Source organism: Manihot esculenta, chromosome 8, assembly GCF_001659605.2.
Source record: "Manihot esculenta cultivar AM560-2 chromosome 8, M.esculenta_v8, whole genome shotgun sequence".
NCBI classification, from domain to species: Eukaryota; Viridiplantae; Streptophyta; class Magnoliopsida; order Malpighiales; family Euphorbiaceae; genus Manihot; species Manihot esculenta.
In genome coordinates, this window is record NC_035168.2 from 23,334,698 (window position 1) to 23,406,786 (window position 72,089).

The following is a 72,089-nucleotide window of genomic DNA, read 5'->3' on the forward strand; positions in this document are numbered from 1 at the left end:
TAAGAATTCCGATGTCTAATCTAGCCGGGTATTACACCCTGTTTCTGTAGTGTCCGATAGAGGACCCCAGTTCACCTCCAGGTTTTGGCGGAGTCTGCAAAATGCCATGGGTACCAGGTTGGATTTTAGCACTGCTTTCCATCCACAGACGGACGGATAGTCAGAGAGGACCATTCAGACAATAGAGGATATGCTCAGAATGTGTGTGCTGGACTTTGGCGGTTCTTGGAGGCAGCATCTACCTTTGGTGGAGTTTGCCTACAATAACAGCCATCATGCTAGCATAGGGATGGCCCCATATGAAGCTTTGTATGGAAGGAAGTGCAGATCACCCGTTTGCTGGGAAGAAGTTGGAGAAAAGGCCTTGACAGGGCCTGAGCTAGTAGAGATCACCAGCAGGGTGGTACCCATAATCAGAGAAAGGATCAAGACTGCTTCGAGCAGGCAGAAGAGTTATGCAGATGTCCGCAGAAGACAAGTAGAGTTTCAGGAGGGGGACTTGGTATTGCTCAAAGTGTCTCCAATGAAAGGGGTGATTCGGTTCGGGAAGAAAGGTAAGCTGGCTCCACGGTACATCGGACCCTTTGAAATCTTGCAAAAGATTGGGAATGTATCGTACAAGCTGGACTTGCCTGCTTCAATGGAGAGAATCCATCCGGTTTTCCATGTTTCTATGTTAAGAAAGTTCGTGTCAGATCCGAGCAAGGTTCTTAGTGAGCCTGATGTGGAGATCCAAGAAGATCTCACCTATGTTGAGCAGCCAGTACGGATCCTAGACACCCAGATTAGAAAGTTGAGAAACAAGGAAATTCCGATAGTGAAAGTCCTTTGGAATCACCACAACTTAGAGGAGTGTACCTGGGAGACACGGGAGTCCATGCTCCGGCAATATCCTCATCTCTTCTAAGGTAAGTTTTATGTGTTTTGTATGTATGGTCATGTTTTATGCTTTGTATGTTCATGTCTTATGCTATGCCATGTTTGTTGGTGAACATTCGGGGACGAATGTTCTTAAGGGGGGAAGAATGTAATACCCGGCTAGACTCCGGTATCGAAATCCTTACCGTCCGGTGGGATCTCGGATGTCGAAAACCTCTAGAAGGGTAAAGTCATGTTTTTATGAAATGTTTTAATGTATTTTATGTTTTAAGTCAATAGGGAAATTGAGTTTTGAATGAAAAAAGACCAAGGAGATATTTCTAGGTTCGGCCGCCGAATCTCAAGTTCGGCCACCGAACGTGGGATGGTTTAGGGGGGCATTTTAGGCTTCCGAAAATCTCAAAGGTTTGGCCGCCGAACCTCATGTTCGGCCGCCGAACTTGCATGAGATGTGGGGCACGTTCGGCTGCCAAAAGGTGGTCTGCCAGCCCTATATAAGAGCTCAATGGCCGAAACGGGCGAGTTTTCTCCCCATTTTTGGCCACGGTTTCGTTTTTGATGTTTTTCCTCCGATCTTTCATGTTTTAACAAGCTTTATGTTGATTTGAAGAGATTTGAGCAAAAAGAGCAAGTTTTGGAAACTTGGAGACCAAAGAGCGGATCTCTCCCATCTCCGAGTTGGATCGTCTCTCCTCTCGTTCTACAAGAGGTAAGAGTAGATCCATAGTTCCTTTTACGTTTTAAGTAAGTTTTATGAAGTTTCTTGGGGTAGAAATGCATGTGTAGGTTTATGTTGAGTTTTTGGTTAAATGTTATGTTTATGAGCAATGTTGGTTGTTTGATGTGTTGTAGTTGGGGTTTAGGATAGTTTGAAGCCCCTAGGAGCTTGTATGCTTGAATATGCATGTTGTAGAATAGGAAAATGCATGTTTGAATGTGTTGGGAGGCATTTGTGCATGTTGAGCTGAGTTTCTGCCCTTTTGGGAGAAACCAGGTTCGGCAGCCGAAGGCTCTTTCGGGCGCCGAACCTGCCTGTGGTAGCATGAATCGGCTGCCGAACCCTGCCCCCGAAAGTGGACTTTCGGCTCTGGAAGGGAGTTTCGGCCGTCGAAGATGCCGCCGAACATGCATGAGTTTCATCTCTGGAGGGAACATTCGGCCGCCGAAAGTGCCGCCGAAAGTGCATGACTTTCGGCTCTGGAGGGCCTTTCGGCCGCCGAACCTGCCACCGAAAGTGCCCTGTTTAGCCCTCCTTTGCATGAATTCCTTGATTGTTTTGAGGTGTTTTAGGGGGTTTTTGGGGGATGTTTTAGAGTTATGTTTATGTATGTTTGGCTCCTCACCTGAGTCCACCTGTGTAGGTTCGGACCCGAGGAACCGAGGAGGTCAGCAGTGCTAGCTGCTTCAGAGTCCTTAGAGCATCAGCCAGAGGTGAGTGGAACAGAACTATGCTTTAAAATTTAATAAAATGTTTAGCATGATTCATGCATCATAAATGCTATGTTTACGTAGGTTGTATTGCATTAGTAATCACGAATATGATGCATTGCATTTTTATTGTTGATGTGGATGGATGTTAGATGACCCACTAGCTCTTAGTATGTAACATATGAAGTCCAGGGCTGCCCATGCCACGCATCCTGGCACCATGTCATGAAGTCCCAGGCTGCCCATACCACGCGTTCGGGCAATTGCATTATTGTTTATGGAAATGAGAGTTATTGGTGACAAGTCCGTCCTTGATGTGAAATGTCTGTGCTATGATGCATTCCATGAAATCATGAATAATTAAAATGTTTTATGGTTCTGCTCACTAGGCTTTTTAGCTCACCCCGTTCCCTTAACCCCCAGGTTTGCAGGTACAGGATAGAGTAGGAGGTCGGATAGAGTAAAGTTTTGGTTATGTAATAGCTAGTAGTAGACATGATGGATGTTGTAATGTAATGTTGAGTTATATAATGTAATGACGGTATTGAAGTTTAGAAGTGTGCTTGACCCTAGCTGTGTAATCCCTTTATGAATGCATGATCTTTTATTGATGTTTATGTTTTACCAAACTTAATGCATGATTATGGCACCCCATTGGAGCATTGATGCGAACTCCATGGTGGGGTTAATGTTAATGTCTATGTTAATGCATGCACAGGTTGAGTTTGGTTCATGAATGAAAAGAAAAGTTTTAAATTTTTATGTATGTTGTTGATCATGTATGGGATTAAACAGGTTCACAGGATGTATGTTAGGCTTGCTACAGGTCTCGGCGGCCTTAAGCCGATCTGGATCCTAGCGCCGGTAGCGGTCCGATTTTTGGGCTGTTACATCAATGGTATGACAAAAATAACAAATAGGACCATCCTACAGGGGGCTAAAGAAAAGGCTCGACCAAGGCAAGGGCAACTGGCCGGAGGAGTTACCTCACATACTGTAGGCATACAAGACCACTCCCAGAATAGCTACAAGAGAAATGCTATTTTCCCTTGTATTTGGTGCCGAGGCAGTCATCCCCGTGGAATCCAGGTAAGCAGCTTCAGGACGCAACACCTAGAGATTTCAGGAGACCCGAACAGATGCAATTCAATTTGGACCAAGCTGAGTTCTTATGAGAAAAGATCGCAATCAAAATGGCTGTTTAAAAAAACAAAATGTCCAGAATGTTCAATAGTAAGGTTAAGCCACGAGCTTTTAATGTGGGTGACCTAGTCCTCAAAAGGACAGATATAACAAGAGCAATACTAGGCTTGGTAAGTTGGACGAAAACTGGAAATGACCATTTAGGGTCTCGAAGGTCATCCGTCCATGGTCATATAAGCTGGCTAAGCTAGATGGACAAGTCATTCTCCATGCATGGAATATCTGTAATTTGAGAAAGTTTTATCAATAACAAGTTAACGAGGTATTTCTTTCATGTGTTGCATTCTTCAGTGATAAGGAATGATGGAATTGTCTTCCTTGAAAAATTTTAAGACAAGAAGAGGCCACAACGCAGGTTTTGCCAGACCATTCTAGCATTGGTCCCACTAAATAAGGCCACAAGGCGGATTCTGCCAAGCCAAGTCATAATGCGGGTTCTGCCAGACCATCCAGGCATTAATCCTACTAAACAAGGCCACAAGGCGGGTTCCAGCGACTACAATCCAAGTGTTGGTCCCTGTAAACAGGTCATCTATGCCAGACAGGCACGAGGCTGGCATACCAAAATCCTAAAAAATGAAGGTGTCAATTAAAAGAATAATATCGATAAGGCGAATCTTATGGCCAAGAAGCAAGATAAGTAACTGGGTGAAAGTTCCTTATTATAAAATCACCTCAAGACATCTTATGGTGGAAAGACAGGAGTCTGCCAGGCCATGGGTCCAGGTATTAATTATATTTTATAGAAATTCAATAAATTATTTTATATCTATTAAATCGGGCGTTAAGTCCTGCATAATGAATATGCTTTAGTCCCCTTCTTTCGGGAAAAAAATAGGGGTCACCGAATTCATAGTTTGGGACATAGCCCCTCGTTTAAATTATTGGTAGCGACAATATACTCAAGAAAAGATATACAAAATATGCATTTTTCATTAAAAAAATTACAAGGAGATAAAGTAGACTTGGACAAATCTCTACTACATCATAAATCTTCTAAAAATCTTTTAGCAAAGATCCAGTTGAAGAGGTTTCCTCAGCTTCTCGATCTCATTCTTCAAGAAGATGTTGCTTGACCAGGGAAAGCCACACAAAGGGCCGCTTCACCAATTACCTTCTTGGCCTGTCCCTCAGGATCAATCTTGCACAATCCAACCCATCTCTCTGGGGTTGTATCGCTGAAAAGCTGTTATAGTCGGACTGGTTGCAGTCTTCAGAGCTAAACAGTATGCTTGTACCTTCATGAAGGCCCACCTTCAGCTACTCTTTGTAGACCATGATGATATCCTACTCGCAGATGTGGTCATTCTTAGAAAATGACCCATTTATGTCTCCACAGACTACAATCATAAATTAAAAGAAGAAAAAAAAAGGAGTTGTTATACAGTGGCATTGCCAGCAAAACTTTAAATGTGGCTCAAAAAATAAAGCGACCATCGTGACTAAAGGTAGACCAGGCGACAAAGGCAGTAAAGACCATTCAAGTCGTGCCATATAACCAAAGAAATAAATCATCACTTTCGAATCTAAAGAATCGAAGCCAGCAAAGGACGTCTAATGCTACATAACAATCGCCCAAAGTAAGCTGTAATTTGTCACTACAAGATAGATCTCCGTGGCAAGTATCTAGTGAGTAGGAAATGCGATCCAGCCCAAGGGAAGGAAGATTCAAATACCTTAACACCTAGTGAATCATTAAGACTCGCCCTTCCCTTGATAGAGTGAGCCTCGGCACAAAGTTACGTTAGTAGGAATGGTCTAGCATATCCTCATTACATCTGTAATCGCGGGATTGCTAACTTATTAGCTAGCGATATCTCTTATCAAGTAGTCGGCCATATCACCGCCAGATAATTGAGAAATGCTATATTTATCCACACCTTCTTACAGTTATAAGGGCAAAGGTATGTTATTCTTGAACACTACTCAAGTTCTAAGCAATTCAGCGCATTCTCTCTATTTTTCAGTATATTGACTTGAGCGTTGGAGTGACTGTATGGGCACCCACCACCTCACCTTCTCTTCTTTGCAGAACTAGCCAATCACAACAGTTCTATTCCGCCCACATCATCAATATAATCTTTATAACATCAAGAAAATTTGCTCTTAAAAACCTATAAATACCCTTAAAAACTTTATTTTCTTTTGAAACAATAAAAGATTGTTAAAATTTAGAAACCATGAAAAATTTTATTTTATAAAATCATTCTTTAAAAAATTTTAATTATTTTCTCTTCGCAAATATGGTGTAAAATAATCAAGAGGAGCCTAATAAATTCTATACGTAGGAATAGTTTAAGTATGGGCCATAGCTCATGGCCCATGACCATGAATTTATTTTGGTAGTTTCTATTTTTACTTGATTTACAAATAAAATTCTTTTTTATCACGAAAATAAGTTAAATTTTATAAAATTATATATTTATATTATAAATTTATATAAAGTGATGGTTATTTATTTAAAGTAATTATTTCATGAAAAATAATTAATTTAATAAAATTTAAATTTTCAATTATATAATATAATTTTTTTAAAATTAATATAATAAAATTACATTAACTTAATAACATTATTATTAATTTAAAATAGCATTTATCCAATTATTCACAAAAATATATTATTACATTTATATTTTAAAGTGTTAATATTATATATTTATTTTTAATTTTTTTTTAAAATATTATGTTTATATATTTTTTGAATTATTATTATTTTTCCGTTAATATAATATATTCAACATTATGATTGATTATAGAAATAGATTTTACTTTTTAAAAAAATAAACCAAACTATTTTTTTTTTGTAAAATTTGATAAATCTTTACAACAAAATATTTAATTTTTAAATAAAGTGATAATGGAAGTCGATGATGGCCGGGTTTCTTACATTTGGAGTGAGGCCGAGCCTTAGATAAAAATGCAGGCCCAAAGCCCATGAGAACTATTTAAAGCAGACTGGCCTAACGTCACATACTTCAGCCCTTGTTCAAAGTAGGTCGGACCGACTATACGCGCAGCAGGTCCTCCAGTTGATAGCCTAACCCGATGATGTGATAAGAGGTAGGAGAGTAGACTCAGTCACTTTGCAGCTTTTTCAGCATGCGCATCGAGAGAAATTAAATGGCTATCTGACAGAAAAGAGTACGTTGACATGTCTATACGTACGAGATCGAGTGACAGGGATATGTAGCACTATAACAATGGCGGTTATGCATCACTAAAAATAAAGAAAAAGGAAATAAAAAGAAAAAAACGTGATTTTCTCATACTAAACTCACTCATGCACTGTAAATTCTATTTTCTGAATTTTAGAACATCAGATGTGATCCTTCATTTTAACTTTTTTTTTCATGTGTCTTTTATTATTTTTTATAGTATATTGTGAATGAAAAAAATAATAATTTCCACATACATATGAAATAAAAATTATAACACTCCATGGTTCAATTCAATAATTTTAGTTTAAAAAGGTTATGAGTGGAGGTTTTTTAAGTTCAAATTTGTTTACAAGAGATGTAGTTCAAGATTATAATTACTACAAAATATACCTCTATTTAAATCATTTAATATAATAAAAATAAATAAGATTAATAATCCACTATGATATAATAAATCTAAGAATATGACAACAAACTGTAAAAATTAATTAATGAAAACAGTTTAAAAATAGTTGTATTTTTTCATTCAAATATATTAATATATATAATAAAATTTAACATTTTTCACCAATTTTAAATTATTGTTAAAATGTTATTTAGTTAATAATTTTACACTCACCACTAAAATACTTGGTTAATACCAAAAGGAGATCTAATAATTAAATATTTATTTCATAATATATGAAATTAATAAATTAAAATCTTAATAGCTTATTTCTTTAAAAGAGATAAGATGGGAGATAATCTGAAATGGAATATAAGAATATGTATGGTAATTTAATTATAGTTCTTTTAAAAATAGCTTTTATTTTTCTTTAAAATAAATTTGGGGAAAATATAATTTAATATAAAATCCTTTATCCTGAAATCAATTGTTAATTTGTCATGTTAGTGGCAGACAAATCCTAGATGAACCTTGTAGGCAACTAACTTCAACCAGAAAGGTCATATCTTTTTTTTTTTGTCAGAAATAAATGAAAGGTCATATGATTGGTAATTCATTTTAGACAATACAAGGTGAGAAAAAAAAAAAGAGTTAAATTTAGCAGTCCTTTAAAACCCATAATTTATTTTTTTTAATGATAAATTATTTAATTAACAAGGTAGCACTTATATTAAATTTAATATTGATTAATTGTAAATTTAAGAAATCAACCTAAATTGTTATAAATATTAAAATTATAAAAACTAACTTTAAATATTAAAATTAAAGATATTAAATTATTATAAAAATAAAATTTGAATAATTAAATTATTATAATTTAATCACAAATTTTAATACAAAAATTATTTTATTAATAAAATGAAATTATAGTGTTTAAATTATTTGTCATTAAAGTAATAAGAAGGAAATTATAGATTTTATTAAAAAATTTAAAACAAGATTCTTTTTTAAAAAAGAAATATCTTTTGGGGATAATTAGTATTATCGTAATTGATAAGTTAATAAACTTAAGGTAATTTATAACTTATTTAATTTAAAGTAAGCTTTTTTTTTTTTAAATCAACATTTGTGATTTTATTATTGCATTAAAGAAGTTACAATAGACAGAGGTAGATTAACATACCATACTCCCAAACCTGACTCGGAATAGGCACCTGTTGCTAACAAATAGGCAACCATATTCGCAGACCTATAGTTAAAACAATATTTAGTATCAACGATCTCACTTAAAAGAGATTTACAATCACTAACAATCAAATCAAAGGATGATCTAACGGTAAAGTCTGATGAATTAATTGCTTGAACAACTGAAAAGACATCTGATTCAATCAAAACCCGCAACCAACCTTCACTCTTTATCCAATTTAAAACTTCACCAATGTAACGATCCGGAAACCGGACCGCTACCGGCACTAGGATCCAGATAGGCTTAAAGCCGCCGGAACCCGTAGCAAGCCTAACATACATCCTGTATACCTGATAAATCCCGTACATGATCAACATATACATGAAACTGTAAACTTTTTCCTTCCTTTACCAAGCTTAATCTGTGCATGCACATAACCATAAGCATAAACCACACACTGGAGCCCTCATCAAATGCTCCAATGGGGTGACATAACATATATTAAGCTTGGTTAAACATGAACATCATAAAAACATTTTATAGATCATGTATCAAAGGGGATACCATACATATAGGGTCAAGCACAATTCTAATCCTCAATATCATTATTACATGACTATTCAATACTTTACAATTCATCATGTCCACATCTAACTATTACATAAACATAACTTTACTCTTCTTGACCTCCTGGCCTATCCCGTACCTGCATACGTGGGGGATTAGGGAAATGGGGTGAGCTACTAGAGCCTAGTGAGCAGAATAATAAAACATTTAAAACACATGCTATCATGAAATGCATCACATCACAAACAAATCACATCAAGGATGGTTTTGTCACCAATAGTCCTCTACATATCCAATAGTGCCAAGGGTGTAGAATGGGCCTCGTTCTGGTCTTTCCCTTAACATAACATACATAACATAACATTCCAATAATGCCAGGGGCGTAGAATGGGCCTCGACCTAGTCTTTCTCTTAACATAGTGCCAGGGGCGTAGAATGGGCCTCGACCTGGACTTCCATACCATACCATATCACATCATATCATCATCATCTCATATCATACGAGGACTAAAGGATCATCCAATACTCATCCACATCATCAACATATTATGCAATGCAACATATTCGTGAATTCTAATGCAAACAGCCTAATTTATCTCATGGCATTTGTGATGCATGAACATGCTCAAAATCTGATTTATTTACTTTAAAACATAAAGAGTTATTCCACTCACCTCAGGCTAGCTCTGAAAACACAGAAGCAGCTAACTCACTGCTGGGGTCCTCGGTTCCTCGGGTCCGAACCTACACAGGTGGACTCAAATGAGGGACCAAACATACATGAACATGACTCTAAAATACTTCCCAAAAACCCCCTAAAACACCTTAAAACAATCATAGAAATCATGCAAAGGAAGGCTGAACAGGGCACTTTCGGCGGCAGGTTCGGCGGCCGAAAGTCCCTTCAGAGACGAAAGTCATACACCTTCGGTGGCACTTTCGGCGGCACTTTCGGCGGCCGAAGGTTCCTTCTAGAGACGAAACTCATGCATGTTCGGCAGCACCTTCGGCGGCCGAAACTCCCTTCCAGAGCCAAAAGTCCACTTTCGGGGGCAGGGTTCAGCAGCCAAAGGCTGGCCTCCATAGGCAGGTTCGGCGACCGAAAGTCCCTTCTGCTTCCGAACCTGAGTTCTTCCAAAGGGCAGAACTCAGCCTCAACAATGCACATTTGCCTCCCAAACCATTCAACTCAAACACAACACTTCCACAACATGCATACACACATACATAAGCTCCTAGGGGCCTCAAACTATCCTAAACCCCAACTACAACACATCAATCATAAACAAACAACCCACATTGCTCAAAAACTCAACATAAACCCATAAACTCAATAATAACCTAAACATGTATTTCTACCCCATAAACTTTCATAAAACTCATTTAAAACATAAAATGAGCTAAGGATCTACTCTTACCTCTTGGAGAACGAGAAGAGAGGCGATCTAACTTGGAGATGGAGGAGATCTAGCTCTTTGGGTCTCCAAACTCCAAAACTTGCTCAAAGCTCACAAATCTTAAAAAACCAAGCAAACACTTGTTAAAACTTGAAAGATTGGAGGAAAATCATCAAAAACGACCATGGGAGAGCATGGACTCACCGTTGGCCGAAAATGGGGAGAAAACTCACCCGTTTCGGTCATGGAGCCCTTATATAGGGGCTGGCCAGACCACCTTCGACAGCCTAAAGTGCCTTCAAAACTCATGCAAGTTCGAAGGCCGAACATGTGGTTCGGCGGCCGAACCTGAGCCACTTTCGGAAGCTTAACTTGCCCCCCTAAACTATCCCATGTTCGGCGACCGAACCTGGAAATGCCTCCATGGTCTTTTTCATTCAAATTTCAATTTCTTTCTTACTTAAAATTATAAAATACATTAAAACATTTTATGAAAACATGGTTTTACCCCTCTAGAGTTCTCCGACATCCGAGATCCCACCGGAAGGTAGGAATTCCGATACCGGAGTCTAGCCGGGTATTACATTCTCCCCCTCTTAAGAACATTCGTCCCCGAATGTTCACCAAACAACTCATGCATAGCATACAACATATCATACACATAAAACACACATAGAACTAACCTTATAAGAGATGAGGATATTGCTGGAGCATGGACTCCCGTGTCTCCCAGGTACATTCTTCGATGTTGTGGTGATTCCAAAGGACTTTCACCATCGGGATCTCTTTGTTTCTCAACTTTCTGATCTGGGTGTCTAGGATCCGTACTGGCTGTTCAACATAGGTGAGATCTTCTTGGATCTCCACATCAGACTCACTAAGAACCTTGCCCGGATCCGACACAAACTTTCGTAACATGGAAACATGGAAAACCGGATGGATTCTCTCCATTGAAGCAGGTAAATCCAGCTTATACGATACATTCCTGATCTTTTGCAAGATTTCAAAGGGTCCGATGTAATGTGGAGCTAGCTTACCTTTCTTCCCGAACCGAATCACCCCTTTCATAGGAGACACCTTGAGCAACACCAAATCCCTCTCCTGAAATTCTACTTGCCTTCTGCAGATATCTGCATAACTCTTTTTTCTGCTCGCAGCAGTCTTGACCCTTTCTCTGATTATGGGCACCACTCTGCTGGTGATCTCTACTAGTTCAGGCCCTGCCAAGGCCCTTTCTCCAACTTCCTCCCAACAGACAGGCGACCTGCACTTCCTTCCATACAAAGCTTCATATGGAGCCATCCCTATGCTAGCATGATGACTGTTATTGTAAGCAAACTCCACCAAAGGTAGATGCTGCCTCCAAGAACCGCCAAAATCTAGCACACACATTCTGAGCATATCCTCTATTGTCTGGATGGTCCTCTCTGACTGTCCATCCGTCTGTGGATGGAAAGCAGTGCTAAAATCCAACCTGGTACCCATAGCATTCTGCTGACTCCGCCAAAACCTGGAGGTGAACTGGGGTCCTCTATCAGATACTATTGAAATAGGAACCCCATGCAACCTGACAACCTCATCAACATACACCTGCGCCAACTTGTCCACCGAATAGCCACTCTTGATAGGGATGAAGTGAGCAGATTTGGTCAGTCTGTCCACAATCACCCATATGGAGTCTAATCTGTTGGATGTTGCCGGTAACCCCACTACGAAGTCCATAGCTATATTCTCCCATTTCCACTTTGGAATAGGTAGCGGGTTGAGCATTCCATCCGGCTTCTGATGTTCCAGCTTCACCCTCTGACATACTTCGCAGGCTGACACGAACTATGCCACTTCTCTTTTCATAGCTGGCCACCAATAAACTCTTTTCAGATCTTGATACATCTTGGTGGCCCCAGGGTGAACACTGTATCTGGCATTATGAGCCTCTCTCATAATGTCTCCCTTCAGACCCACGTCATCTGGTACACACAATCTATTCCCATAGCGGAGGATCCCCTTGCTGTCAAATCTAAACTCATCGTTTTTGCCTGACTGAATAGTCTTGGCAATCTTCACTAACTCTGGGTCCTCGTGCTGTTTCTGAGCCACCTGCTCCAGAAACACAGGTGTTACTCTCATCTGGGCTACTAAAGCACCTGTACCAGACAACTCCAACTGCAAACCTTCATTAATGAGCTCGAAAAACTGCCTCACCACTGGTCTTCTCTCTGCCGAAATATGGGACAAACTGCCAAGTGACTTCCAGCTTAAGGCGTCTGCCACAACATTCACCTTACCCGGATGGTACTGAATCTTACAATCGTAGTCACTAAGCAGCTCTACCCATCTTCTCTGCCTCAGATTCAATTCTCTCTGACTCAAGATGTACTACAGGCTCTTATGATCTGTGAAGATCTCACATTTTACCCCATAAAGGTAATGCCTCCACATCTTGAGTGCAAAGATCACCGCTGCCATTTCTAGGTCATGTGTAGGGTAATTCAACTCGTGCTTCTTCAGCTGTCTAGAAGCATAAGCAATCACCCTTTCATTCTGCATCAGTACACAACCCAGTCCCACACGGGACGCATCACAGAAAACCGTGAAGTCTTCATTGCTAGTTGGCAGAGCTAACACTGGTGCCGACGTCAACCTCTTCTTTAGCTCTTCAAAGCTTTCTTCACACTGGTCAGTCCACATAAACCTCTGATTCTTCTTAGTCAGTCTGGTCATAGGAGCTGCAATCTTAGAGAAGTCCTGAACGAACCTCCTGTAGTAACCTGCCAAACCCAAGAAGCTCTTGATCTCTGTCACTGTAGTGGGTCTAGGCCATTTAGCTACGGCTTCCACCTTCTTGGGGTCCACCTCTATTCCATTTTCTGACACAACATGCCCCAAGAATGAAATACTCCTCAACCAGAACTCACACTTGGAGAACTTGGCATACAAGCTGTGTTCCCTCAAGGTCTGCAGAACTAACCTCAGATGATGGGCATGCTCCTCTGCATTCCTGGAATACACTAAGATATTATCTATGAAGACAATAACAAAGTGATCCAGGTACTGACTGAAAACCCTATTCATGAGATCCATGAATGCTGCAGAGGCATTTGTTAACCCGAACGGCATCACAAGGAACTCATAGTGCCCATATCTGGTTTTGAACGCCGTCTTCGGCACATCCTCTTCTCTTATCCTCAGCTGATGGTACCCGGATCTCATATCTATCTTAGAGAAACAACCTGCTCATGCTAGCTGGTCGAATAGATCGTCGATCCTTGGCAACGGGTACTTATTCTTGGTAGTGACCTTGTTCAACTGCCTGTAGTCGATACAAAGTCTGAGGGATCCATCCTTCTTTCTCACAAACAGCACTGGAGCACCCCAAGGTGAGGTACTCGGTCGGATGAAGCCCTTATATACCAACTCTTGCAACTGCTCTTTAAGCTCTTTCAATTCTACTGGTGCCATCCTGTAAGGAGGGATAGAGATCAGTCTGGTTCCAGGCATCAACTCTATTTCGAACTCTATCTCCCTAGCAGGTGCTAAACCTGGCAGCTCATCTAGGAAGATGTCTATGAACTCTCTGACCACGGGCACTGAGGCAGGCTCTCTGACATGACTATCCAGCTCTCTCACATGAGCTAGAAAACCCTGACAACCCCTCCTGAGCAGCCTACGAGCCTGTAGGGCTGATATCAAACCTCTAGGTATACCCCTCCTGTCTCCTCTGAAAATAACCTCTGACCCATCCTGACATCTGAACCTGACTACCTTGTCTCTGCAGTCCAAGGTAGCACCATGGGTAGATAGCCAATCCATCCCTAGAATGACGTCAAAATCTGTCAAATCTAGAACCACAAGGTCGGCTGAAAGGCATCTCCCCTCAACAAAAACTGGACTACACTGGCAGACTGACTCTGCCACTGACGGGTCACACTTGGGTCCACTGACCCATAGGGGACACTCTAACCCAGAGACCATCAAACCCAACCTCTCGACGGCTCTCGGAGCAATGAAAGAATGAGATGCACCAGGGTCCATTAAGGCATAAACATCTGAACAACCAATGATGAGATTACCTGACACCACAGTGTTTGATGCATTTGCCTCCTGCTAAGTCATTGTGAAGATCCGTGCTGGAGCTGATGGACCTTCACCCCTGAAACTCGCTAAAGAAGAGGTTGACCCTCTCCCTCTACCTCTGCCACTGGCCTGAGTCGCGGCTGGAGCTACTGGCTGAGCCACACTACCAGAAGCTATCTGCTGAGACTGTGCCACAAAAGCTGCTCTAGGACACCCCCGTGCCATGTGTCCCTCCTGTCCACATCTGAAGTAGGCTGTCGTCCCAAACTAACATACCCCTTTGTGTGGCTTCCCACACTTCATGCATACTGCATTATCTGCACCTGAGCTCGAGCCACTTCCTAATCCCAGACCTGACTTCATCTTATTCCAGAACTTGTTCTTCTTAGACTTGGCCTTACCCCACTTTTTACTGCCTGAAGCTGCTGCACTCAGAGAAGAAGGGTCTAACCTTCCCCCACCTGGGGTCTTGGAACCAGAGGGTTGTGCCACTGATTGCTTAACTGTTCCCTGAATGATGGCACTAGCCTCCATTTTTCGGGCCATATCTACTATGGCATGGAAGCTCTCCCTATCTGTTGATTGGATCAAGGAGGAATACCTGGAATGAAGCTTCATGATATACCTCCTAGCCTTCTTCTGATCTGTATCAAGGGTCTGCCCTGCAAACGGCAACAGCTCTAAGAACCTGTCTGTGAACTCCTCTACACTCATATCCTCTGTCTGCCTCAACTGCTCAAATTCGATCATCTTTAACTCCCTTGAACTATCAAGGAAAGCCCATCCTGCAAACTTATTAGCAAACTCTTCCCATGATAGGCTATCTAATCTCGGGTTCACATAGTTTTTGAACCACTCTCGGGCCTTCTTGCACTTCAGTGTGAACCCAGCCATCTGAATGGCTCTACTGTCATCAGCTCCTATCTCATCTGTAATCATCTTGACCCTCCCAAGGTACTCAAATAGGTCATGACCTGTTTCATATTGGGGAGCACCCAGCTTCATGTAATCGGTCATCTTGACCTTGCTCCCTCCAGATGAGCTAGGTTTAGGTACTTGGGTTTCTGGGACAGTAGGTTCTGCTGGTGGTGGAGGAGGTGCAACATCCCCTGGGTTAGGGTTTGCTGTACCTGGGTAGAAAGATGGGGGTGGGTACATAAGGTACTGTGGGTATGATGGGTAGAAAGGTGGGTATGGCATGTGAGAGTGGTAAGGGTTAAAGCTGGGGTAATCCGATGTACCTCCCATCGAATACCCGGGATTCTGTGAAAAGGGTGGGTACTGGGGTGGCTGAACAAATCCCGAGGCCTGAGTGCCTCCCTGAGACTCTCCCATGCCCTCTTCAGACATACTCAATCCAAGACTGCCATCCCTCCTCTAGTCCACATCCATCTCATCCCCTACATCTTCCGACATTCCACCTTGCACTGTTCCTCTTCTGCTCACATCAAAAGACCTTCTAGGGTCCCTTGATATTCTCTCCCTACTAGACCTGCAGGACATTGCCCTAGGCAATGCAGGAGGACGGGCATCCGTGCCCTCGTCCTGAGGTGGTACTCCAGTCAATCGTGCAGATCGATGAGTTCCTCTCATCTTGCTTACTGAAAAACAGCACACATCACATAAGACATTAGCATCAAATGGTTCATGTGCAAACACGTGAACCTGCATACATCCATCACATACATAGCATATCATCAATGCACATGCATAAAATCATGGCATTCACATCATCATTCAAGACAGGACTCTACATCCTATCCTAGTGGACATGATTTTCCTATTGTGCTTGACCTTCTAGAACATCTATCAGCCCGACACTCTAGGTCCGACCATATGAACCTAGGACTCTGATACCAATCTGTAACGACCCGGAAACCGGACCGCTACCGGCGCTAGGATCCAGATCGGCTTAAGGCCGCCGGGACCCGTAGCAAGCCTAACATACATCCTGTATACCTGATAAATCCCATACATGATCAACATATACATGAAACTGTAAACTTTTTCCTTCCTTTACCAAGCTTAATCTGTGCATGCACATAACCATAAGCATAAACCACACACTAGAGCCCTCATCAAATGCTCCAATGGGGTGACATAACATATATTAAGCTTGGTTAAACATGAACATCATAAAAACATTTTATAGATCATGTATCAAAGGGGATACCATACATATAGGGTCAAGCACAATTCTAATCCTCAATATCATTATTACATGACTATTCAATACTTTACAATTCATCATGTCCACATCTAACTATTACATAAACATAACTTTACTCTTCTTGACCTCCTGGCCTATCCCGTACCTGCATACGTGGGGGATTAGGGAAATGGGGTGAGCTACTAGAGCCCAGTGAGCAGAATAATAAAACATTTAAAACACATGCTATCATGAAATGCATCACATCACAGACAAATCACATCAAGGATGGTTTTGTCACCAATAGTCCTCTACATATCCAATAGTGCCAGGGGCGTAGAATGGGCCTTGTCCTAGTCTTTCCCTTAACATAACATACATAACATAACATTTCAATAATGCCAGGGGCGTAGAATGGGCCTCGACCTGGACTTCCATACCATACCATATCACATCATATCATCATCATCTCATATCATACGAGGACTAAAGGATCATCCAATACTCATCCACATCATCAACATATTATGCAATGCAACATATTTGTGAATTCTAATGCAAACAACCTAATTTATCTCATGGCATTCGTGATGCATGAACATGCTCAAAATCTTATTTATTTACTTTAAAACATAAAGAGTTATTCCACTCACCTCAGGCTAGCTCTGAAAACATAGAAGCAGCTAACTCACTGCTGGGGTTCTCGGTTCCTCGGGTCCGAACCTACACAGGTGGACTCAAATGAGGGACCAAACATACATGAACATGACTCTAAAATACTCCCCAAAAACCCCCTAAAACACCTTAAAACAATCACAGAAATCATGCAAAGGAAGACTGAACAGGGCACTTTCGGCAGCAGGTTCGGCAGCCGAAAGTCCCTTCAGAGATGAAAGTCATGCACCTTCAGCGGCACTTTTGGCGGAAACAAGCGGGAACCATGTGATTTGAGCATATTTTTCATATCATGCATAATTAAAAAAATAATTTTCAGATCCGAATTGATAATTATTTTCTTAATTATGCATGTGAGTGTTATGTGTTTTGTATGTATGTTTATGTTTTATGCTATGTATGCCTGTTTGGTGAACATTCGGGGATGAATGTTCTTAAGGGGGGGAGAATATAATACCCGGCCAGACTCCGGTATCGAAATTCCCACCGTCCGGTGGAATCTCGGATGTCAGAAACCTCTAGAAGGGTAAAAACATGTTTTTATAAAATGTTTTCATGTAGTTTATGGTTTTAAGTAAGAAAGAAATTGAGTTTTGAATGAAAAAGACCATAGAGGGAAATCCAGGTTCGGCCACCGAACCTCATGTTCGGCCGCCGAACATGCATGAGTTTTGGAGTCATCTTCGGCTTTCGAAGGTGGCCTGGCCAGCCACCTATAAAAGGCCCCATGGCCGAAAATGGGCGAGCTTTCTCCCCTATTTTCAGCCAACGGTCCCATGGTCGGTTTTGATGATTTTCCTCAAATCTTTCAAGTTTTAACAAGTTTTAACTTGGTTTTGAAGATTTTTGAAGCTAAAATCAAGTTTTGGAGCTTGGAGACCCAAGGAGCTAGATTTCTCCCATCTCCAAGTTAGGATCGTCTCTCTTCTCGATCTTCAAGAGGTAAGCTTAGATCCTACCTTCCTTATATGTTTTAAACAAGTTTTGAGGGGTTAGGGGGTAGAAATGAATGTTAGGATTAATGTTGAGTTATGGGTAATGTATGTTGTTTGAGTTGCTATATGTATTTGTGTTAGGGTTTAGGATAGTTTGAGACCCCTATATGCTTGGTGGTATGTGTGTGCATGTTGTAGAATAGCTAAATGCATGTTTGGAAAGTTTGGAAGGCATAAATGCATTGTAGAGGCTGAGTTCTGCCACTTTGGAAGAACTCAGGTTCGGCAGCTGAAGGCACTTTCGGCCGCCAAACCTGCCTGTGGTGGCATGTTTTGGCTGCCGAACCCTGCCCCCGAAAGTTGGACTTTCGGCTCTGGATGGGAGTTTTGGCCACCGAACCTGCCGCCGAACATGCACGAGTTTCGGATCTCGAGAGAACTTTCGGCCGCCGAAGGTGCCACCGAAAGTGCATGACTTTCGGATCTGGAGGAGGGTTCGGCCGCCGAAGGTGCCGCCAAAGGTGCCCTGTTCAGCCTTCCTTTGCATGTTTTCTATGATTGTTTTAAGGTGTTTTAGGGGGTTTTTGGGGAATAGTTTAGAGTCATGTTCATGTATGTTTGGTCCCTCATTTGAGTCCACCTGTGTAGGTTCGGACCCGAGGAACCGAGGACCCCAGCAGTGAGATAGCTGCTTCAGTGTCTTTTCAGAGCTAGCCTGAGGTGAGTAGAATGACTCCTTATGTTTCAAAGCAAATAATGAAAGTTTTAGCATGATTCACGTATCATGAATGCCATGAGATATATTAGGGTGTTCGCATTAGAATTCACGAATATGTTGCATTGCATATTATATTGATGTGGATGGGTGTTGAATGATCCATTAGCCTTCGTATGATGATATGATATGATATGGTATGGTATGTAAGACCAGTGAGGCCCATTCTATGCCCCTGGTACGATGTAAGAGAAAGACTAGTGAGGCCCATTCTACGCCCCTGGCACATTGGAATGTTATGTTACGTTAGGTAAGAGAAAGACCAGTGAGGCCCATTCTACACCCCTTGCACTATTAGAATGTGTAGAGGGCTATTGGTGACAAGTCCATCCTTGTTGTGATTTGTTTGTGAGGTGATGCATTTCATGAAAGCATGAATTCTAATAAAATGTTTTATTATTCTGCTCACTGGGCTCTAGTAGCTCACCCCATTCCCTTAATCCCCCAGGTTTGCAGGTACGGGATAGATCAGGAAGTCAACAAGAGTAAAGTCATGATTTATGTAATAGCTAGTTGTGGACATGAAAAAGACATTGTAATGTAAAGTATAGTAATGTAATGTAATGTAATGATGTATATTGAGGTTTAGAGTTGTGCTTGACCCTAGTATGTAAGATTAATCCCTTTTGCTCATGATCTATGAAATGTTTTATTGATGTTTGTGTAAGCCAAGCTTAATGTATGATATGTTACCCCATTGGAGCATTTGATAAGGGCTCCGGTGTGGGGTTTTATGTTTATGAGTTTGTGCGTGCACAGGTTAAACTTGGTAAATGAAAGAAAAAGTTTAAAGTTTTATGTATATGTTTGATCATGTATGGGATTTATCAGGTATACAGGATGTATGTTAGGCTTGCAACGGGTCCCGACGGCCTTATGCCGATCTGGATCCTAGCGCTGGTAGCGGTCCGGTTTTCGGGTCGTTACAAGGATCATCAAGGAGAGAGGGTGCCCAAGTTAGCACCAATGCCAATTGCTGGATGCTTAGAGGCCATGAGGAGTAAAACCCTATGTTTGTAGAAGCGGGTTCAGAAGGAGTGGGGACAGCAATAGGAGGCTCGAAAGCTAGGGCAGAAGCATAGGTTTGCCCATGGTAGAAGACTCAGGCTGCAAATGGGTCGACTCTTCTGCTGAAGGTTGGGGAGAAGGAGGAGAAAACATGACCACTTCTTCTGCTTAGCGAGCACGCTTAGTAGGGAGACCAGTTGCCCCAGAGGCAGCTTTGCCTTTACGAGCAACACGTGTCACCTCAACAAATCTACTTTTTACCATAGCCATATCTGCATAAATTAAAAGGTAAGCAAGTAAGGCCATTTAAAATCTAAAAAAAAAAAGCATAAAGGAAAGTAACATGATCTATAGCCAGGGAAGTGCTCTCCCCAAGACTAAGAAGGTTGGGCGAGTGAGGACCCCGAGTCTGACTCACTTAGGAATGACTCTGCTAGGAAAAAATGGCATTCCTCACCACCTGAGTGATGTCTATTTTCTTCAGGGACTTAGCCATTGTCAAAAGGGAGGCCAAAGCCTCATCCTCCTCCCTCCTTGGTTGGACCCTTTCCTTCCTCATTGGTTAGACCCTTTCCTTCCTCAGTTCCACTTATAGGTTCCAGCTCATTTGGAGACACCCAAAACCCTCAGAAGTCTGATGAAGGAGGATAAAAAACTTATTTGTCCACTGCTTTAAGGAGGAAGGTATCTAGTTGAACATTGTCTAGCGTTTACGGCTACTAAAATATCAGAACTCATCATTTTTGCGGGTACCCAGCTGGTACAACTGAGAGAAAAAGGCCACATTTGGTTCAATATAGTTTTTAAGACAAACGAACCAGAAGGCCACCAAGATTCTCCGGCTATTGGCATGCAACTAAGCGATGGAAAGCTTATGGAACCGGAGGACATCAATAAAAAGGGGTCCATGTGGAACTGGAGACTTGCCTTGAGTTTCTCCTCAAAGACTATAATAGTATCCTCTACAGGGATGAGGTTGTTTATGCGAACCCTTGAGGAAGGGGCAAAGAAATGAAAAGTCTCTCGAGGAATTTGATATGTATCATAAAGGCAGTCTACATCTTACGCCGATAGGATAGATGGGATGTCACTAATCAGGCTACCTTCATGTTCTGGAGCCTCTCCTAAAGGAACGATAGGGGTTGGGTTATGGATGGGGCTATCAGAGGAGGAACTTGAGGTGGAACCTCCACTAGGGGTACGAGAAGAGGAAGTATTCCTGTTCATTCTAAGAGGAAAAAGAAAACAAAAATTAGCATGAAAGCAAGGGAGTATAATCGAAAAAGAAGGAATGACCAAGTCTTTCTGAAAGTAAAGATTGCAGTTGAGAACAAAAGTGATATTTGGGGAAGAAGAAGGGTTCTTATAAGATGGTTTTGACAGTAGGCATTAAATGCGGTTCAAGAAATGGGGCAGCCATCATTGAGGGGTTAGATAGGCAAAACGGCATGAGTAGGAAGGAACCTATCTTAATGAGCCACATGTCTTAGATCATGAGTGTAACGACTCCAAAATGGACCGTCACCGGCGCTAGGATTCAGGTCGGCTTAAGGCCGCCAGAACCCGTAGCAAGCCTGCTATACTCTCTGTGTACCTGTAAAACTCAGACATGATCATACATTTTCTGTAAAAATAAAAACTCTTTTCTCTGTACCAAGGCTTAACCTGTGCCAGCACTATCTCTATACTCTGTACTCTGTACCCCTGACTAGAGCTTGCTCTAGATGGGTTAACTCATACCTATTAAGCCTGGTTTTTCACATACAGGAAAACATATACAGATCATGTACATAACAAAAGAGTTACAACACAAACATCACTAAGTCAAGCACATTTCTACTTTATACACAACTATTACATCTCTTGAATATTACATGTCCACTCTAAGCTATTACAAATCTCTTTACTCTTTCTGTACTCTGTGGATCTCCTCTGTATACTGTACACTGAACCTGCAAAACTGGGGTTAAGGGAGTGGGATGAGCTCTATAGCCCAGTGAGTAGAACAGTAAAACATATCATTAAAGCATGATCTTATGGAATGCATCATAACACAGACAATCCACATCAAGGGTAAACCTGTCACCACATAGTCCCGGTAACTCTGCCGTGCCAGGGCGTAGAATCGAGCACCTGGTCTTCCTGTCATATATATATATGTGTGTGTATATAACACCTCTATACTTACCATTGCCAGGGCATAGTCAAAGGCTCCTGGACTTTACTCTATACCTGCCAGGGCGTAGTCAAAGGCTCCTGGACTTCTCTATACCTGCCAGGGCGTAGTCAAAGGCTCCTGGACTTCTCTCAGAGACTATTGGATCATTCAGCATTCACCCACATCAACAAAGAACTATGCAATGTAACATATTCGTGAATTCTAATGCAAACAACCTACTATATACTCATGATGCATGAACTATGCTCAAAACATTTCATTACTCAATTAAAATCCTTAAGTTTCGTTTAGTTCCACTCACCTCTGGCTATCTGGACTGACTCTGCAGGCTCTGAAAACTCTGAAGCAGACCTCACTGCTGCTCTCTCTGGTTCCTCTGGTCTGTACCTATAATACAGATAGACTCAAATGAGGGACCAAACTAGCTTATGAGCAACTCTAAGACACTCCCCAAGAATCCCCTTAACCTCACTCTAAAGCATGCAAAAGAAAAGCTGGACAGAACACTTTCGGCGGCAGGTTCGGCGGCCGAAAGTCCTCTCCAGCGACGAAACTCATGCACCTTCGGCGGCCGAATCTCTACTTTCGGCTGCCGAACCCTTTCGGGGGCAAGTTTCGGGGGCTGAAAGGCACTCCAGAGACGAAAGTCTCTAACCTTCGGCGGCATCTTCGGCGGCCGAACTCCCCTCCAGAGCCGAAAGTCCAAAGGCTCGGGGGCAAGCTTGGGCAGCCGAAGCCACTTCCTCATGGGTTCGGCGGCCGAATGTACCTTCGGCGGCCGAACCTGAGTTCATCCGCAAGGCAGAAACTTGCTCTATCTCTCGCAAAAAGCACCAAAACCCTCTCAATCTCAACCACCTCAATTCCTCAACTTGCATATACTCAAGTATATGCTCAAAGGGGTCAGAAACTACCTTAAAACCCCAAACACACAATACAAACAACACAGAAACAAGCTCTACGCACAAAATCATCAAAACTTCACAAAGAACCCTATTCATGCAACTCTCCCCCAAAACCACATAAAACCTTCAGAAAACATAAAAACAAGCACAGGATCTTCACTTACCTCTTGAAACCAAGAAGATGAACGATCTGAACGTGAAGTTTTGGAGCAACTCTCCTTCAAACTCTCCAAACTTCACAACTTTGCGTTTTTAGCTTAAAACCTTCAACATAACATAAAAACTAATCAAACCTTTGCAAGATTTGATGAAAACATGTAAAATACTCAAGAAGGACAGAGTCTCACCTCAGAAATCGAAAGGAATCGGCGTGCCTTATCCTTTCAACCGACTGAGGGCCTTTTATAGGTGGCTGGCCAGACCACCTTCGGCGGCCACACATGAAACCGAAAGCCATGCATGTTCGGCGGCCGAACCTCAACTTCGGCGGCCGAACCTGGCTTTTCTGCCTTGGTTCTTTTCAACTCAAAACTCATTTCCTTATGCTTTAAAACTATGACACATACCACAACATTTTAAAACAACATAAATCTAACCGTTTTAGAGACTTTCGGCATCCGAAACTCCATTGGAAAGTAGAATTCCGATGCCGGACTCTAGCCGGGTATTACAATGAACAACTATCACTTTCGAATTTGATGAATCGAAGACCAGCAGGGGGACCTCTGATGCTACAAAAGAATTTTCCAAAATAGGCCATGAGTTGTCAACACAAAATAGGCCCACGTGGCAAGGATCTAATAAAGGGAGTAACGCGGTCTCACCTGAGAAAAGAAAGAACCGGACACCTCAATACCTGATTTCTTAGCAAGACTTGCCCTCCCCTGGATAGGTCAAGTCTCAGCACAAAGTTACCGTTACCATGCACAGTCCATCATATCCCCATCACGTTTGTAATTGCAGGATCATTGACCTATCTGCTAGCGATATCCCTTATCAAGCAACCAGCCACATCATCGTTGGACTATCAAAAAATATTATATTTATCTCCATCTTCTTACAGTATAAAAGGAGAAGAATCATAGAGAAAAAGGGACACTATTCTCTCACACAATTACTCTTTAGTTCTAAATATTATACTCGCCCTTCTCTTTAATTTATTAACTTAAGTGTCGGAGTGGCTGCCGTAGGCGCCAACCACCTCATATTCTCTGTCTTGCAGGTGGACTAATCAAAACACAACTCTATTGAACTAATCAAAGAACAACTCCATTTCGACCAAGTCATCAATTTGGTTTTTGTAATATTGTTACCGTTATCAGGTATAGACCAGAATATCCTCATTACGCCTGTAATCACGAGATCACTGATCTATTAGCTGTTAGGAAATCCAGGGATTATTGCAATCTAAAAATATGCAGTGAAAAAATAAAAATCTCAAATTTCCTTCATAGGATCCAAGTGCTTCATTTATTTCAAAAGGAAGGATAAGAGACTAACCTGTTAGACTCGACGAGAAGATACTATTTCGAACTGATGGTACTGCTTTTTCAACGAACACCCTCAATGGTATCCACACAAACGTCTTTTATCCTTCTAAAGTGCTAGCTCTCTCAATATGGATAAACTATGTGCTCCACAATCTGCAACTTGAAACGATTTCTCTAAAAACGTTACCCCCACAATTCGTAGAAGAGGTTTTTATTTGTTTTTAGTCTTTTGTTTTCTCACACTTCTTTTCGTTAAAGAGTTGTATTCATAACCAACTATCACAATCTCGCAGATACTCAAATATCTTACATGATAGTTTGTTTTGATAAGGAAAACTAAGAATCTTTTATCTGTAATAGTAATAAATAGACTGCAGATCCTTTTAAATATTATTATCTTATAATAATAATTAATATTAATAATAATAACATCTTTATTATTATTAATTATACTAATGGACTTTTAGCCTATTAATATGACATAGCATATCAACAACATTCTTTTATGTGTGACCCAATAGGCTCATATTAATTAGCAATAGGCCCAGTCCCATCCGTCCATAAATCATAAGCGGCCTCTAGCAAGACATTATGACTACCCAACTAATATGAGGATCGATAGTCCGATAAAGCCTAATAATAGAACATGTATTAATCCCTTTATCACACGATATCTAGTTTGAACATAAGTCATGGTCAATGTCAAACTTATAATGTTCAAACTTGTGATTTCTTGATCTCTAAGTAGACTGATAAAATCAAATGATATCGATCACACTATCAATTTATTTGAGCACGGCCATGCATTTCTCAGTCTCACTTATCGAGGGGTCTAGAAGATATCTCTCTCAAAGAGAGGGACAAATTCTATCTTGATTATTCAATATCCTCTACATAATTTTTATTATACTCAACCATAACCTTTATGATTGTCCGATTAAAGACAATGTTTGGTTATGTCAAAACTTAACAGTCCTTATGTTGGAAACTATGACAATCTCAAGTCAAAAGATTAAGACATAACTACTTTGAGATTCACTTATGACAATAACCCATGTAGTTATCTCAATGCGGGTCCATCCAATACTTTATTATCTAATAAGTATCCATGATTATTGAATTATATCAACATATACATAATCATCTCATGATTATCAATCAATAATCATACTAATTATATTTTATTATTATCAACATAATAATAAGTAACCAGGAATGTTAATCATTATTATGTAACATGCAAATAAATAATAATAATAATAAAACTTCTTTTATTAATAACCAAAATGACATACAAAAAGGTCCAAGATAATGGCCTAGGGTAAATACACTAACATTAGCTAGCGATATCCCTTAATAAACAGCCGAGCACATTATCGTTGGATTATCAGGGAATGCTATATTTATCTCCATCTTCTTACAATATAAAAGAAGAAGGATCACGGAGGCCAAGGTACGCTATTCTCTCACACTACTCAAGTTCTAAGCAATTCATTAATCTCGCCTTTTTCTTCAAGCTTATTGACTTGAGCATTAAAGTGGCTGCCATTGGGCACCCAATACCTCACATTCTCTTTCTTGCAGATTTAGCCAATCACAGCACAGTTCCATTATGACCACATCATCATCTTAGTTTCAGCAATATCATTTGGTTTCACTGTTGGGAAACCATTGAATCCTCTGTGCTTATTTGGATTAAAAATTGGACTTTTTCCCTTTTCTCTAAAAAAGAAAATTTATCTTCTCTATCTCTTAAAATGGTTGGAGTCATACATGTCATTACAGGAGGACCTAATAAGGGTAAAGGAAAAAATAAGCGCGTAGCAGAAGATGTCCTGTCGGTTGAACAAGAGACATAGGCTAAACATGAGGTAAGGTTCGATCCTGTAGACAAAGCAATTGGATTCTTTCAAAATGACCCGCTGGTCGTCAAGATCCTCTTAAATTTTAAGGTACGAAGTAAGGTGAGTATTAGTGGATACATGTAGTTTTGTTAACCTTCTCATTTTAAATGTTTTCAACAAGTTAGGCTTAGATAAAAATAGTTTTGACAAAGTTTTCTATCCGTTAGTAGGATTAGGAGATAAGACCGTAGCAGTACTAGGCACTATCAACCTTCCCCTAGTGTTGGGTGATGAAAAATATAAGTGAAAGTTGTATGCAAAGTTTGCAGTGGTGGATATCCCATTTGCATATAATGTGATACTCAGCCGCCCAGTTCTAAACTATTATGGTATTGTTATTAACATGGGTGCTATGTGTCTTAAGCTACCAGCCTTAGAGGGAATAGCCCTGGTCCGAGGCAATCTGAGGTTGGCCAAAGAATGTTATAGACACCCAACAAAAAGTCTCAAGAAAGCAACAATGCCCATCGACTTGCTAGAGAAGTAGGAATCTCACATAAAGCTAGAGCCAGGAGACTCAGTAGAGGAGGTCCAGCTAGGTAAGAAACAAACGATATGGTTCGGTACCGCATTAATAAGAAAAACAATGACTCATTTAATAGAGGTTCTAAAAAGCCGAGTAACCACTTTCGCTTGGCCTCCAAAAGATGTAATAGGGGTAGACCCGACTCTCATCACTCACAAGCTATTTGTTGACAAAGACGCCGAACTGATCCAACAAAAGAAAAGAAGGTTCGCACCAGAGAGGCAACAAGTGATCAAAAAAGAAGTTGACAAGCTATTGAGTGCAAGGCTAATAAAGGAAGTATAGTATCCCACATGGCTCCCCAATGTGGTTCTGGTAAATAAGGCTAACAAAAAATGGAGAATGTGCGTAGATTTTACTGACCTAAATAAAGTATGTTCAAAAGATCATTACACGTTACCATCTATCGACAAGTTAGTGGACTCGATCTCAGGTCACGTAGTGGTTTCCTTTCTTGATTCCATAATAGCAAGGATGCCGAGAAAACTACATTCATAACAGATGAAGAACTTTTCAGCTACAAAGTGATGCCATTTGGATTAAAAAATGCAAAGGCGACTTACCAAAGGCTGGTATTGGGCATTTTTAAGGACATGGTAGGATCAATAGTCAAAGTGCACGTGGATGACATAGTGGTAAAGAGCTGATCCATAGAGGACCACCCAGAAGATATCCGGACAGTCTTTGACGTACTAGATAAGGCGGGTATGAAGCTAAACTTTAAAAAGTGCACCTTCAGGTTAAAAGCTGGGAATTTTCTAGGGTATATAATCTCAGAAAGAGGCATAGAAGTAAACCCTGAGAAGATCAATGCCATCCAAAACATGTAAACACCCAAAACCATTAATAAAGTATAGAGGTTGAATGGTCAAGCGCTGCTTTGGGCCGATTCATATCCTGCTCGGCCAGAAGGTACCTCTCGTTATTCAAAGCCTTAAAAAGCAAAGGTAAGTTTGTGGGAGGGAAAGAATGTGCAAAGACATTTGAAAGTCTGAAAATCTTTTTATCATCTCCTTCGTTGCTAAGCTTGCCTGTCAAAGGTGAGGTTTTATTTCTCTACTTATCTGTGACATAGGAAATAGTTTGCTCGGTGCTCGTTCGGAAAAATAATAGGGAACAAAACTGTAATACCCGGCTAGACTCCGGTATGAATTCACGAATATGTTGTTATGTATGGGATTCCACAGGTTTACAGGAGGTATGTAGGCTTGCTACGGGTCCCGGCGGCCTTAAGCCGATCTGGATCCTAGCGCCGGTAACGGGTTGGATTTCCGGGTCGTTACAGAAATCCAGTATATTATGCCAGCCAAGTCTTGAAGGGGGCAGAACTGAACTGTCCTCCTCTTAAAAAGTTGGCAGTTGCAGTCTTGATGTCGGCTACAAAGCTACATCCATACTTAGAATCACACACCATAGAAGTCAGGACGGATTATCCTCTATAAAAGGTTCTACAGAGGTCGGAGTTGTTGGGATGGCTATCCACATGGTCGATCATATTGTCGGCCTATGCTTGGGACAAATCCTAATCCTTTAATGAACTTTCTAATCCAAACAACCTCCTTAGCAGCTTCATAAGCCGTAATATACTCAGACTCTATAGTAGAATCAGCAACAATTTCTTGCTTTGAGCTCTTCCAGCTTACAACACCTCCATTCAAACAAAACACATATTCACTTTATGATCTAGAGTCTTCTACGCTGGTTTAGAAAGCAGCATCGGCATAATCTTTTATGACGAGCTCTTCCTGACCACCATACACTAAAAAAAGATCTTTAGTCCTTCGTAAGTACTTTAAGATCCCTTTAACAACAGTCCAATATTTTACACCTGGATCCTGTTGATATCTTCTTGTGATACTTAGTGCATGTGCGACATCAAGTCGAGTACATAATATGGCATACATGATAGATCTAATAGCAGATGCATATAGAATCTTACTCATGTATTCACTATCCTGTCTAGTAAAGGAAAAATCCCCTTTACTAAGAGTTACTCCCTGTGATAAAGGTATATACTCTTTCTTGGAGTCTAGCATATTGAACCTCTTCAGTACTTTGGTTATGTAATTTTCTTGACTTAGTCCTAAGAGCCGATGCGATCTATCTCTATAGATTTTTATAACCAGTATAGTCTTGGCTTCTCCTAAGTCTTTCGTTGAGAAATATTTTCCTAACCATTACTTAACACTTTGCAATGTTGAGATGTCATTTCCAATGAGCAAGATTTCATCTACATATAAGACTAGAAACACCACAAGACTTCCACTAGCCTTCTTATACACACAAGGCTCATCTTTATTCTTGAGGAAGCCAAACTCTATTGCTGCTTCATCAAAACAAAGATTCCAACTTCGGGATCCTTGCTTTAACCCATAAATGGACCTTTAGAGCTTGCAAACCTTTTTAGGATTCTTTGAATCGACAAAACTGATCAGTCCAAATTTAGACTATTTTATCATATTGTTATTGATGTTAATTTACACTTTTTCTACCTAATTTTGTGGTTTTGATCTTATTTTGCATAAAATAATGTAAAAGAGGTAATTTAGAAAAAATGCCCGTAAAACTGCCTAAAATGGAACAAAGGAGAGCAAGCATGTCAAGTTGCATCTGAAGAGGAGATAAACAAGGAAAGTAATTTGAAATTCAAATTTCAAATCTCCAAGAGCATTCAAAATTCAAGATTCAACTTATTAAGGAAAGTGCTAAATAAGGAAAGTGGCAAATAAGGAAGTGCAGTCAGCAGAGCAGTTTGAAATTCAAATCTTCAAGAATCCTTTTCCATATTGAAGAAGCCAAAGAAGATGCACATTCAAATATGAAATTCAAATTCAGCTTGTTAAGGAAGCCAAAGAAGACATACTTGCCCCCCCAAGTCTTGCGCATTCAAAATTCAAAAGTCAAAAGAGAGGCTCCACCTCATTAATGTGCATTGGGCGGCAAGGGCAACACTTGGGCAGCAAGTAAGTAGCTAGGGCAACACCCTTCACCTATATAAGCATCTCTTCAAGCGCCGGACACAAACTCTCTCTTCTCCATTCTCTTCAATCGGCCGAACCTCATCTTGCACTCCAAGATCGCACCTCTTCTCTTCTCTTCTTCCTTTCTTTTATTTTCTTATTTTGTTTTAGCCATGAGTGGCTGAAACCTTTATTTCTAGTTGAAGGTTGATTGATACTTTAGTTATTTTATGGATTGGGAGATCTAAACACACATTATTTAACTTTTGTTTTTCAATATTCATGTAATCTCATGCTTAATTCCATTGTTGCTTTGTTATTTTAATCAATATGGCCAATTGATTCTTGATTGCCAGGTAATAATTTGTTAGTTTAGATAGTTTTAAGTCCGTAATTGCTTGGATTGTTCAAACACAAGTAACTCTTGGTGTAAAAACTAAGAAATTGCATGATCTAGCGATATCACCATATGTTTGGGTAGCTATAATTAGGTCTCTCTATTTCTTAATGCAATTGACAGTTGTCATATGCCTAAGGCCCAAGGACGTTCCTTGGCAACTTGTTGATTAGTGATTGGTTAGAGGACGTTCCCTAATTAATTTATGCCTAAGGAGAGATATGGTGGTGAGAAGCGTCTTCCATCTCCATAACTAATTTATTGAATCAAACAAAGGAACCTAAGTATCAATGATCAATCCCAACAACTGAAGTGGATCCAACTCTTCAACTAGACCTTTTCTCATATTTGAATTCCTTCACTTTAATTATTCGCTTACTTTATTGCTTTCATCATTAGTTTAACTGAATCAATCTCAAAACCACCCTTTTTTACTTTCAGTTTATTTACTTTCAGTCTCTTTACTTTCAGTTTATTTTCTTGGTCTTGATAAGAAAGATAGGTAAGTATCAATTCCCTGTGGATTCGATCCTTTTACCACTATCTGCAGTTATAAAATTGTTGATAACCGAGAAGGTTATTTTTGACCGGCTTCGACAACCGCACAGTAAAAAACCCTTAGGTTGTGTCATATACACATCCTTAAGGAGGTTTCCATTAAGGAAAGTCATTTTGATATCCATTTGCCATATTCATAGTCATGATATGCAGCTATGGCAAGCAGAATTCTAATGGATTTGAGTATGACCACTGGTTAAAAAGTTCCATCATAGTATATACCATGAGTTTTCTTAAAACCTTTTGCCACTAGTCTACCTTTAAAGATATTATCAGCTTGAGTTTATAAATCCATTTGCATTCAATAACCTTAGCACCTTTAGGTGGATCAATCCAAGTCTATATTTGGTTATCGTACATTGATTGCATCTCAGATTTCATGGCTTCGAGCCATCTTTCTGAGTTAGGACTCTTAATAGCCTCTCAATAGGTAACCAAATCATTTTGATCCACTAACTCTATAGTTTTATCTTCAGTCATAAGAAAACCATATCTTATGGGCTCGTCAGAAATCCTACCGGACCTTCTCAAGTCTTATGTAATGGGCTCGAGCTCCACATCTTGTTGTGTATCCGATTCCATTTCCAAACTATCCTAAATAGGAGTTTGTGGCACTTGAATTTCTTCAATTTATATACTACTCCCACTATTTTTCTTGAGAATAAATTCTCTTTCTAGAAAAACAGCTTTTAGACCAACAAACACTTTATTCTCTTCGATATTGTAGAAATAGTATCCTTTATTTTCTTTAGGATACCCCACAAATAAGCACTTTAAAGTTTTGGCGGATAGTTATCCGATGTTAATTTCTTAACATGAGTTTTGCAATCCCAAATCTTCATAAAAGACATGTTGGGCTTTTTTCCGATCCATATTTCATGTGGTGTCCTCTCAGCTGCTTTAGTTGGAGTTCTGTTTAGCAAGAATGCAGTTGTTTCAAGGGCAAAACCTCAGAAGGAAGTTGGAAGATCAACTTGACTCATCATTGATCGAACCATATCTAATAGACTTCGATTTCTCCTTTCGGACACACCATCCATTGAGGTGTTCCTGGAGGGGTAAGTTGTGAAACTATTCCACACTCTTTTAGATGATTGTCAAACTCTTGCCTTAAGTGTTCGCCACCTCAATCAAATTGAATGAATTTTATACTTTTGCTAAGGTGGTTAAAACTCTTTGAATTTTTCAAAAGTCTCAGATTTTTACTTCATCAGATAGACATAGCCATATCGACTGATAGAGCATATTTTAGTCCATTTTATCATTATGTTCTTGATGTTTATTTACATCTTTTCTACTTAATTTTGTGGTTTTAATCTTGTTTTGCAGATATTAGGTGTAAAGAGACAATCTAGAGAAAATGCTCTTAAAACTGTCAAAAAGTGCCAAATATGGAAAGTGCCAAAAAAAGGAAAGTTTTTAGAAAAGGAAAGTTTTTAGAAAAGGAAAGTTTTCAAATAAGACAAGTGCAGAAGCAAAAGCAAATAAGGAAAGCTCAGTCAGAAGACTATTTGAAATTCAAAATGCAGATCTTTCTTTCCTTGTTCAAAGATGCGCACACACTGCAGTAGTCATATCTTCCAATTTAGGCAGCAAGATTTCATGAAGACGCACTTGCCTCTTCTGCATTCAGCATTCAAAATTCAAACGAAGGCTCCACCTAAAAAGGAAAGACAGGACAGATATCTTTCCACTTCTGCACATTGATGACTGCGCTCCACTTCCTCTTCTGCAGTCCATGCGCACGCCACCTGCCTTTTGAAGACCAAGGCGCCTCTCCTTCCTCTTCTGAATCCCTTGGTACATGCCTATTTCCTTCTGAAGCTCAAGCCACATCTCTTTCCTTTTCTGAAGCCTTGAAGCACGTCCCCTTCCCCCTGAAGCACAAGTCGTGCGCCACTTGCCTTCTGAAACATCAAGCCGCATGCCACCTTCCTCTTTTGCAACATGTTGGGCGGCAAGACTTGCATGGGCAGCACCTTGGGCAGCCTCTTCACTAAAAAGGAAGCAAGTAAGACCTAGGGCAGCATCTGAACTCTATAAAAAGGTACACCTTTAGCAGCCGCACCTCTCTTCTCCATCTCATCTCTTCAGTTGGCGCAAGACACACCAAACAAGGCTCCTTCGGTTCCTCTCTTCTTCTACCTTTCTTTATTTTTTATTTTTGTTCAGCCATGAGTGGCTGAAACCCTTTATTCTAGTTGAGGATTGGTTGAAACTAAGGTTGTTTTAAGGATTGTGAGATCTGAACACATAGTGTTTGCCTTTGGTTTGTTCAATATTCATACAAGTTCATGCTTGAATTCTATTATTACTTTGTTGTTTTGATCAAATTGGCTACTTGATTCTTGATTGCAAGGTAATTAATTGTTGGTTTGGATAATTTTAAGTCCGTAATTGCTTGAATTATTCAAACATAAGAACACTTGGTGTAACAACTAAGGAATTGTATGATCTAGCAACATCTCATGCGTTTGAGTAGTTAGGATTGGATCTCTCTCTTTCTTCATGCAATTAACAATTGTTTGATGCCTAAGGCCCAAGGACGTTCCTTGGCAATTTGTTAATTAGTAATTAATTAGAGGACGTTCCTAATTGGTTTAATCATAAGGAGAGACGTGGTGGTGAGAAGCGTTTTCCATCTCCATAACTAATCTATTGAATCAACCTAAAGAACATAAGTTTCAATGATCAATCCAAACAACCAAGGTGGATCCATCTCTTCAACTAGACCTTTCTCATATTGAATTCCCCTTTTATTTTTCATAATCTGCTTATTTAATTGCTTTCAGTAGTTGCTAATCAAATCAATCTCAAAACCCCCATTTTACTTTACATGGACTTTTATTTTATTCGCTTTCAGTTTATTCGTTCTCAATGCATTCTCTTGGTCCTGATAAGGAAGGTTGGTAAGTTTACAATTCTCTATGGATTTGACCCTTTACCACTATTTGCAGTAGTAATATTGTTGATAACCGAAAAGGTTATTTTTGACCGGCTTCGACAACCGCGAGTCATCGACTAAAGTCATCCATGAACGTTATGAAGTAGCTAAAACCACCTCTAGCATATGAGCTTAATGGTCTACATACATCAGTATGTATTAGGTCTAATAACTCAATTGCTCTCTTTTTGATTAAGCTTGGGCTTGGGTGCCTTTTTCTTCTTGCCTTTGGACTTATGCCCAGCCTTATTATCCTTGGGCTTAGGTGGAACTTTCCCCTTGCCTTTCCCATTCTTGCTAATACCCTTTTAAACCATGAGCATGGATTTAATTTTATAGATGTTCTCTTTAACACTCTTAAGCATCCCATGTAACTCGGTGATGGATTTATCCATTCCATGCATGTTATAGTTCATGATAAATGAATTATAACTATCTAGAAGTGATCTTAAAATTAAGTTAGTTGCAAGCTCTCTACTGATCTGCACATCAAGCTTCTCAAGAGTATTAAGATACCCTTTCATCTCGAGTATCGGGAACTAATAGGAGTCTCCAGTGCCATTGATCAGTCCAAATTTAGACCACTTTATCATGATGTTATTGATGTTAATTTATACTTTTTCTGCCTAATTTTGTGGTTTTGATCTTATTTTACAGAAAATGGTGTAAAGAGGTAATTTGGAGAAAATGCCCTTAAAACTGCCTAAAATGGAACAAAGGAGAGCAAGCATGCCAAGTTGCATCTGAAGAGGAGATAAACAAGGAAAGTAATTTGAAATTCAAATTTCAAATCTCCAAGAGCATTCAAAATTCAAGATTCAGCTTATTAAGAAAAGTGCTAAATAAGGCAAGTGGCAAATAAGAAAAGTGCAGTCAGCAGAGCAATTTGAAATTCAAATCTTCAAGAATTTCTTTCCTTATTGAGGAAGCCAAATCTCAAAAAGATGCACATTCATAATTTGAAATTCAAAATTCAGCTTGTTAAGGAAGCCAAAGAAGACATACTTGCCCCCTAAGTCTTGCACATTCAAAATTCAAAATTCAAAAGAGAGGCTCCACCTCATTAATACACTTGGGCGGCAAAGGTAGCACATTGGGCAGCAAAGGAGACCAACTTGGGCAGCAAGGAAGAGCTAGGGCAACACATGAAAGCTATAAAAAGACTACCTAAAGGAGCCGCAACTCCCTTCTCTCTTCACTCTTCAATCAGCCGCGCCACTCCTTCAAGCCAAGACCGCCGCACCTCTTCTCCTTCTTCTTCTCTTCTTCCTTTCTTTATTTTCTTGTTTTGTTTCAGCCATGAGTGCCTGAAACCTTTATTTCTAGTTGAAGATTGGTTGATACTTTAGTTATTTTATGGATTGGGATCACATTGTTTACTTTTGTTTTTCAATATTCATGCAATCTCATGCTTAATTCCATTGTTGCTTTATTATTTTGACCAATGTGGCCAGTTGATTCTTGATTGCAAGGTAATAATTTGTTAGTTTGAATAGTTTTAAGTCTATAATTGCTTGGATTGTTCAAACACAAGTACCTCTTGGTGTAAAAACTAAGGAGATTGCATGATTTAGCGATATCACCATGCGTTTGGGTAGCTAGAATTAGGTCTCTCTATTTCTTAATGCAATTGACAGTTGTTAGATGCCTAAGGCCCAAGGACGTTCCTTGGCAATTTGTTGATTAGTGATTGGTTAGAGGACGTTTCCTAATTAATTTATGCTTAAGGAGAGATATGGTGGTGAGAAGCGTCTTCCATCTCCATAACTAATTTATTGAATCAAACAAAAGAACCTAAGTATCAATGATCAATCCTAACAACTGAAGTGGATCCAATTCTTTAACTAGAGCTTTTCTCATATTTGAATCTCTTTATTTTTATTATTCACTTACTTTATTGCTTTCATCATTAGTTTAATTGAATCAATCTCAAACCCCTCTTTTTTTACTTTACTTGCAGTTTACTTTTATTTTACTTTCAGTTTGTTTTCTTGGTCTTGATAAGAAAGATAGGTAAGTATCAATTCCCTGTGGATTCGATCCTTTCACCACTATCTGCAGTTGTAAAATTGTTGATAACTGAAAAGGTTATTTTTGACCGGCTTCGATAACCGCACAGTAAAAAACTGGCGCCATTGCCGGGAATTTGATTTAACTAATTTATTTTTCTTTTATGACCAGATCTGAACTCAAGAAACTGATTCATAGCTACAGTAAGTACATCTATTCTCACTGCTCAAATTTCTGAACTAACCTCTATTATGAAAAGTTTTTTCATAGGTCGAGCTCAACAACTTCAGCGAATCAAACCATGTGGGATTTGCGTACATATAAGAAACCCAACTGATCAATGTCCGACACTTTATGAGGATGACCAGCAAGTATATGCATTTGGAGGATTCAATAGCCAGCCTAGACATGATCCATACTTTAACACATACAATCCAGGTTGGAGAGACCATCCGAACTTCAGTTATGCTAGGGCTAACAACTACCAGAACTATCAAAGAAATCAAGCCTAAGCAGCACCTCCAAGTTCCAACCAGCACCTTTAGAAGATGATAGAGACATTGGCAATTTCTGTGCAAAGCCTCCAACCGTAGATGGATCAAATGACCACATCAATGAGTGCAATCATGTTAAGAAGAGAGGAAGAGCTTCAAGATGTAAAGGCTGATGATGGAAGTTCACAAGTACAAGAACAAGCTGCTGAAGAAAAATAACCAAAAAATTGTTTGTCCAAACAAACTGGTCAAATAGAACCTGTTGACGGTTTGCATATCATTGATTGTTTGAGCCAAGAAGATTTTTATATAAATCAAAATGATATGCTAAACAATGATTTTTGCAGGGAGGCTAGCCAAAAAGATGAAGAAAGCCAAAAAGAGCCAAAACTGAAAGATAAAGTCTGCAGCGTTCAGCAGGTGGACTGCGACCAAACGCAAAAAAACAAAGGTCCACCCGCACCTCTTCAACTCAGTTTGCAGACAGGCCATGTGCAAAAGGAGCAAGCAAAATCCAGAGAGCCCAAACCAAAGGAGCATGCGGAACACTGCCTGCCCAAACCACTAGATAAGGTAGAATTTGTTTGGCTCGAATTCAGTACCAAATTGCAGCCACCTATAGAGAAATATGAATTGGAGTTCGAAGTGCTGTCTAATCATCTAAAAATGCAAACATAAGGGCTAGAGGCACACTTCACCTGAAAGAGAAAAAGCTAATCATGTTACTTCATGAGTACATGAAAGAAATAGGATGGATTATGACCAAATCAAAAGGTGTGCTACACTTTTTACTCAATGCAGTTGGGACCCATTTCCCTCCCCCAATTACTTGAGCCTTGATCAAGTGGAGAAGGTCCAGTCCGTGACCTTAAACAAGGGCGCTCACAACCACACCAGGGGAGTACTCAGTTTCCTTTGAACTTTAATTTTTCCAATACATTGAGGACAATGCATGAATTAGGTGTGGGAGTGCATATCTCTAAACTTTTATTAGTCCATTTTTGCTTTCAGTTTTAGTTTGAATAGCCACAATTTGATTTTTTTTTTTTTCGCTTTCAATGTACACACATGTAGCCACAGTTTTTTTCTTCTTTTTTCTGTTTTGATATGCTTTACTCAAACTCATAGGCTATGTTGGATGAGCTTTCTTTCCATGACCCCATTGATGTGATGACTCTTTAAACCTATGTTGAATCAATTGCAGTGAGTTGTATTCATTGTTAGAAATTTCCTTTTGAATTGAATCTTTGAGCTTGCCATGGTGAAAAATATATATTACTGATTTGAGAGAATAAATTGAAAGATGTGTGAATAACTGAACATGGCTTCTTTTAGCAATTGGTGTTGATTTGCCCAACTCATTGAGAAAGAAAATTCAGCAAAGGCAAAGACTTCAAAAGCACAAATTAAACTGTTCCAATGGTTGAAAGACTATGAACAGAGCTAATAGCCACTTGGACAGGTGACCAACTGAGTAACTGGGGGTAGGTATCACAAATATGTACCTTCACGTCAAAAGGTTGGTGACTTTATCAAGCAAGATTAAAGTGAAAAAAGCTGAATAAAGTACTTCAAGGTAAGGGCAAATCACTCAAAAAGCTAGAAAGAGTCTTAACTAAACAAGAATATGTGCATGTATAATCTCTCTCTTGAGGAAAATAAATACTAGCCATGGAAAGTAAAGGGAGGCAAGGAAAGAAGGTGAGTAACCTTGGTGCATGATAGAGCATATTTTAGTCCATTTTATCATTATGTTCTTGATGTTTATTTACATCTTTTCTGCCTAATTTTGTGGTTTTAATCATGTTTTGCAGATATTAGGTGTAAAGAGACAATCTGGAGAAAATGCTCCTAAAACTCCCAAAAAGTGTCAAATATGGAAAGTGCCAAAAAAGAAAAGTTTTCAAATAAGGAAAGTTTTCAAATAAGGAAAGTGCAGAAGAAAAAGCAAATAAGGGAAGCTCAGTCAGAAGATTATTTGAAATTCAAATCGCAGATCTTACTTTCCTTGTTCAAAGATGTGCACACACTGCAACAGTCATATCTTCCTATTTAGGCAGCAAGATTTCATGAAGACGCACTTGCCTCTTCCGCGTTCAGCATTCAAAATTCAAACGAAGGCTCCACCTAAAAAGGAAAGACTAGACAGATTCACTTTCCCTTCTGCATTCAATAACTGTGCGCCTCCTTCCTTCTGAAGCCCTTGCAACGCGATTCTTTCCTTTCCAAACACAACTTGGGCAGCAAGTACCTCTTGGGCAGCATCTTGAAGACACTTGGGCAGCAAGTAAAATCTTGGACAGCACACTCTTGCCCTTTGAAGCCTTGCAACAGTCGGTTTCTTTTAGTTCTGGCTCTTTCTGGCTCTCCTCCCTGCAAAGATCATTGTTCAGAATATCATCTTGATTTATATAAAAGACATTTTTGCTCAAACAATCAATGATACCAAAACTATCAACAAGTTCTGTTTGACTAGTTTGTTTGGACAAACAATAATATGGTTGTTTCTCTTCAGCAGCTTGTTCTTGTACTTGTGAGCTTTCATCATCTGTCTCATCATCTTGAAATTATTTCTCTCTTCTTAACATGAGTGCATTCAATGAGATGGCCATTTGATCCACTTGTTGTTTGAGACTTTGCACAGAAATCGCCAATTTCTCCATTATCTCTTCATCAAGGTGCATGTTGGAACTTGGAGGTACTGTTTGGGCTTGATTTCCTTGATAGTTCTAGTAGTGGTCAACCCTTGCATAACCGAAGTCTGGATAATCTCTCCAACCTGGATTGTATGTGCTATAGTATGGATCATGTCTTGGCTGTTCATAGAATCCTTGGAAAGAAAAAAGCATTAACTTGATATTCAACACCAAGTGACGAAGGTAAATATATCGAGCCAATTATATACCACATATAACCTAAAATGAGGAAAAAAAACCATTAGAATTTGGGAATGAAGACTTGAAATATAGATGATGTGTGGCAATACATTTTCAGAAATGTAGGAGTAAACTATGACGAGAATATAACCTTGAGTTAGCTGTTATGGCCCACTTGGCCAACAGCTACAAAGCTACTAGGGATAAAATATGCAAGTTGATATTTGAATTGTCAGAGAAAGGGGATAAAAGAAAGAGAATTTAATAGAGAACATGCATCATCAAAACTTCTTACCTACAAACATGGACTTGACATCTATTCATCCTTCAGTTCAAAATCAACAATGTGACCAACAGTAAACACCATCAAATCAGAAGTGAGAACTAAACCTGCACAATAAGAAAAACAATCTAAATCTAGTTGATGCTAAGGTCATCAAGAGTAAAACTAGCGCTTAACTCAGGCCCTCATTCAAAAAACTAACATTTGAAATGCTTACACTATAAAGTAGAATAAATATCTTAAGGTTTACTGCCACAAGAAAACTATATCAGTATCTTATCAGGCAGAATCAGAAAAAAAAATTTCAACAATAGCTAAGAGTATCTTCTTTCACCTCCTCAAATTTGGTCAGCTTGGTGCATTAAAGACGACAACAAACGGGTAGTACTCGTGGAGTTCAATAGAAGCATGAAAACAAACAAGACATTTACTCAAATTCACTTGAATGAACAAAAATTATGCTCAGCAACCCAGCAAACGACTACCTTTGATTTGAAGAGACTAGAAAAAGAGAATAGGATGATGGGCGTTCAGAGTAAGACATGAGAAGGTCAAAGGTACCCAAGAAGTACCACTAGCTCTTCTATAGCAAGATACACACCTCTTCTATAGCAAGATACACACCTCTTCCCTAACTGAATAACAGATTCAAAAAAAATCTAGAATCTCTCTTCCAAATACCATATTGTACTGTTTAAACTTGACAGCACTAGTGTGTATTCAAGTACATTATTGAAACAAAAAATAACTAACGACAAAGAGAACCAAATGTAGACTTGCATGCAAATCTATACCCGTGTAACTTCATCTAAGAGAGATATTGGGTTAATTAAATTAGAAAGTAAAGAGGTCTTATATTATTGAGACTGGATTTGTCAGACAGACATGTTATGTGACACATTTAGTACATATAAAAAGTAATGATCATCACAACTGCAATCATTTTCATGAGCTGAACTCAACTGATACAACTTACAGACTAATTCTAAATATTCCCATATTAGAAAACGAGAAGTAAATATAAAAATATATAAAAAATGGAAAATGATCACATGAAAAATAAGTATAACTCCACCTAATTCAGAAAATCCATAATTCCTAAATACAGGTCAAACAAAAAAAAAGTTAAAAAATAAAAAAGAGAAAGACAAGGGGCAACAACCAAAAGCTAAAAGAAACTATTAACAACACGATCAAAGGCAAAACCAAAAACTGATCCAACCAGAAGATGATCAGACAGCAGATAATCAAAATTAAACGAATTTAAATGATCAAACCTGGAAACCGAAGCCAAAAGCTGATCAACTATAATATGATCAAACAGCAGATAACAAGAATAAAGAAAAAAAAGGTTGATCAAAGCAGATTAAGACCAAAAATTGCGAAACATGATTAAATCGAGATGATCAAACAGTGTACCTAAACAGGGAGTCGTCAGTTTTGGTATTACAAACAAAATTTCCAAAACAAAATAATTTCCAAATTGGAAAATTAAAACAAGGAAACAAGCGGAAACCATGTGATTTGAGCATATTTTTCATATCATGAATAATTAAAAAAAAAATTTCAGATCCGAATTAATAATTATTTTCTTAATTATGCATGATATAAAAAAGGTTGAATAAAGCAGATTAAGACCAAAAATTGCGAAACATGATCAAACCGAGATGATCAAACAGATAATTTCCAAATTGAAAAATTAAAACAAGGAAACAAGCGGGATCCATGTGATTTGAGCATATTTTTCATATCATGCATAATTAAAAAAAAAATTTCAGATCCGAATTGATAATTATTTTCTTAATTATGCATGATATAAAAAAGGTTGAATAAAGCAGATTGAGACCAAAAATTGCGAAACATGATCAAACCGAGATGATCAAACAGATAATTTTCAAATTGGAAAATTAAAACAAGGAAATAAGCGGGAATCATGTGATTTGAGCATATTTTTCATATCATGCATAATTAAAAAAATAATTTTCATATCCGAATTAATAATTATTTTCTTAATTATGCATGATATAAAAAAGGTTGATCAAAGCAAATTGAGACCAAAAATTGCGAAACAGGATCAAACCGAGATGATCAAACATATAATTTCCAAATTGGAAAATTAAAACAAGGAAATAAGCGGGAATCATGTGATTTGAGCATATTTTTCATATCATGCATAATTAAAAAAATAATTTTCAGATACGAATTGATAATTATTTTCTTAATTATGCATGATATAAAAAAGGTTGAATAAAGCAGATTGAGACCAAAAATTGCGAAACATGATCAAACCGAGATTATCAAACAGATAATTTCCAAATTGGAAAATTAAAACAAGGAAACAAGCGGGAACCATGTGATTTGAGCATATTTTCATATCATGCATAATTAAAAAAATAATTTTCAGATCCGGATTGATAATTATTTTCTTAATTATGCATGATATAAAAAAGGTTGAATAAAGCAGATTGAGACCAAAAATTGCGAAACATGATCAAACCGAGATAATCAAACAGATAATTTTCAAATTGGAAAATTAAAACAAGGAAATAAGCGGGAATCATGTGATTTGAGCATATTTTTCATATCATGCATAATTAAAAAAATAATTTTCATATCCGAATTAATAATTATTTTCTTAATTATGCATGATATAAAAAAGGTTAATCAAAGCAAATTGAGACCAAAAATTGCGAAACAGGATCAAACCGAGATGATCAAACATATAATTTCCAAATTGGAAAATTAAAACAAGGAAATAAGCGGGAATCATGTGATTTGAGCATATTTTTCATATCATGCATAATTAAAAAAATAATTTTCAGATCCGAATTGATAATTATTTTCTTAATTATGCATGATATAAAAAAGGTTGATCAAAGCAAATTGAGACCAAAAATTGCGAAACATGATCAAACCGAGATGATCAAACAGATAATTTCCAAATTGGAAAATTAAAACAAGGAAACAAGCGGGAACCATGTGATTTGAGCATATTTTTATATCATGCATAATTAAAAAAATAATTTTCAGATCCGAATTGATAATTATTTTCTTAATTATGCATGATATAAAAAAGGTTGATCAAAGCAGATTAAGACCAAAAATTGCGAAACATGATCAAATCGAGATGATCAAACAGATAATTTCCAAATTGGAAAATTAAAACAAGGAAACAAGCGGGAACCATGTGATTTGAGCATATTTTTCATATCATGCATAATTAAAAAAATAATTTTCAGATCCGAATTGATAATTATTTTTTTAATTATGCATGATATAAAAAAGGTTGAATAAAGCAGATTGAGACCAAAAATTGGGAAACATGATCAAACCGAGATGATCAAACAGATAATTTCCAAATTGGAAAATTAAAACAAGGAAACAAGCGGGAACCATGTGATTTGAGCATATTTTTCATATCATGCATAATTAAAAAAAAAATTTTCAGATCCGAATTGATAATTATTTTCTTAATTATGCATGATATAAAAAAGGTTGAATAAAGCAGATTGAGACCAAAAATTGCGAAACATGATCAAACCGAGATGATCAAACAGATAATTTCCAAATTGGAAAATTAAAACAAGGAAACAAGCGGGAACCATGTGATTTGAGCATATTTTTCATATCATGCATAATTAAAAAAATAATTTTCAGATCCGAATTAATAATTATTTTCTTAATTATGCATGATATAAAAAAGGTTGATCAAAGCAGATTGAGACCAAAAATTGCGAAACATGATCAAACCGAGATGATCAAACAGATAATTTCCAAATTGGAAAATTAAAACAAGGAAACAAGCGGGAACCATGTGATTTGAGCATATTTTTCATATCATGCATAATTAAAAAAATAATTTTCAGATCCGAATTGATAATTATTTTCTTAATTATGCATGATATAAAAAAGGTTGAATAAAGCAGATTGAGACCAAAAATTGCGAAACATGATCAAACCGAGATGATCAAACAGATAATTTCCAAATTGGAAAATTAAAACAAGGAAACAAGCGGGAACCATGTGATTTGAGCATATTTTTCATATCATGCATAATTAAAAAAATAATTTTCAGATCCGAATTGATAATTATTTTCTTAATTATGCATGATATAAAAAAGGTTGATCAAAGCAGATTGAGACCAAAAATTGCGAAACATGATCAAACCGAGATGATCAAACAGATAATTTCCAAATTGGAAAATTAAAACAAGGAAACAAGCGGGAACCATGTGATTTGAGCATATTTTTCATATCATGCATAATTAAAAAAATAATTTTCAGATCCGAATTGATAATTATTTTCTTAATTATGCATGATATAAAAAAGGTTGATCAAAGCAGATTGAGACCAAAAATTGCGAAACATGATCAAACCGAGATGATCAAACAGATAATTTCCAAATTGGAAAATTAAAACAAGGAAACAAGCGGGAACCATGTGATTTGAGCATATTTTTCATATCATGCATAATTAAAAAAATAATTTTCAGATCCGAATTGATAATTATTTTCTTAATTATGCATGATATAAAAAAGGTTGATCAAAGCAGATTGAGACCAAAAATTGCGAAACATGATCAAACCGAGATGATCAAACAGATAATTTCCAAATTGGAAAATTAAAACAAGGAAACAAGCGGGAACCATGTGATTTGAGCATATTTTTCATATCATGCATAATTAAAAAAATAATTTTCAGATCCGAATTGATAATTATTTTCTTAATTATGCATGATATAAAAAAGGTTGATCAAAGCAGATTGAGACCAAAAATTGCGAAACATGATCAAACCGAGATGATCAAACAGATAATTTCCAAATTGGAAAATTAAAACAAGGAAACAAGCGGGAACCATGTGATTTGAGCATATTTTTCATATCATGCATAATTAAAAAAATAATTTTCAGATCCGAATTGATAATTATTTTCTTAATTATGCATGATATAAAAAAGGTTGATCAAAGCAGATTGAGACCAAAAATTGCGAAACATGATCAAACCGAGATGATCAAACAGATAATTTCCAAATTGGAAAATTAAAACAAGGAAACAAGCGGGAACCATGTGATTTGAGCATATTTTTCATATCATGCATAATTAAAAAAATAATTTTCAGATCCGAATTGATAATTATTTTCTTAATTATGCATGATATAAAAAAGGTTGATCAAAGCAGATTGAGACCAAAAATTGCGAAACATGATCAAACCGAGATGATCAAACAGATAATTTCCAAATTGGAAAATTAAAACAAGGAAACAAGCGGGAACCATGTGATTTGAGCATATTTTTCATATCATGCATAATTAAAAAAATAATTTTCAGATCCGAATTGATAATTATTTTCTTAATTATGCATGATATAAAAAAGGTTGATCAAAGCAGATTGAGACCAAAAATTGCGAAACATGATCAAACCGAGATGATCAAACAGATAATTTCCAAATTGGAAAATTAAAACAAGGAAACAAGCGGGAACCATGTGATTTGAGCATATTTTTCATATCATGCATAATTAAAAAAATAATTTTCAGATCCGAATTGATAATTATTTTCTTAATTATGCATGATATAAAAAAGGTTGATCAAAGCAGATTGAGACCAAAAATTGCGAAACATGATCAAACCGAGATGATCAAACAGATAATTTCCAAATTGGAAAATTAAAACAAGGAAACAAGCGGGAACCATGTGATTTGAGCATATTTTTCATATCATGCATAATTAAAAAAATAATTTTCAGATCCGAATTGATAATTATTTTCTTAATTATGCATGATATAAAAAAGGTTGATCAAAGCAGATTGAGACCAAAAATTGCGAAACATGATCAAACCGAGATGATCAAACAGATAATTTCCAAATTGGAAAATTAAAACAAGGAAACAAGCGGGAACCATGTGATTTGAGCATATTTTTCATATCATGCATAATTAAAAAAATAATTTTCAGATCCGAATTGATAATTATTTTCTTAATTATGCATGATATAAAAAAGGTTGATCAAAGCAGATTGAGACCAAAAATTGCGAAACATGATCAAACCGAGATGATCAAACAGATAATTTCCAAATTGGAAAATTAAAACAAGGAAACAAGCGGGAACCATGTGATTTGAGCATATTTTTCATATCATGCATAATTAAAAAAATAATTTTCAGATCCGAATTGATAATTATTTTCTTAATTATGCATGATATAAAAAAGGTTGATCAAAGCAGATTGAGACCAAAAATTGCGAAACATGATCAAACCGAGATGATCAAACAGATAATTTCCAAATTGGAAAATTAAAACAAGGAAACAAGCGGGAACCATGTGATTTGAGCATATTTTTCATATCATGCATAATTAAAAAAATAATTTTCAGATCCGAATTGATAATTATTTTCTTAATTATGCATGATATAAAAAAGGTTGATCAAAGCAGATTGAGACCAAAAATTGCGAAACATGATCAAACCGAGATGATCAAACAGATAATTTCCAAATTGGAAAATTAAAACAAGGAAACAAGCGGGAACCATGTGATTTGAGCATATTTTTCATATCATGCATAATTAAAAAAATAATTTTCAGATCCGAATTGATAATTATTTTCTTAATTATGCATGATATAAAAAAGGTTGATCAAAGCAGATTGAGACCAAAAATTGCGAAACATGATCAAACCGAGATGATCAAACAGATAATTTCCAAATTGGAAAATTAAAACAAGGAAACAAGCGGGAACCATGTGATTTGAGCATATTTTTCATATCATGCATAATTAAAAAAATAATTTTCAGATCCGAATTGATAATTATTTTCTTAATTATGCATGATATAAAAAAGGTTGATCAAAGCAGATTGAGACCAAAAATTGCGAAACATGATCAAACCGAGATGATCAAACAGATAATTTCCAAATTGGAAAATTAAAACAAGGAAACAAGCGGGAACCATGTGATTTGAGCATATTTTTCATATCATGCATAATTAAAAAAATAATTTTCAGATCCGAATTGATAATTATTTTCTTAATTATGCATGATATAAAAAAGGTTGATCAAAGCAGATTGAGACCAAAAATTGCGAAACATGATCAAACCGAGATGATCAAACAGATAATTTCCAAATTGGAAAATTAAAACAAGGAAACAAGCGGGAACCATGTGATTTGAGCATATTTTTCATATCATGCATAATTAAAAAAATAATTTTCAGATCCGAATTGATAATTATTTTCTTAATTATGCATGATATAAAAAAGGTTGATCAAAGCAGATTGAGACCAAAAATTGCGAAACATGATCAAACCGAGATGATCAAACAGATAATTTCCAAATTGGAAAATTAAAACAAGGAAACAAGCGGGAACCATGTGATTTGAGCATATTTTTCATATCATGCATAATTAAAAAAATAATTTTCAGATCCGAATTGATAATTATTTTCTTAATTATGCATGATATAAAAAAGGTTGATCAAAGCAGATTGAGACCAAAAATTGCGAAACATGATCAAACCGAGATGATCAAACAGATAATTTCCAAATTGGAAAATTAAAACAAGGAAACAAGCGGGAACCATGTGATTTGAGCATATTTTTCATATCATGCATAATTAAAAAAATAATTTTCAGATCCGAATTGATAATTATTTTCTTAATTATGCATGATATAAAAAAGGTTGATCAAAGCAGATTGAGACCAAAAATTGCGAAACATGATCAAACCGAGATGATCAAACAGATAATTTCCAAATTGGAAAATTAAAACAAGGAAACAAGCGGGAACCATGTGATTTGAGCATATTTTTCATATCATGCATAATTAAAAAAATAATTTTCAGATCCGAATTGATAATTATTTTCTTAATTATGCATGATATAAAAAAGGTTGATCAAAGCAGATTGAGACCAAAAATTGCGAAACATGATCAAACCGAGATGATCAAACAGATAATTTCCAAATTGGAAAATTAAAACAAGGAAACAAGCGGGAACCATGTGATTTGAGCATATTTTTCATATCATGCATAATTAAAAAAATAATTTTCAGATCCGAATTGATAATTATTTTCTTAATTATGCATGATATAAAAAAGGTTGATCAAAGCAGATTGAGACCAAAAATTGCGAAACATGATCAAACCGAGATGATCAAACAGATAATTTCCAAATTGGAAAATTAAAACAAGGAAACAAGCGGGAACCATGTGATTTGAGCATATTTTTCATATCATGCATAATTAAAAAAATAATTTTCAGATCCGAATTGATAATTATTTTCTTAATTATGCATGATATAAAAAAGGTTGATCAAAGCAGATTGAGACCAAAAATTGCGAAACATGATCAAACCGAGATGATCAAACAGATAATTTCCAAATTGGAAAATTAAAACAAGGAAACAAGCGGGAACCATGTGATTTGAGCATATTTTTCATATCATGCATAATTAAAAAAATAATTTTCAGATCCGAATTGATAATTATTTTCTTAATTATGCATGATATAAAAAAGGTTGATCAAAGCAGATTGAGACCAAAAATTGCGAAACATGATCAAACCGAGATGATCAAACAGATAATTTCCAAATTGGAAAATTAAAACAAGGAAACAAGCGGGAACCATGTGATTTGAGCATATTTTTCATATCATGCATAATTAAAAAAATAATTTTCAGATCCGAATTGATAATTATTTTCTTAATTATGCATGATATAAAAAAGGTTGATCAAAGCAGATTGAGACCAAAAATTGCGAAACATGATCAAACCGAGATGATCAAACAGATAATTTCCAAATTGGAAAATTAAAACAAGGAAACAAGCGGGAACCATGTGATTTGAGCATATTTTTCATATCATGCATAATTAAAAAAATAACTTTTCAGATCCGAATTGATAATTATTTTCTTAATTATGCATGATATAAAAAAGGTTGATCAAAGCAGATTGAGACCAAAAATTGCGAAACATGATCAAACCGAGATGATCAAACAGATAATTTCCAAATTGGAAAATTAAAACAAGGAAACAAGCGGGAACCATGTGATTTGAGCATATTTTTCATATCATGCATAATTAAAAAAATAACTTTTCAGATCCGAATTGATAATTATTTTCTTAATTATGCATGATATAAAAAAGGTTGATCAAAGCAGATTGAGACCAAAAATTGCGAAACATGATCAAACCGAGATGATCAAACAGATAATTTCCAAATTGGAAAATTAAAACAAGGAAACAAGCGGGAACCATGTGATTTGAGCATATTTTTCATATCATGCATAATTAAAAAAATAATTTTCAGATCCGAATTGATAATTATTTTCTTAATTATGCATGATATAAAAAAGGTTGATCAAAGCAGATTGAGACCAAAAATTGCGAAACATGATCAAACCGAGATGATCAAACAGATAATTTCCAAATTGGAAAATTAAAACAAGGAAACAAGCGGGAACCATGTGATTTGAGCATATTTTTCATATCATGCATAATTAAAAAAATAACTTTTCAGATCCGAATTGATAATTATTTTCTTAATTATGCATGATATAAAAAAGGTTGATCAAAGCAGATTGAGACCAAAAATTGCGAAACATGATCAAACCGAGATGATCAAACAGATAATTTCCAAATTGGAAAATTAAAACAAGGAAACAAGCGGGAACCATGTGATTTGAGCATATTTTTCATATCATGCATAATTAAAAAAATAATTTTCAGATCCGAATTGATAATTATTTTCTTAATTATGCATGATATAAAAAAGGTTGATCAAAGCAGATTGAGACCAAAAATTGCGAAACATGATCAAACCGAGATGATCAAACAGATAATTTCCAAATTGGAAAATTAAAACAAGGAAACAAGCGGGAACCATGTGATTTGAGCATATTTTTCATATCATGCATAATTAAAAAAATAATTTTCAGATCCGAATTGATAATTATTTTCTTAATTATGCATGATATAAAAAAGGTTGATCAAAGCAGATTGAGACCAAAAATTGCGAAACATGATCAAACCGAGATGATCAAACAGATAATTTCCAAATTGGAAAATTAAAACAAGGAAACAAGCGGGAACCATGTGATTTGAGCATATTTTTCATATCATGCATAATTAAAAAAATAATTTTCAGATCCGAATTGATAATTATTTTCTTAATTATGCATGATATAAAAAAGGTTGATCAAAGCAGATTGAGACCAAAAATTGCGAAACATGATCAAACCGAGATGATCAAACAGATAATTTCCAAATTGGAAAATTAAAACAAGGAAACAAGCGGGAACCATGTGATTTGAGCATATTTTTCATATCATGCATAATTAAAAAAATAATTTCAGATCCGAATTGATAATTATTTTCTTAATTATGCATGATATAAAAAAGGTTGATCAAAGCAGATTGAGACCAAAAATTGCGAAACATGATCAAACCGAGATGATCAAACAGATAATTTCCAAATTGGAAAATTAAAACAAGGAAACAAGCGGGAACCATGTGATTTGAGCATATTTTTCATATCATGCATAATTAAAAAAATAACTTTCAGATCCGAATTGATAATTATTTTCTTAATTATGCATGATATAAAAAAGGTTGATCAAAGCAGATTGAGACCAAAAATTGCGAAACATGATCAAACCGAGATGATCAAACAGATAATTTCCAAATTGGAAAATTAAAACAAGGAAACAAGCGGGAACCATGTGATTTGAGCATATTTTTCATATCATGCATAATTAAAAAAATAACTTTCAGATCCGAATTGATAATTATTTTCTTAATTATGCATGATATAAAAAAGGTTGATCAAAGCAGATTGAGACCAAAAATTGCGAAACATGATCAAACCGAGATGATCAAACAGATAATTTCCAAATTGGAAAATTAAAACAAGGAAACAAGCGGGAACCATGTGATTTGAGCATATTTTTCATATCATGCATAATTAAAAAAATAATTTTCAGATCCGAATTGATAATTATTTTCTTAATTATGCATGATATAAAAAAGGTTGATCAAAGCAGATTGAGACCAAAAATTGCGAAACATGATCAAACCGAGATGATCAAACAGATAATTTCCAAATTGGAAAATTAAAACAAGGAAACAAGCGGGAACCATGTGATTTGAGCATATTTTTCATATCATGCATAATTAAAAAAATAACTTTTCAGATCCGAATTGATAATTATTTTCTTAATTATGCATGATATAAAAAAGGTTGATCAAAGCAGATTGAGACCAAAAATTGCGAAACATGATCAAACCGAGATGATCAAACAGATAATTTCCAAATTGAAAATTAAAACAAGGAAACAAGCGGGAACCATGTGATTTGAGCATATTTTTTCATATCATGCATAATTAAAAAAATAACTTTCAGATCCGAATTGATAATTATTTTCTTAATTATGCATGATATAAAAAAGGTTGATCAAAGCAGATTGAGACCAAAAATTGCGAAACATGATCAAACCGAGATGATCAAACAGATAATTTCCAAATTGGAAAATTAAAACAAGGAAACAAGCGGGAACCATGTGATTTGAGCATATTTTTCATATCATGCATAATTAAAAAAATAATTTTCAGATCCGAATTGATAATTATTTTCTTAATTATGCATGATATAAAAAAGGTTGATCAAAGCAGATTGAGACCAAAAATTGCGAAACATGATCAAACCGAGATGATCAAACAGATAATTTCCAAATTGGAAAATTAAAACAAGGAAACAAGCGGGAACCATGTGATTTGAGCATATTTTTCATATCATGCATAATTAAAAAAATAACTTTCAGATCCGAATTGATAATTATTTTCTTAATTATGCATGATATAAAAAAGGTTGATCAAAGCAGATTGAGACCAAAAATTGCGAAACATGATCAAACCGAGATGATCAAACAGATAATTTCCAAATTGGAAAATTAAAACAAGGAAACAAGCGGGAACCATGTGATTTGAGCATATTTTTCATATCATGCATAATTAAAAAAATAACTTTCAGATCCGAATTGATAATTATTTTCTTAATTATGCATGATATAAAAAAGGTTGATCAAAGCAGATTGAGACCAAAAATTGCGAAACATGATCAAACCGAGATGATCAAACAGATAATTTCCAAATTGGAAAATTAAAACAAGGAAACAAGCGGGAACCATGTGATTTGAGCATATTTTTCATATCATGCATAATTAAAAAAATAACTTTCAGATCCGAATTGATAATTATTTTCTTAATTATGCATGATATAAAAAAGGTTGATCAAAGCAGATTGAGACCAAAAATTGCGAAACATGATCAAACCGAGATGATCAAACAGATAATTTCCAAATTGGAAAATTAAAACAAGGAAACAAGCGGGAACCATGTGATTTGAGCATATTTTTCATATCATGCATAATTAAAAAAATAACTTTCAGATCCGAATTGATAATTATTTTCTTAATTATGCATGATATAAAAAAGGTTGATCAAAGCAGATTGAGACCAAAAATTGCGAAACATGATCAAACCGAGATGATCAAACAGATAATTTCCAAATTGGAAAATTAAAACAAGGAAACAAGCGGGAACCATGTGATTTGAGCATATTTTTCATATCATGCATAATTAAAAAAATAACTTTTCAGATCCGAATTGATAATTATTTTTCTTAATTATGCATGATATAAAAAGGTTGATCAAAGCAGATTGAGACCAAAAATTGCGAAACATGATCAAACCGAGATGATCAAACAGATAATTTCCAAATTGAAAATTAAAACAAGGAAACAAGCGGGAACCATGTGATTTGAGCATATTTTTCATATCATGCATAATTAAAAAAATAATTTTCAGATCCGAATTGATAATTATTTTCTTAATTATGCATGATATAAAAAAGGTTGATCAAAGCAGATTGAGACCAAAAAATTGCGAAACATGATCAAACCGAGATGATCAAACAGATAATTTCCAAATTGAAAATTAAAACAAGGAAACAAGCGGGAACCATGTGATTTGAGCATATTTTTCATATCATGCATAATTAAAAAAATAACTTTCAGATCCGAATTGATAATTATTTTCTTAATTATGCATGATATAAAAAAGGTTGATCAAAGCAGATTGAGACCAAAAATTGCGAAACATGATCAAACCGAGATGATCAAACAGATAATTTCCAAATTGAAAAATTAAAACAAGGAAACAAGCGGGAACCATGTGATTTGAGCATATTTTTCATATCATGCATAATTAAAAAAATAATTTTCAGATCCGAATTGATAATTATTTTCTTAATTATGCATGATATAAAAAAGGTTGATCAAAGCAGATTGAGACCAAAAATTGCGAAACATGATCAAACCGAGATGATCAAACAGATAATTTCCAAATTGGAAAATTAAAACAAGGAAACAAGCGGGAACCATGTGATTTGAGCATATTTTTCATATCATGCATAATTAAAAAAATAACTTTCAGATCCGAATTGATAATTATTTTCTTAATTATGCATGATATAAAAAAGGTTGATCAAAGCAGATTGAGACCAAAAATTGCGAAACATGATCAAACCGAGATGATCAAACAGATAATTTCCAAATTGGAAAATTAAAACAAGGAAACAAGCGGGAACCATGTGATTTGAGCATATTTTTCATATCATGCATAATTAAAAAAATAACTTTCAGATCCGAATTGATAATTATTTTCTTAATTATGCATGATATAAAAAAGGTTGATCAAAGCAGATTGAGACCAAAAATTGCGAAACATGATCAAACCGAGATGATCAAACAGATAATTTCCAAATTGGAAAATTAAAACAAGGAAACAAGCGGGAACCATGTGATTTGAGCATATTTTTCATATCATGCATAATTAAAAAAATAACTTTTCAGATCCGAATTGATAATTATTTTCTTAATTATGCATGATATAAAAAAGGTTGATCAAAGCAGATTGAGACCAAAAATTGCGAAACATGATCAAACCGAGATGATCAAACAGATAATTTCCAAATTGAAAATTAAAACAAGGAAACAAGCGGGAACCATGTGATTTGAGCATATTTTTCATATCATGCATAATTAAAAAAATAACTTTCAGATCCGAATTGATAATTATTTTCTTAATTATGCATGATATAAAAAAGGTTGATCAAAGCAGATTGAGACCAAAAAATTGCGAAACATGATCAAACCGAGATGATCAAACAGATAATTTCCAAATTGAAAAATTAAAACAAGGAAACAAGCGGGAACCATGTGATTTGAGCATATTTTTCATATCATGCATAATTAAAAAAAATAACTTTCAGATCCGAATTGATAATTATTTTCTTAATTATGCATGATATAAAAAAGGTTGATCAAAGCAGATTGAGATAAAAAATTGCGAAACATGATCAAACCGAGATGATCAAACAGATAATTTCCAAATTGAAAAATTAAAACAAGGAAACAAGCGGGAACCATGTGATTTGAGCATATTTTTCATATCATGCATAATTAAAAAAATAACTTTCAGATCCGAATTGATAATTATTTTCTTAATTATGCATGATATAAAAAAGGTTGATCAAAGCAGATTGAGACCAAAAATTGCGAAACATGATCAAACCGAGATGATCAAACAGATAATTTCCAAATTGAAAAATTAAAACAAGGAAACAAGCGGGAACCATGTGATTTGAGCATATTTTTCATATCATGCATAATTAAAAAAATAACTTTCAGATCCGAATTGATAATTATTTTCTTAATTATGCATGATATAAAAAAGGTTGATCAAAGCAGATTGAGACCAAAAATTGCGAAACATGATCAAACCGAGATGATCAAACAGATAATTTCCAAATTGAAAATTAAAACAAGGAAACAAGCGGGAACCATGTGATTTGAGCATATTTTTCATATCATGCATAATTAAAAAAATAACTTTCAGATCCGAATTGATAATTATTTTCTTAATTATGCATGATATAAAAAAGGTTGATCAAAGCAGATTGAGACCAAAAATTGCGAAACATGATCAAACCGAGATGATCAAACAGATAATTTCCAAATTGGAAAATTAAAACAAGGAAACAAGCGGGAACCATGTGATTTGAGCATATTTTTCATATCATGCATAATTAAAAAAATAACTTTTAGATCCGAATTGATAATTATTTTCTTAATTATGCATGATATAAAAAAGGTTGATCAAAGCAGATTGAGACCAAAAATTGCGAAACATGATCAAACCGAGATGATCAAACAGATAATTTCCAAATTGGAAAATTAAAACAAGGAAACAAGCGGGAACCATGTGATTTGAGCATATTTTTCATATCATGCATAATTAAAAAAATAACTTTCAGATCCGAATTGATAATTATTTTCTTAATTATGCATGATATAAAAAAGGTTGATCAAAGCAGATTGAGACCAAAAATTGCGAAACATGATCAAACCGAGATGATCAAACAGATAATTTCCAAATTGAAAATTAAAACAAGGAAACAAGCGGGAACCATGTGATTTGAGCATATTTTTCATATCATGCATAATTAAAAAAATAACTTTCAGATCCGAATTGATAATTATTTTCTTAATTATGCATGATATAAAAAAGGTTGATCAAAGCAGATTGAGACCAAAAATTGCGAAACATGATCAAACCGAGATGATCAAACAGATAATTTCCAAATTGGAAAATTAAAACAAGGAAACAAGCGGGAACCATGTGATTTGAGCATATTTTTCATATCATGCATAATTAAAAAAATAACTTTCAGATCCGAATTGATAATTATTTTCTTAATTATGCATGATATAAAAAAGGTTGATCAAAGCAGATTGAGACCAAAAATTGCGAAACATGATCAAACCGAGATGATCAAACAGATAATTTCCAAATTGGAAAAATTAAAACAAGGAAACAAGCGGGAACCATGTGATTTGAGCATATTTTTCATATCATGCATAATTAAAAAAATAACTTTCAGATCCGAATTGATAATTATTTTCTTAATTATGCATGATATAAAAAAGGTTGATCAAAGCAGATTGAGACCAAAAATTGCGAAACATGATCAAACCGAGATGATCAAACAGATAATTTCCAAATTGGAAAATTAAAACAAGGAAACAAGCGGGAACCATGTGATTTGAGCATATTTTTCATATCATGCATAATTAAAAAAATAACTTTCAGATCCGAATTGATAATTATTTTCTTAATTATGCATGATATAAAAAAGGTTGATCAAAGCAGATTGAGACCAAAAATTGCGAAACATGATCAAACCGAGATGATCAAACAGATAATTTCCAAATTGGAAAATTAAAACAAGGAAACAAGCGGGAACCATGTGATTTGAGCATATTTTTCATATCATGCATAATTAAAAAAATAACTTTCAGATCCGAATTGATAATTATTTTCTTAATTATGCATGATATAAAAAAGGTTGATCAAAGCAGATTGAAGACCAAAAATTGCGAAACATGATCAAACCGAGATGATCAAACAGATAATTTCCAAATTGGAAAATTAAAACAAGGAAACAAGCGGGAACCATGTGATTTGAGCATATTTTTCATATCATGCATAATTAAAAAAATAACTTTTAGATCCGAATTGATAATTATTTTCTTAATTATGCATGATATAAAAAAGGTTGATCAAAGCAGATTAAGACCAAAAATTGCGAAACATGATCAAACCGAGATGATCAAACAGATAATTTCCAAATTGGAAAATTAAAACAAGGAAACAAGCGGGAACCATGTGATTTGAGCATATTTTTCATATCATGCATAATTAAAAAAATAATTTTCAGATCCGAATTGATAATTATTTTCTTAATTATGCATGATATAAAAAAGGTTGATCAAAGCAGATTAAGACCAAAAATTGCGAAACATGATCAAACCGAGATGATCAAACAGATAATTTCCAAATTGAAAATTAAAACAAGGAAACAAGCGGGAACCATGTGATTTGAGCATATTTTTCATATCATGCATAATTAAAAAAATAATTTTCAGATCCGAATTGATAATTATTTTCTTAATTATGCATGATATAAAAAAGGTTGATCAAAGCAGATTAAGACCAAAAATTGCGAAACATGATCAAACCGAGATGATCAAACAGATAATTTCCAAATTGAAAATTAAAACAAGGAAACAAGCGGGAACCATGTGATTTGAGCATATTTTTCATATCATGCATAATTAAAAAAATAATTTTCAGATCCGAATTGATAATTATTTTCTTAATTATGCATGATATAAAAAAGGTTGATCAAAGCAGATTAAGACCAAAAATTGCGAAACATGATCAAACCGAGATGATCAAACAGATAATTTCCAAATTGGAAAAATTAAAACAAGGAAACAAGCGGGAACCATGTGATTTGAGCATATTTTTCATATCATGCATAATTAAAAAAATAATTTTCAGATCCGAATTGATAATTATTTTCTTAATTATGCATGATATAAAAAAGGTTGATCAAATGCTCAAATCACATGGTTCCCGCTTGTTTCCTTGTTTTAATTTTCCAATTTGGAAATTATCTGTTTGATCATCTCGGTTTGATCATGTTTCGCAATTTTTGGTCTCAATCTGCTTTGATCAACCTTTTTTATATCATGCATAATTAAGAAAATAATTATCAATTCGGATCTGAAAATTATTTTTTTAATTATGCATGATATGAAAAATATGCTCAAATCACATGGTTCCCGCTTGTTTCCTTGTTTTAATTTTCCAATTTGGAAATTATCTGTTTGATCATCTCGGTTTGATCATGTTTCGCAATTTTTGGTCTCAATCTGCTTTGATCAACCTTTTTTATATCATGCATAATTAAGAAAATAATTATCAATTCGGATCTGAAAATTATTTTTTTAATTATGCATGATATGAAAAATATGCTCAAATCACATGGTTCCCGCTTGTTTCCTTGTTTTAATTTTCCAATTTGGAAATTATCTGTTTGATCATCTCGGTTTGATCATGTTTCGCAATTTTTGGTCTCAATCTGCTTTGATCAACCTTTTTTATATCATGCATAATTAAGAAAATAATTATCAATTCGGATCTGAAAATTATTTTTTTAATTATGCATGATATGAAAAATATGCTCAAATCACATGGTTCCCGCTTGTTTCCTTGTTTTAATTTTCCAATTTGGAAATTATCTGTTTGATCATCTCGGTTTGATCATGTTTCGCAATTTTTGGTCTCAATCTGCTTTGATCAACCTTTTTTATATCATGCATAATTAAGAAAATAATTATCAATTCGGATCTGAAAATTATTTTTTTAATTATGCATGATATGAAAAATATGCTCAAATCACATGGTTCCCGCTTGTTTCCTTGTTTTAATTTTCCAATTTGGAAATTATCTGTTTGATCATCTCGGTTTGATCATGTTTCGCAATTTTTGGTCTCAATCTGCTTTGATCAACCTTTTTTATATCATGCATAATTAAGAAAATAATTATCAATTCGGATCTGAAAATTATTTTTTTAATTATGCATGATATGAAAAATATGCTCAAATCACATGGTTCCCGCTTGTTTCCTTGTTTTAATTTTCCAATTTGGAAATTATCTGTTTGATCATCTCGGTTTGATCATGTTTCGCAATTTTTGGTCTCAATCTGCTTTGATCAACCTTTTTTATATCATGCATAATTAAGAAAATAATTATCAATTCGGATCTGAAAATTATTTTTTTAATTATGCATGATATGAAAAATATGCTCAAATCACATGGTTCCCGCTTATTTCCTTGTTTTAATTTTCCAATTTGGAAATTATCTGTTTGATCATCTCGGTTTGATCATGTTTCGCAATTTTTGGTCTCAATCTGCTTTGATCAACCTTTTTTATATCATGCATAATTAAGAAAATAATTATCAATTCGGATCTGAAAATTATTTTTTTAATTATGCATGATATGAAAAATATGCTCAAATCACATGGTTCCCGCTTGTTTCCTTGTTTTAATTTTCCAATTTGAAATTATCTGTTTGATCATCTCGGTTTGATCATGTTTCGCAATTTTTGGTCTCAATCTGCTTTATTCAACCTTTTTTATATCATGCATAATTAAGAAAATAATTATCAATTCGGATCTGAAAATTATTTTTTTTAATTATGCATGATATGAAAAATATGCTCAAATCACATGGTTCCCGCTTGTTTCCTTGTTTTAATTTTCCAATTTGGAAATTATCTGTTTGATCATCTCGGTTTGATCATGTTTCGCAATTTTTGGTCTCAATCTGCTTTGATCAACCTTTTTTATATCATGCATAATTAAGAAAATAATTATCAATTCGGATCTGAAAATTATTTTTTTAATTATGCATGATATGAAAAATATGCTCAAATCACATGATTCCCGCTTATTTCCTTGTTTTAATTTTCCAATTTGGAAATTATCTGTTTGATCATCTCGGTTTGATCATCTTTCGGAATTTTTGGTCTTAATCTGCTTTGATCAACCTTTTTTATATCATGCATAATTAAGAAAATAATTATCAATTCGGATCTGAAAATTATTTTTTTAATTATGCATGATATAAAAATATGCTCAAATCACATGGTTCCCGCTTGTTTCCTTGTTTTAATTTTCCAATTTGAAAATTATCTGTTTGATCATCTCGGTTTGATCATGTTTCGCAATTTTTGGTCTCAATCTGCTTTATTCAACCTTTTTTATATCATGCATAATTAAGAAAATAATTATCAATTCGGATCTGAAAATTATTTTTTTAATTATGCATGATATGAAAAATATGCTCAAATCACATGGTTCCCGCTTGTTTCCTTGTTTTAATTTTCCAATTTGAAATTATCTGTTTGATCATCTCGGTTTGATCATGTTTCGCAATTTTTGGTCTCAATCTGCTTTATTCAACCTTTTTTATATCATGCATAATTAAGAAAATAATTATCAATTCGGATCTGAAAATTATTTTTTTAATTATGCATGATATGAAAAATATGCTCAAATCACATGGTTCCCGCTTGTTTCCCTGTTTTAATTTTCCAATTTTGAAATTATCTGTTTGATCATCTCGATTTGATCATGTTTCGCAATTTTTGGTCTCAATCTGCTTTATTCAACCTTTTTTATATCATGCATAATTAAGAAAATAATTATTAATTCGGATCTGAAAATTATTTTTTTAATTATGCATGATATGAAAAATATGCTCAAATCACATGATTCCCGCTTATTTCCTTGTTTTAATTTTCCAATTTGGAAATTATATGTTTGATCATCTCGGTTTGATCCTGTTTCGCAATTTTTGGTCTCAATTTGCTTTGATCAACCTTTTTTATATCATGCATAATTAAGAAAATAATTATTAATTCGGATATGAAAATTATTTTTTTAATTATGCATGATATGAAAAATATGCTCAAATCACATGATTCCCGCTTATTTCCTTGTTTTAATTTTCCAATTTGGAAATTATCTGTTTGATCATCTCGGTTTGATCATGTTTCGCAATTTTTGGTCTCAATCTGCTTTATCAACCTTTTTTATATCATGCATAATTAAGAAAATAATTATCAATTCGGATCTGAAAATTATTTTTTTAATTATGCATGATATGAAAAATATGCTCAAATCACATGGTTCCCGCTTATTTCCTTGTTTTAATTTTCCAATTTGGAAATTATCTGTTTGATCATCTCGGTTTGATCATGTTTCGCAATTTTTGGTCTTAATCTGCTTTGATCAACCTTTTTTATATCATGCATAATTAAGAAAATAATTATCAATTCGGATCTTAAAATTATTTTTTTAATTATGCATGATATAAAAAATATGCTCAAATCACATGGTTCCCGCTTGTTTCCTTGTTTTAATTTTCCAATTTGGAAATTATCTATTTGATCATCTCGGTTTGATCATGTTTCGCAATTATTCAACCTTTATTATATCATGCATAATTAAGAAAATAATTATCAATTCGGATCTGAAAATTATTTTTTTAATTATGCATGATATGAAAAATATGCTCAAATCACATGGTTCCCGCTTGTTTCCTTGTTTTAATTTTCCAATTTAGAAATTATCTGTTTGATCATCTCGGTTTGATCATGTTTCGCAATTTTTGGTCTCAATCTGCTTTATTGAACCTTTTTTATATCATGCATAATTAAAAAAATAATTATCAATTCGGATCTGAAAATTATTTTTTTAATTATGCATGATATGAAAAATATGCTCAAATCACATGGTTCCCGCTGGTTTACTTGTTTTAATTTTCCAATTTTGAAATTATCTGTTTGATCATCTCGATTTGATCATGTTTCGCAATTTTTGGTCTTAATCTGCTTTGACCAACCTTTTTTATATCATGCATAATTAAGAAAATAATTATCAATTCGGATCTAAAAATTATTTTTTTAATTATGCATGATATAAAAAATATGCTCAAATCACATGATTCCCGCTTATTTCTTTGTTTTAATTTTCCAATTTGGAAATTATATGTTTGATCATCTCGGTTTGATCATGTTTCGCAATTTTTGGTCTCAATTTGCTTTGATCAACCTTTTTTATATCATGCATAATTAAGAAAATAATTATCAATTCGGATCTGAAAATTAATTTTTTAATTATGCATGATATGAAAAATATGCTCAAATCACATGATTCCCGCTTATTTCCTTGTTTTAATTTTCCAATTTGGAAATTATCTGTTTGATCATCTCGGTTTGATCATATTTCGCAATTTTTGGTCTTAATCTGCTTTGATCAACCTTTTTTATATCATGCATAATTAAGAAAATAATTATCAATTCGGATCTTAAAATTATTTTTTTAATTATGCATGATATGAAAAATATGCTCAAATCACATTGTTCCCGCTTGTTTCCTTGTTTTAATTTTCCAATTTGGAAATTATCTGTTTGATCATCTCGGTTTGATCATGTTTCGCAATTTTTGGTCTCAATCTGCTTTATTCAACCTTTTTTATATCATGCATAATTAAAAAATAATTATCAATTCGGATCTGAAAATTATTTTTTTAATTATGCATGATATGAAAAATATGCTCAAATCACATGGTTCCCGCTTGTTTCCTTGTTTTAATTTTTCAATTTGTAAATTATCTGTTTGATCATCTCGGTTTGATCATGTTTCGCAATTTTTGGTCTCAATCTGCTTTATTCAACCTTTTTTATATCATGCATAATTAAAAAAATAATTATCAATTCGGATCTGAAAATTATTTTTTTTAATTATGCATGATATGAAAAATATGCTCAAATCACATGGTTCCCGCTTGTTTCCTTGTTTTAATTTTCCAATTTTGAAATTATCTGTTTGATCATCTCGATTTGATCATGTTTCGCAATTTTTGGTCTCAATCTGCTTTATTCAACCTTTTTTATATCATACATAATTAAGAAAATAATTATCAATTCGGATCTAAAAATTATTTTTTTAATTATGCATAATATGAAAAATACGCTCAAATCACATGATTCCCGCTTATTTCCTTGTTTTAATTTTCCAATTTGGAAATTATATGTTTGATCATCTCGGTTTGATCCTGTTTCGCAATTTTTGGTCTCAATTTGCTTTGATCAACCTTTTTTATATCATGCGTAATTAAGAAAATAATTATTAATTCGGATATGAAAATTATTTTTTTAATTATGCATGATATGAAAAATATGCTCAAATCACATGATTCCCGCTTATTTCCTTGTTTTAATTTTCCAATTTGAAAATTATCTGTTTGATCATCTCGGTTTGATCATGTTTCGCAATTTTTGGTCTCAATCTGCTTTATTCAACCTTTTTTATATCATGCATAATTAAGAAAATAATTATCAATTCGGATCTGAAAATTATATTTTTAATTATGCATGATATAAAAAATATGCTCAAATCACATGGTTCCCGCTTGTTTCCTTGTTTTAATTTTCCAATTTTGAAATTATCTGTTTGATCATCTCGATTTGATCATGTTTCGCAATTTTTGGTCTCAATCTGCTTTATTCAACCTTTTTAATATCATGCATAATTAAGAAAATAATTATTAATTCGGATCTGAAAATTATTTTTTTAATTATGCATGATATGAAAAATATGCTCAAATCACATGATTCCCGCTTATTTCCTTGTTTTAATTTTCCAATTTGGAAATTATATGTTTGATCATCTCGGTTTGATCCTGTTTCGCAATTTTTGGTCTCAATTTGTTTTGATCAACTTTTTTTATATCATGCATAATTAAGAAAATAATTATTAATTCGGATATGAAAATTATTTTTTTAATTATGCATGATATGAAAAATATGCTCAAATCACATGATTCCCGCTTATTTCCTTGTTTTAATTTTCCAATTTGAAAATTATCTGTTTGATCATCTCGGTTTGATCATGTTTCACAATTTTTGGTCTCACTCTGCTTTATTCAACCTTTTTTATATCATGCATAATTAAAAAAATAATTATCAATTCGGATCTGAAAATTATTTTTTTAATTATGCATGATATGAAAATATGCTCAAATCACATGGTTCCCGCTTGTTTTCTTGTTTTAATTTTCCAATTTGGAAATTATCTGTTTGATAATCTCGGTTTGATCATGTTTCGCAATTTTTGGTCTCAATCTGCTTTATTCAAAATTTTTTATATCAGGCATAATTAAGAAAATAATTATCAATTCGGATCTGAAATTTATTTTTTTAATTATGCATGATATGAAAAATATGCTCAAATCACATGATTCCCGCTTATTTCCTTGTTTTAATTTTCAAATTTGGAAATTATCTGTTTGATCATCTCGGTTTGATCATATTTCGCAATTTTTGGTCTTAATCTGCTTTGATCAACCTTTTTTATATCATGCATAATTAAGAAAATAATTATCAATTCGGATCTTAAAATTATTTTTTAATTATGCATGATATAAAAAATATGCTCAAATCACATGGTTCCCGCTTGTTTCCTTGTTTTAATTTTCCAATTTGGAAATTATCTATTTGATCATCTCGGTTTGATCATGTTTCGCAATTATTCAACCTTTATTATATCATGCATAATTAAGAAAATAATTATCAATTCGGATCTGAAAATAATTTTTTTAATTATGCATGATATGAAAAATATGCTCAAATCACATGGTTCCCGCTTGTTTCCTTGTTTTAATTTTCTAATTTGGAAATTATCTGTTTGATCATCTCGGTTTGATCATGTTTCGCAATTTTTGGTCTCAATCTGCTTTATTGAACCTTTTTTATATCATGCATAATTAAAAAAATAATTATCAATTCGGATCTGAAAATTATTTTTTTAATTATGCATGATATGAAAAATATGCTCAAATCACATGGTTCCCGCTGGTTTACTTGTTTTAATTTTCCAATTTTGAAATTATCTGTTTGATCATCTCGATTTGATCATGTTTCGCAATTTTTGGTCTTAATCTGCTTTGACAAACCTTTTTTATATCATGCATAATTAAGAAAATAATTATCAATTCGGATCTAAAAATTATTTTTTTAATTATGCATGATATAAAAAATATGCTCAAATCACATGATTCCCGCTTATTTCTTTGTTTTAATTTTCCAATTTGGAAATTATATGTTTGATCATCTCGGTTTGATCATGTTTCGCAATTTTTGGTCTCAATTTGCTTTGATCAACCTTTTTTATATCATGCATAATTAAGAAAATAATTATCAATTCGGATCTGAAAATTAATTTTTTAATTATGCATGATATGAAAAATATGCTCAAATCACATGATTCCCGCTTATTTCCTTGTTTTAATTTTCCAATTTGGAAATTATCTGTTTGATCATCTCGGTTTGATCATATTTCGCAATTTTTGGTCTTAATCTGCTTTGATCAACCTTTTTTATATCATGCATAATTAAGAAAATAATTATCAATTTGGATCTTAAAATTATTTTTTTAATTATGCATGATATGAAAAATATGCTCAAATCACATTGTTCCCGCTTGTTTCCTTGTTTTAATTTTCAAATTTGGAAATTATCTGTTTGATCATCTCGGTTTGATCATGTTTCGCAATTTTTGGTCTCAATCTGCTTTATTCAACCTTTTTTATATCATGCATAATTAAAAAAATAATTATCAATTCGGATCTGAAAATTATTTTTTTTAATTATGCATGATATGAAAAATATGCTCAAATCACATGGTTCCCGCTTGTTTCCTTGTTTTAATTTTTCAATTTGTAAATTATCTGTTTGATTATCTCGGTTTGATCATGTTTCGCAATTTTTGGTCTCAATCTGCTTTATTCAACCTTTTTTATATCATGCATAATTAAAAAAATAATTATCAATTCGGATCTGAAAATTATTTTTTTTAATTATGCATGATATGAAAAATATGCTCAAATCACATGGTTCCCGCTTGTTTCCTTGTTTTAATTTTCCAATTTGGAAATTATCTGTTTGATCATCTCGGTTTGATCATGTTTCGCAATTTTTGGTCTCAATTTGCTTTGATCAACCTTTTTTATATCATGCATAATTAAGAAAATAATTATCAATTCGGATCTGAAAATTATTTTTTTAATTATGCATGATATGAAAAATATGCTCAAATCACATGATTCCCGCTTATTTCCTTGTTTTAATTTTCCAATTTGGAAATTATCTGTTTGATAATCTCGGTTTGATCATCTTTCGGAATTTTTGGTCTTAATCTGCTTTGATCAACCTTTTTTATATCATGCATAATTAAGAAAATAATTATCAATTCGGATCTGAAAATTATTTTTTTAATTATGCATGATATAAAAAATATGCTCAAATCACATGGTTCCCGCTTGTTTCCTTGTTTTAATTTTCCAATTTTAAAATTATCTGTTTGATCATCTCGGTTTGATCATGTTTCGCAATTTTTGGTCTCAATCTGCTTTATTCAACCTTTTTTATATCATGCATAATTAAGAAAATAATTATCAATTCGGATCTGAAAATTATTTTTTTAATTATGCATGATATAAAAAATATGCTCAAATCACATGGTTCCCGCTTGTTTCCTTGTTTTAATTTTCCAATTTGAAAATTATCTGTTTGATCATCTCGGTTTGATCATGTTTCGCAATTTTTGGTCTCAATCTGCTTTATTCAACCTTTTTTATATCATGCATAATTAAGAAAATAATTATCAATTCGGATCTGAAAATTATTTTTTTAATTATGCATGATATAAAAAATATGCTCAAATCACATGGTTCCCGCTTGTTTCCTTGTTTTAATTTTCCAATTTTTAAATTCTCTGTTTGATCATCTCGATTTGATCATGTTTCGCAATTTTTGGTCTCAATCTGCTTTATTCAACCTTTTTAATATCATGCATAATTAAGAAAATAATTATTAATTCGGATCTGAAAATTATTTTTTTAATTATGCATGATATGAAAAATATGCTCAAATCACATGATTCCCGCTTATTTCCTTGTTTTAATTTTCCAATTTGGAAATTATATGTTTGATCATCTCGGTTTGATCCTGTTTCGCAATTTTTGGTCTCAATTTGTTTTGATCAACCTTTTTTATATCATGCATAATTAAGAAAATAATTATTAATTCGGATATGAAAATTATTTTTTTAATTATGCATGATATGAAAAATATGCTCAAATCACATGATTCCCGCTTATTTCCTTGTTTTAATTTTCCAATTTGAAAATTATCTGTTTGATCATCTCGGTTTGATCATGTTTCACAATTTTTGGTCTCAATCTGCTTTATTCAACCTTTTTTATATCATGCATAATTAAAAAAATAATTATCAATTCGGATCTGAAAATTATTTTTTTAATTATGCATGATATGAAAATATGCTCAAATCACATGGTTCCCGCTTGTTTTCTTGTTTTAATTTTCCAATTTGGAAATTATCTGTTTGATAATCTCGGTTTGATCATGTTTCGCAATTTTTGGTCTCAATCTGCTTTATTCAAAATTTTTTATATCAGGCATAATTAAGAAAATAATTATCAATTCGGATCTGAATTTTATTTTTTTAATTATGCATGATATGAAAAATATGCTCAAATCACATGATTCCCGCTCATTTCCTTGTTTTAATTTTCAAATTTGGAAATTATCTGTTTGATCATCTCGGTTTGATCATATTTCGCAATTTTTGGTCTTAATCTGCTTTGATCAACCTTTTTTATATCATGCATAATTAAGAAAATAATTATCAATTCGGATCTTAAAATTATTTTTTAATTATGCATGATATAAAAAATATGCTCAAATCACATGGTTCCCGCTTGTTTCCTTGTTTTAATTTTCCAATTTGGAAATTATCTATTTGATCATATCGGTTTGATCATGTTTCGCAATTATTCAACCTTTATTATATCATGCATAATTAAGAAAATAATTATCAATTCGGATCTGAAAATAATTTTTTTAATTATGCATGATATGAAAAATATGCTCAAATCACATGGTTCCCGCTTGTTTCCTTGTTTTAATTTTCCAATTTAGAAATTATCTGTTTGATCATCTCGGTTTGATCATGTTTCGCAATTTTTGGTCTCAATCTGCTTTATTGAACCTTTTGTATATCATGCATAATTAAAAAAATAATTATCAATTCGGATCTGAAAATTATTTTTTTAATTATGCATGATATGAAAAATATGCTCAAATCACATGGTTCCCGCTGGTTTACTTGTTTTAATTTTCCAATTTTGAAATTATCTGTTTGATCATCTCGATTTGATCATGTTTCGCAATTTTTGGTCTTAATCTGCTTTGACCAACCTTTTTTATATCATGCATAATTAAGAAAATAATTATCAATTCGGATCTAAAAATTATTTTTTTAATTATCCATGATATAAAAAATATGCTCAAATCACATGATTCCCGCTTATTTCTTTGTTTTAATTTTCCAATTTGGAAATTATATGTTTGATCATCTCGGTTTGATCATGTTTCGCAATTTTTGGTCTCAATTTGCTTTGATCAACCTTTTTTATATCATGCATAATTAAGAAAATAATTATCAATTCGGATCTGAAAATTAATTTTTTAATTATGCATGATATGAAAAATATGCTCAAATCACATGATTCCCGCTTATTTCCTTGTTTTAATTTTCCAATTTGGAAATTATCTGTTTGATCATCTCGGTTTGATCATATTTCGCAATTTTTGGTCTTAATCTGCTTTGATCAACCTTTTTTATATCATGCATAATTAAGAAAATAATTATCAATTCGGATCTTAAAATTATTTTTTTAATTATGCATGATATGAAAAATATGCTCAAATCACATTGTTCCCGCTTGTTTCCTTGTTTTAATTTTCCAATTTTGAAATTATCTGTTTGATCATCTCGGTTTGATCATGTTTCGCAATTTTTGGTCTCAATCTGCTTTATTCAACCTTTTTTATATCATGCATAATTAAAAAAATAATTATCAATTCGGATCTGAAAATTATTTTTTTAATTATGCATGATATGAAAAATATGCTCAAATCACATGGTTCCCGCTTGTTTCCTTGTTTTAATTTTTCAATTTGTAAATTATCTGTTTGATCATCTCGGTTTGATCATGTTTCGCAATTTTTGGTCTCAATCTGCTTTATTCAACCTTTTTTATATCATGCATAATTAAAAAAATAATTATCAATTCGGATCTGAAAATTATTTTTTTAATTATGCATGATATGAAAAATATGCTCAAATCACATGGTTCCCGCTTGTTTCCTTGTTTTAATTTTCCAATTTTGAAATTATCTGTTTGATCATCTCGATTTGATCATGTTTCGCAATTTTTGGTCTCAATCTGCTTTATTCAACCTTTTTTATATCATACATAATTAAGAAAATAATTATCAATTCGGATCTAAAAATTATTTTTTTAATTATGCATAATATGAAAAATACGCTCAAATCACATGATTCCCGCTTATTTCCTTGTTTTAATTTTCCAATTTGGAAATTATATGTTTGATCATCTCGGTTTGATCCTGTTTCGCAATTTTTGGTCTCAATTTGCTTTGATCAACCTTTTTTATATCATGCGTAATTAAGAAAATAATTATTAATTCGGATATGAAAATTATTTTTTTAATTATGCATGATATGAAAAATATGCTCAAATCACATGATTCCCGCTTATTTCCTTGTTTTAATTTTCCAATTTGAAAATTATCTGTTTGATCATCTCGGTTTGATCATGTTTCGCAATTTTTGGTCTCAATCTGCTTTATTCAACCTTTTTTATATCATGCATAATTAAGAAAATAATTATCAATTCGGATCTGAAAATTATATTTTTAATTATGCATGATATAAAAAATATGCTCAAATCACATGGTTCCCGCTTGTTTCCTTGTTTTAATTTTCCAATTTTGAAATTATCTGTTTGATCATCTCGATTTGATCATGTTTCGCAATTTTTGGTCTCAATCTGCTTTATTCAACCTTTTTAATATCATGCATAATTAAGAAAATAATTATTAATTCGGATCTGAAAATTATTTTTTTAATTATGCATGATATGAAAAATATGCTCAAATCACATGATTCCCGCTTATTTCCTTATTTTAATTTTCCAATTTGGAAATTATATGTTTGATCATCTCGGTTTGATCCTGTTTCGCAATTTTTGGTCCTAATTTATTTTGATCAACTTTTTTTATATCATGCATAATTAAGAAAATAATTATTAATTCGGATATGAAAATTATTTTTTTAATTATGCATGATATGAAAAATATGCTCAAATCACATGATTCCCGCTTATTTCCTTGTTTTAATTTTCCAATTTGAAAATTATCTGTTTGATCATCTCGGTTTGATCATGTTTCACAATTTTTGGTCTCACTCTGCTTTATTCAACCTTTTTTATATCATGCATAATTAAAAAAATAATTATCAATTCGGATCTGAAAATTATTTTTTTAATTATGCATGATATGAAAATATGCTCAAATCACATGGTTCCCGCTTGTTTTCTTGTTTTAATTTTCCAATTTGGAAATTATCTGTTTGATAATCTCGGTTTGATCATGTTTCGCAATTTTTGGTCTCAATCTGATTTATTCAAAATTTTTTATATCAGGCATAATTAAGAAAATAATTATCAATTCGGATCTGAAATTTATTTTTTTAATTATGCATGATATGAAAAATATGCTCAAATCACATGATTCCCGCTTATTTCCTTGTTTTAATTTTCAAATTTGAAAATTATCTGTTTGATCATCTCGGTTTGATCATATGTCGCAATTTTTGGTCTTAATCTGCTTTGATCAACCTTTTTTATATCATGCATAATTAAGAAAATAATTATCAATTCGGATCTTAAAATTATTTTTTAATTATGCATGATATAAAAAATATGCTCAAATCACATGGTTCCCGCTTGTTTCCTTGTTTTAATTTTTCAATTTGGAAATTATCTATTTGATCATCTCGGTTTGATCATGTTTCGCAATTATTCAACCTTTATTATATCATGCATAATTAAGAAAATAATTATCAATTCGGATCTGAAAATAATTTTTTTAATTATGCATGATATGAAAAATATGCTCAAATCACATGGTTCCCGCTTGTTTCCTTGTTTTAATTTTCTAATTTGGAAATTATCTGTTTGATCATCTCGGTTTGATCATGTTTCGCAATTTTTGGTCTCAATCTGCTTTATTGAACCTTTTTTATATCATGCATAATTAAAAAAATAATTATCAATTCGGATCTGAAAATTATTTTTTTAATTATGCATGATATGAAAAATATGCTCAAATCACATGGTTCCCGCTGGTTTACTTGTTTTAATTTTCCAATTTTGAAATTATCTGTTTGATCATCTCGATTTGATCATGTTTCGCAATTTTTGGTCTTAATCTGCTTTGACAAACCTTTTTTATATCATGCATAATTAAGAAAATAATTATCAATTCGGATCTAAAAATTATTTTTTTAATTATGCATGATATAAAAAATATGCTCAAATCACATGATTCCCGCTTATTTCTTTGTTTTAATTTTCCAATTTGGAAATTATATGTTTGATCATCTCGGTTTGATCATGTTTCGCAATTTTTGGTCTCAATTTGCTTTGATCAACCTCTTTTATATCATGCATAATTAAGAAAATAATTATCAATTCGGATCTGAAAATTAATTTTTTAATTATGCATGATATGAAAAATATGCTCAAATCACATGATTCCCGCTTATTTCCTTGTTTTAATTTTCCAATTTGGAAATTATCTGTTTGATCATCTCGGTTTGATCATATTTCGCAATTTTTGGTCTTAATCTGCTTTGATCAACCTTTTTTATATCATGCATAATTAAGAAAATAATTATCAATTTGGATCTTAAAATTATTTTTTTAATTATGCATGATATGAAAAATATGCTCAAATCACATTGTTCCCGCTTGTTTCCTTGTTTTAATTTTCAAATTTGGAAATTATCTGTTTGATCATCTCGGTTTGATCATGTTTCGCAATTTTTGGTCTCAATCTGCTTTATTCAACCTTTTTTATATCATGCATAATTAAAAAAATAATTATCAATTCGGATCTGAAAATTATTTTTTTTAATTATGCATGATATGAAAAATATGCTCAAATCACATGGTTCCCGCTTGTTTCCTTGTTTTAATTTTTCAATTTGTAAATTATCTGTTTGATTATCTCGGTTTGATCATGTTTCGCAATTTTTGGTCTCAATCTGCTTTATTCAACCTTTTTTATATCATGCATAATTAAAAAATAATTATCAATTCGGATCTGAAAATTATTTTTTTTAATTATGCATGATATGAAAAATATGCTCAAATCACATGGTTCCCGCTTGTTTCCTTGTTTTAATTTTCCAATTTTGGAAATTATCTGTTTGATCATCTCGATTTGATCATGTTTCGCAATTTTTGGTCTCAATCTGCTTTGATTCAACCTTTTTTATATCATGCATAATTAAGAAAATAATTATCAATTCGGATCTGAAAATTATTTTTTTAATTATGCATGATATGAAAAATATGCTCAAATCACATGATTCCCGCTTATTTCCTTGTTTTAATTTTCCAATTTGGAAATTATCTGTTTGATCATCTCGGTTTGATCATGTTTCGCAATTTTTGGTCTCAATCTGCTTTGATCAACCTTTTTTATATCATGCATAATTAAGAAAATAATTATCAATTCGGATCTGAAAATTATTTTTTTAATTATGCATGATATGAAAAATATGCTCAAATCACATGATTCCCGCTTATTTCCTTGTTTTAATTTTCCAATTTGAAAATTATCTGTTTGATCATCTCGGTTTGATCATGTTTCGCAATTTTTGGTCTCAATCTGCTTTATTCAACCTTTTTTATATCATGCATAATTAAGAAAATAATTATCAATTCGGATCTGAAAATTATTTTTTTAATTATGCATGATATGAAAAATATGCTCAAATCACATGGTTCCCGCTTGTTTCCTTGTTTTAATTTTCCAATTTGAAATTATCTGTTTGATCATCTCGGTTTGATCATGTTTCGCAATTTTTGGTCTCAATCTGCTTTATTCAACCTTTTTTATATCATGCATAATTAAGAAAATAATTATCAATTCGGATCTGAAAATTATTTTTTTAATTATGCATGATATGAAAAATATGCTCAAATCACATGGTTCCCGCTTGTTTCCTTGTTTTAATTTTCCAATTGAAAATT